The 60948-nt window shown below is 34.1% G+C and overlaps 8 protein-coding genes across 13 annotated transcripts; 4 read left to right on the top strand and 4 right to left on the bottom strand.

Moving 5' to 3' along the window:
- The first annotated feature begins 5768 nt into the window (after positions 1-5768).
- Positions 5769-7369, top strand: ERD15 (dehydration-induced protein (ERD15)). Its single transcript, XM_022053136.2, has 3 exons — positions 5769-6003; positions 6506-6871; positions 6978-7369. Exons 2-3 carry the CDS (start codon positions 6529-6531, stop codon positions 7127-7129), a joined length of 495 nt encoding a protein of 164 aa, XP_021908828.1. The 5' UTR covers positions 5769-6003; positions 6506-6528; the 3' UTR covers positions 7130-7369.
- A 672-nt stretch (positions 7370-8041) lies between these two features.
- On the bottom strand, positions 8042-11424 carry BPG2 (P-loop containing nucleoside triphosphate hydrolases superfamily protein). Its single transcript, XM_022053135.2, has 4 exons — positions 11191-11424; positions 9775-11108; positions 9093-9260; positions 8042-8705 (listed from the first exon to the last, which is right to left on the bottom strand). Exons 1-4 carry the CDS (start codon positions 11294-11296, stop codon positions 8355-8357), a joined length of 1959 nt encoding a protein of 652 aa, XP_021908827.1. The 5' UTR covers positions 11297-11424; the 3' UTR covers positions 8042-8354.
- Positions 11425-14995: 3571 nt separating this feature from the next.
- Positions 14996-17746, top strand: LOC110822828 (uncharacterized). Of its 4 annotated transcripts, XR_015814112.1 has the most exons (3): positions 14997-15801; positions 16860-17180; positions 17354-17746. XR_015814112.1 is itself a non-coding variant. In XM_022053047.2 (2 exons), exons 1-2 carry the CDS (start codon positions 15099-15101, stop codon positions 15964-15966), a joined length of 765 nt encoding a protein of 254 aa, XP_021908739.1. In that variant the 5' UTR covers positions 14996-15098; the 3' UTR covers positions 15967-16271. The 4 variants fall into 4 exon arrangements, 3 of the variants coding, with proteins under 3 accessions (XP_021908739.1, XP_021908740.1, XP_088066052.1); XM_022053047.2 differs by lacking the exons at positions 16860-17180; positions 17354-17746 and adding an exon at positions 15905-16271 and having other exon boundaries at positions 14996-15801; XM_022053048.2 differs by lacking the exons at positions 16860-17180; positions 17354-17746 and adding an exon at positions 15908-16171.
- Positions 17747-18688: 942 nt separating this feature from the next.
- Positions 18689-20733, bottom strand: LOC110822883 (ferritin-3, chloroplastic-like). The gene is made up of 8 exons (XM_022053117.2): positions 20324-20733; positions 20104-20187; positions 19955-20015; positions 19781-19868; positions 19599-19660; positions 19332-19397; positions 19034-19097; positions 18689-18935 (listed from the first exon to the last, which is right to left on the bottom strand). Exons 1-8 carry the CDS (start codon positions 20635-20637, stop codon positions 18886-18888), a joined length of 789 nt encoding a protein of 262 aa, XP_021908809.1. The 5' UTR covers positions 20638-20733; the 3' UTR covers positions 18689-18885.
- Positions 20734-39189: 18456 nt separating this feature from the next.
- LOC110822635 (uncharacterized) lies at positions 39190-40683 on the top strand. The gene is made up of 2 exons (XM_022052786.2): positions 39190-40115; positions 40365-40683. The coding sequence occupies exons 1-2, from the start codon at positions 39216-39218 to the stop codon at positions 40557-40559; spliced, it is 1095 nt and encodes a 364-aa protein (XP_021908478.1). The 5' UTR covers positions 39190-39215; the 3' UTR covers positions 40560-40683.
- A 43-nt stretch (positions 40684-40726) lies between these two features.
- Positions 40727-42538, bottom strand: LOC110822636 (uncharacterized protein At5g01610). The gene is made up of 3 exons (XM_022052788.2): positions 42287-42538; positions 41379-41433; positions 40727-41306 (listed from the first exon to the last, which is right to left on the bottom strand). Exons 1-3 carry the CDS (start codon positions 42371-42373, stop codon positions 40936-40938), a joined length of 513 nt encoding a protein of 170 aa, XP_021908480.1. The 5' UTR covers positions 42374-42538; the 3' UTR covers positions 40727-40935.
- Positions 42539-42683: 145 nt separating this feature from the next.
- Positions 42684-44614, top strand: LOC110822637 (StAR lipid transfer-like protein). 2 transcript variants are annotated; one of them, XM_022052790.2, is made up of 4 exons: positions 42684-42851; positions 43468-43820; positions 43955-44025; positions 44152-44614. In XM_022052790.2, exons 2-4 carry the CDS (start codon positions 43605-43607, stop codon positions 44168-44170), a joined length of 306 nt encoding a protein of 101 aa, XP_021908482.2. In that variant the 5' UTR covers positions 42684-42851; positions 43468-43604; the 3' UTR covers positions 44171-44614. The 2 variants fall into 2 exon arrangements, with proteins under 2 accessions (XP_021908482.2, XP_021908481.2); XM_022052789.2 differs by having other exon boundaries at positions 42684-42860.
- Positions 44615-44886: 272 nt separating this feature from the next.
- SD3 (import inner membrane translocase subunit) lies at positions 44887-55502 on the bottom strand. Of its 2 annotated transcripts, XM_022052936.2 has the most exons (10): positions 55097-55502; positions 54309-54400; positions 51265-51543; positions 48624-48689; positions 48522-48540; positions 47196-47356; positions 46502-46680; positions 46348-46396; positions 45555-45674; positions 44887-45369 (listed from the first exon to the last, which is right to left on the bottom strand). In XM_022052936.2, the coding sequence occupies exons 3-10, from the start codon at positions 51442-51444 to the stop codon at positions 45211-45213; spliced, it is 933 nt and encodes a 310-aa protein (XP_021908628.1). In that variant the 5' UTR covers positions 51445-51543; positions 54309-54400; positions 55097-55502; the 3' UTR covers positions 44887-45210. The 2 variants fall into 2 exon arrangements, with proteins under 2 accessions (XP_021908628.1, XP_021908627.1); XM_022052935.2 differs by lacking the exon at positions 54309-54400.
- Positions 55503-60948: the final 5446 nt, after the last annotated feature.

The following is a 60948-nucleotide window of genomic DNA, read 5'->3' as shown; positions in this document are numbered from 1 at the left end:
ATAAAATAAAATAGTAGAATAAGAACTTCAAACGTTACAATATGATGAATAATAAATAAAACGAATAAATCAAGGTGAAATTAAGTATAGTAGAACATGATAATGAAGCAGAATGGAATAAAACGTAACAATTCAAAATGCGTGATTAATATATTAATTTTAGCTAGATATAACGAAAGAAGAACGAGAATGGATTATACCAACTAAAAGGACATAGACTATGATAAAATAAAATAAAATAAAGTAAATTAAAATATAACAAATAAGAATAATAGATAAAATAAAATGATAATAGAATTAAAAATAACGAATATATAACACAATTAAAATAGTGACAAATATAAACAAATTGATTTACACCGACAACTTGTATTTAATCATCAATGAATAACAAAACTGTTTAGAACCACCGTTTATTATTGTTTTAACTTTAATTTAACCGTAACATAAAAAAGATTGAGGGATTCTTACACTGAGTCGGAGTCTAGAACACTGTCTTTTTTAAATATGGTTCGCAGTGGTTCCCGACTCTTGAATTTCTTGAGTTTTTTGGTAACATTTAGAAACACACAGCAAAACGGCGTAAAAATACGTAAGGAGTGGTAAAAAGGAGCAAAGAAAACTCATCGAGTCGATTTGGGATTCTGGCATAACGGTGCCACCAAGCTTTGCCATTTGGTTCTTCTTCCCTGGCATTTCTCTCCCTTGGTTACGTCGAAACTAGCATGGTTATGGTGGAATTTAGCTTAAAACATGGATAGGAAGTGTTTTACGGAATAAAAAGAAGAAATTTTGACCTTAACGGTGTTGGCTTGACCTCCGGCATGAGGGCCACAACCGTGCTCCATTATTTGCTCTCTCGAGTTATGACTTTTCCTTGGGTTATTCTACATCAAAGATAGTTTTGAATAGTCTAGAACTGAAAAATAGGATAAATAAGAGAAAATCACACTTACTGGCGTCACTATTAGCTTCTGGTATAGTGGTGTCGTCGCTTTTTTTGGCATCTGAGCTCCCTCTGGCCCCCTACTACTTCTTCTTCGGTCAACCTAACGGCTAGGGTTTGGGAGGACGGCCGAAAAGAGGTTTAAATACCTCTTCCCCTTCAATTTGAGTTGTTTGTGCGAGTCTGCGTGGAACAACAAAGGCCATTTGATCTATTTACGGCATCCTAAGTTTCTCTCAGTGTGAGTTTTAGACTGTCCGATCAATCAACTCTGCGAATTTGGATCATTGATTTCGCGATTGTTGGATCCATCACATAGGCGATCAGAGCTGTTTGTGCGAGTGGAAACGAATCTAAACCGTTCGATCCCTTAGGTACGCGGATCGCCAGCGTGGCTTCCTGCGTGGAGATGCCTGCTGACATAGTTATCATGTGGTGCATCTTGATTTGTCGTGCTGCTGGCGACCGTCGTACGTTGCCTGTTTCTTTTAATTTACAAAGTGACCCTAGTTTTTCAAGTTTTCTTTCAAGTGAGCCCCCCTTTATTTTACATATTAGCCCTGATTTCTGAAATTTGTTTCAAAAGTGTCCAAAATACAATTTTTTTTTTCTCATTATTTTTGCACCTTCTTAATAAATAAGAATCAACTATTATTTTTATTGAAGAAAATTTCAATTTACTATCACAAGTCTAATTATTCCGAACTCGGAATGTTACAAAGTCATTCAATCACTTTGTGCATAAAAAATTTTATAAAGTTATTTCATTTTAAAAAAGAAAAGAATACTTAAATGTGCATGAAATGATCTTCATATTTAGGCAAAAGAAATATCAACGGCTATAAATTCATAACCAATTAACACTAGATGTAAGTATGACTAAATTCACATGCTATAAATTTATCAAAATATTTAATTGATGATATATATATATTTTTTTATTTAAATAAAATTAAAAAGATTGATGGGCTGCTTGTCCACGTGAATTAGTGAATTCGGTCCACTTGTTTTATTATAATTCCTCCAAGTCGTCCTTCTCAGTTGGATATTCAGCGAACATAAACTCTCGGCCTGTGAACTGGTGAGTGTTCATCCAATGCGGTTCATGTGTATCCTCCTGAGTTACGTTTACACACATAGATATAAGTAATTTCAGAATTTTTGTAATATATAATTATAGAGTGTGATTAATTGTGATTTTAATTCTCATATATATATATACACACTGTAATGGGTTAAATAGGAATGGTAAACTGTGTAGTTAATTTAGTTTATAGTCATTTATATTGAGATTAATCATAAAATATAGATTTTAATTTTCCTTATTTCAGCCTTCAAACGCATTGTTTCAAATAAGAAATAAATATGCCGAATATTGCATATAAAAATATTAATCATTAAATAAGACTTGAAAATAGTAAAATTCTGAAAGTAACAAAATATTTTCAATTATTTTTTCAAATATTTTAAAATCAATTGGTGATTCTAAATTATCTGGTAATTTTTTTTTTTTTAAATTTAATATCCCTAATTCACACTATAAAATGCACTCTCAATTTACCATTCAATCGTGAATTTGATACTACAAATTTTCCCAATGGCATCCCCAAAACTTCAATTTGCTCTCCTCATTCTTCTCTCTCTTGTTTTGCTCGCTCGTTCTGGTAATATTTCTTTTCTCTCTCTCTCTCTCTCTCTATATATATATATATATTAATTTATTGATGTGAATTTATAACAGATCGTCGTCACGCAAGAATGGCCCAAGAGGACTGCAGGTTTTTTGAGGGACAATGCGCAACAAGAGAAGATTGCAACAAGATATGTCCCATTCCTGGTGGTGTTTGCGTTCCTCGTCCTTCAACCTCACTCTTAGCATGTTGTTGTATAGATGCTTAATCAATTGGGGAAAAAGTTTACGCTCAATATTTCTTAATTTAATACAAATAAAATTAATAATTTTTATCGTTAAATAATTTGTATTCTGTGACGGCCCAATTAATTTAGTTTTTTTATGAAGTTACGGCCCAGTTAGTTACGCCGTTTGCACGAAGGCCCATCTATCAAGATTTGGATTTTTAATATAATAACTAAATTAAATTAAAATAATTCCACACTATTAAGTTATATTTTTAGTGTGTTTATTAATGTTTTAATTATAATACAAATTTATAAGTTATATTGTACGATAAATACACAAAAATATAACCTTTTTTTTTTTTTTTAAATTATTACATAAAAATTTAGTTGGTGAGCTGATTAATATTTTTGCCTCTTTGTAAAAAGTAGTCTTTGAATTTTAGTTTTTAGCATTTCATGTCACAATTTTGTATAAAAAAATGTATATATATATATATATGTGTATTTATATATGTTATTTTCCAAAATACTTCTAAAGTAACAATATATTTTCCTATGGTCAAAATCTATTATTATTTCTCATATCCCATATGGTATTACTAATTAATGATATAAATATTTATTCACTATTATAGTAAATTTTTATTTTCACAATAATATTTCCCTAAATGAACGAAAGGTTACCGTACATGTTTAACTATTATTAAATATTTATTTTATTTAAAAAATAATAAATTTATTAAATTTAATTACCACAATCCACTAACAAATTAAGAAAATTATATATATATATACATAAGTTCAAATAAAATATAACTTATATATAGTAAAACTCTTCTCAAAGTTATTTTTTTCCCATAATTATAAGAAATTGCATATTTCTTAAATAGTTAGGATACATTTTAACTATTTTGATGCATTAAGAATATAAAATTTGTATTGAGAAGTAGATAAACAATAAATAGTGTATATTATGATTAGAAAATTTCCAAATACATATCCTGATTTAATTCTAAAAAGTGAATAGTTGACATGCAAATTAATACTTATTTACTAACATTTAAATACACACACACACACACACATATATATATATGTACGTTTGTATAAAGCATATGAACAATGCATGTTCTTTGTTATTATTACATGATTAATTAATGAATGATGAAGAGAGAGAAGGGGGCATGATAATCATGTTTTATTTCATCGACCAACAACCCATGTGTCATCCGCACATTATCTGCAACTTGTTTTTGCAACCAAATTACTAATCAATTTGTTTGGAAACGAAAATAAATACGTACTATCCTGGTTTCACTCTGCCTTCTCCGCGAATTAGGTTGTACTTGCTCATTCTGCCATGTCCCCACACACCCGGAAAGTCAAAAGTTAAATACCCAATTCCATCGTAATCACTCCCACTCCACCCTCCATTACCATCACAATCTCCATCAACTATGCAGATCAAGGATTAATTAATTTTGTTTTTTTTTTAAATTTTCAATACAGTTTAATATATATTTAATTTTATATTATATAAGAATCAAATTTCCAATATTTATTTTTATAGAGATAGAAAAATATTATTTAATCTAAAATTTTAAATATTTTAATAATATTTTAAGTGCGTAATAGATATTTCATCAACATTCATGAAATAAAATCATCTTTGAAAATAAAAGAAAAGAAAAATTAAAGAATACTCAAATAATTTTGAAAATATAATGCAGATATGATAGCTTAATATGCAATTAAATGTTCCTACTATATCTACATGAATTTAATTAATGCAAACATTAATTTATAAATAAATTGATATGACAGGTGTTATTTTTAAAATTTGTTGAGTAATAATTTAAACTTTTTTAATGTAAAATTTGACATAATAATGACCATTGTTGATAAAGATTAAGGAATAATTAAAATATTAATCACTTAAATTATGACTTTTGAAAATAACAAATCTATGTCATCTTTTGGTACTTGCTTAACTTATCACATAATCTTTTGGTACTTGTTTGTTTTGTACCTAATTGTTAATAAATCAAAATAACATGTCTATATTGCATGCACAAATAATTATGGTGAAATTCTTATACTACAAGATGAATAGAAATATATATATATACATATCAAGTTATCAATATGTGACTACATTTTTGTTGCATAAATACTTATAACAATATAGTCACGTTTATTCGTATAAGATATGAAATTTTTTTTAGAAAAGATAAATAATAAAATTATACACGATCGTGAGTCATGAATGATCGCTATAACTTATGCATTATATTTCAAATCAAATAATTATTTCTCGTTCATTCGTAGAAGGATGAGCTGTAATAAAATTTGATAGAGGATTTTGATATTTATAAAAATGTTTGTTTATACTCAAATATTTATGTATAAAATATTTTAACTGAACAAAGATTTATTCGAGTATTTTATATTCTCATTTAAACTTTCTCACTTATAAATAGACTATTTTGATATGATTAAATTCAATTAAAATGTTTTCAGTCATAATTTTTTAAATTCAATTATTTTTCTGGAATTATGGAGCCAGTTTTATTATATAAACTCTTAAATTAAAAAATATGTATTACTTTAAATAAAAAAAAAATACTAACGTTAAATTAAATTATCATTACTTTATGAGAAGGTAATTATAGCATTTTAATTGTTAAATTTTTTTAAGCATACAAAATTAACAAAATAAGCGATGGAATGATCAGATTCGAATTACTTTGTAGTTTTCTTTAATGACAAAAAAATGGGACCCACACCAGAAGCCAGTCGCATCCAGGCAACTGTTTCTAGACTTTTTCGATGACGTGGTAATCCTATTGATATCGTGCACGACGCGTAGAGAATAGTCAACAAACGCCAACAACAGTAACGCGCTTTTATTTTCTCCGTCAACCGCCTAGTTCCAGGTAAAAAAAAAAAATCACCTCCCAGCGTGTGAGCCTATCTAACCTGACCGTATCCCCCGGCCGTCAAATTGGCTTGCTTCGGATTACCCGAACCTCATTGCCTCGGTTCTCCTGCCTATATATATCGAACTAACTTCACTCCTCATCGTCAATGTTCGTTAAGTCTTCTTCTTAACCTTCACTGGTTGATCTGGTCCTACCAGAAAAGCTTCGACTCACAGAAACGACAAAAGGAAAAAGGATATTTTCTTCTTTCAAGAGGTAAATCTGCGATCTGTGAACTAGATTTTGGAAGCCGAGAAATTCTGCGATCTGTTCGCTTTTGTTATTCTTCAATTCATTGATTACTTGATTTTTTTTTGTCGACTATTGAGCGCTTTGTTGGTTGCTGAGAAAACGGAAGAAAACGAAACGCTGATTTTTTATTTGTTCGGTGAATTTTAATTAGTTTCTTTCATTTGAGAGATCTATGTGATAGTTTGTTGTTCCAGCTCGGAGATCCGTGGATTTAACTAAATAGGATCCTTTTTTTTTTTTTTTGTTTGGTTAAAAGGAAATGGAAGAACAGAGATGAAAATTTAAGATCGAAACGCTGGACTTAAATTTCCTTCTACTATACTTTCTCGGTCACTGTTCTAAGGCCGATGATTTGATTTGAGAACAAGACTGCTGGCTGTTCAAATTGTTTTCAAAATTCTCAATTTGCATCTTGTCTGTAATCTAATTACTCGAGTTTCTCTTATTCTGGATTGTGGAAATACAGATCAAGAAAGCTGACTCAAAAGAATGGCGTTAGTCTCAGGAGGAAGGTCAACACTAAATCCCGATGCACCTCTCTTCATTCCCGCTGCTTTTCGCCAGGTTGAGGATTTCTCCCCGGAATGGTGGCAGCTAGTGACAACCTCAACCTGGTACCGAGACTACTGGCTCAGCCAACATCAGGGCGAGGACGGTTTCTACGACAACGCTGAAGATGATCTTGACAGCGGTGACATTGTTGATTTACTGCCCGACTCGTTTGATCTTGACGCCGGTGAGGACTTCTCCAATGTGGAATATCAGTTCGAAGAGTTTGTTCGATCTTACGAAGCTGAACTTGAGAACAAATCCCATCTGTCGTCTTATGGTGGTAAGGAAATGGATATCCACTAACTGAATTGAGTTTAGGTCCCATGTGAAAGTCAAACCCTTGTAGATTTCCTTTTTAATGTGTTGATTCATTCATGGATTAACAGGCCTGAAACAGGATGTTGAGGCAGAGAATTTTTTGAGAACTTTAGGGGAAAGAAGCCCCAAGTCACCGGCAGAACCAGCTAAATACATGGATAAGCCAGCCAAGTGGGTGAATGCGAAATGCAGTCCCCGAAGCATTAAGCAGCCACGCTGAACCATAATATCAAGCTTCCCTATCATGGCGGATCTCCGTCCCTCCAGTATATTAGTACTGTAGTTGTTGTTTTCTAATGGCTGTATAGGATGAGTTTGCAAGTCAAGCAGCTCATGTATCACTCCTGTTAATCCTCATGTCTTTTAACTTTCAGTTTAGTCAGAGTCCTTAGAAGGCGTGAACAAAAATGTAAAAATCTCAATCGAAAGATAAACAAAAACAGCATTCTGTTTCACCACAGATGAATTTCCCCACACATTTTCTTGCAACCAATCCCTTGAATGATCCGGCCAAAATTTAGAAAATCTAAATTTCTTTCAGATTTTATTGACACGGGGCTCTGAGCTTTCTTCCAATTTATGTTGTTTGAGAGTCAGATTGATGGTTTCCGCGTTATTCAAAGTAGAGACATAAAGGTATAGAAATATAGAAATGCATCCAGCGCTTCAAGCATGCAATGTGGTGGGATTGTTACCAAACAGGAAATCAGGTTCCAATACGGTGCCTTGGTGACAAAATGCCTAATTTTCCAACATGTCATTTCTGAGATTAGCTAGACTTGGCCATTGACATTGACTCTAATAGAATTTTTATCTTTTCCTAAATGTAACTTTATGAATAGATGTTATGAAGATTTCTTATAAACATTACCCAAATGATTGCTATATGAAGTTAATACCCACTTGAGATATCACATATTTTACTGGACAATAAATGTTAGAAGTTTGTCCATTGTCCAACCTTACCTTTCTAAACACGATTAAAAAAATATTGTGTTAGATGAGCAAACGATGCTTAAAAGCTCGAAAGTAATATGCTTGAACACTACAAAAATTGTGACTGGTTTTTTAGTAGTTTGTACCATCAACACCTATAATCTATTTTCCTCCTCTTTTCCTCAGAGTTAAAAACTGACAAGGAAAAAGATCATACAACGTGCATTAGCCATGGAATCATTAGCTTCATACTTACAAGGCGAAGCCCGCACTTTGAAATCATCTGAACCTTTTTCTCTCCACAATTTCATTTGCCTGGTAGTGGGAAGAACTTATCAAACAAAATTCCTCTCTGATCTTGGAAGCAAAGCATCCACAATTGCAATAAATTCAGTTTCGATATATGGATGCTTTGAGCCTACTCCTACTAGAGCTAAGCTATGAATCTCAAGTCTATTTGAGACCAAGGGAATCGCATTATTTGTTTGTCATTCAATGGTCAAGCCTCATCAAGCAGACACCTCTGACAAGAAGTCAACATTTCCCTGTCGTTTTTTCTTTTTCTGAGCTTCATCTTTTGTCTGGTTGCCTATGATATCAGATATAGCTCCTGGAAGCCAAAACCCTGGTCTTTCGAGAAATGCTGCCCTGTCGAGAACCAACGGTTCTCTCAAGGTTATCCCAATGCCATGGAATGTCCACAGTGTCAAGTTTGCTTCACCTTTAAGACCCAGAGAAATCCAACCTAAACCAGCCACAGCAATGTCAATGCTATTCACATCCCAACTAGTTCCAGACACTTGAATTTCCTTCTCTTCCCATTCGCCTAATTCAGAAGGATGGTCTGCAACGACGGGTGGCTGTCAAAATAAGCCAAAAAGATAATGCTCAGTCTGGAGCAGGGATTGCTTCAAAAGCATCTATATAACCTTTGCTTGCATGCAAGGAACAACTATTACTAGCAGTCTTCACTTCAATCATCAAAGTAGTTAAATAATAGGTTATCTGTGAATTATTCAAGAAGAGGTTTCACAGGTGTCAGGAAGCATTGAAAGAAGTGAACTAGAAAGTGAAGTAAGAAAACTGGTTATGCTGGTTTCCCTTGTTTTCTACAAAAACCAACTAAAAGTGATTTGTGAGTTTATCCAGCACCCTAGGAATCATGCAAGCTTCAATTGGCAACCTATTTCCAAGAATGCCATAAGCACATAATGACAATTCTTACAAGACTTACAAGACAAACATACCTGCAGCCTCACCCCAATGTGACTCTTACGTATTTCTTCCGCATTATCTATCTTCCCTAAGTGCAGAGAAACATTTGGTGATGCCCAAATTGTGATATATATTGTTTCAACCGAAGCATGATCGAGATCCAGTCTGACCAAGCCACCAACATGAACAGCTTGTCCCACCTGGAGTTGGAGAACATATTAAATCCATTAAGAGTACCAACATAACCACCGCAAGGAATTGAGTACATTACTTTGTTAAGATAACATATAAAAACAACCTAAGATAAGATCTGCACCACAACAATCGTGGTAAATCTGTATAATTAATAATCTAACCTAGGAAATCCAGTGAAACAACTAGCTGAGCATTTGAAACATTAGCCACGATATCAAAAAGCTAAAGTTGCACAACTAGCTCTTGTCTCAAATGCTTATTTTTCCTTCCTAATATTAAACTCAATCTGGGACTTCTTTATTACTCAACAAAACTTGAAGGCAGCTTCTGTTTTCTTTTTGTCAATTTATCTCAATATCCTTAATGCTTTGTATGACAAATGCATCCCATTAATTCGTGCACATTATTTTTTTGAAATAAAAAGTACAAAAAGTATATTAAATCATTAGCACCAAGGGAGTGCCACCCATTTTGTCTAAATGCAGAAGGTGGTAATAGCATTGGAGTGGGACAACTTGCCTTCACTCTATATGTCCGTGGTTGTAGTTCCTTTCGTATTTCAACCATTTTCTGCTCATCCCTAGTCAGTCTCATGGACATCAGATATGGATGTAGAAGGCCAGGAGTGTCATACATTTTTGCCTTGGCTGACAAAATCCCTCCAATTCTTAATATCCCAAGAGTCGTTCCAGGAATTGGAGCTTCCGTAAGCTTTGTGACTCTTGCCCCCTCCTTCTTTGCAAATGCATTGATTAGAGTCGATTTGCCTGCATTTTGCGCCCCTATGACCCAAACATTCCCTCTAGGACCAGCCAATTCCTTAATGAAGGTCAATAAGTTCCTCACACCCAAATCCTTATGAGCACTAACCAAATATACCCCACTTAGCTTAGGTGCCCCTCCAGCCTTTGCACGGTGTCGAATCCACCTATCTAGTCTAGTTGGTGAAATCTGCGAAGGGAGGAGATCAACCTTTGTAGCTACGAGAACAAGCTTTGGCAACTTTTTGGCAAGCTTAGAGTCATTTTGGGCTCCTTCTAACATCTTGAACAAAGACTTGGCTGCCCGTTTTGGGAACGAACCATCAAAATCAACACAATCAACAACCATAACTACAACGGTAGCATTAGCATTTCCAGTAGGTTTTATCAACCTGGTAGCAACCAACCTTTCAAAATCAAAATCAGGTATCAGATTTTCTGCTGCCTTATTCTTCACTTGCCCATAATTCCTCAAAGAATGGCATCGGGCACACACGGTAACCTCATCCTTTTCCTTCTTTCTTAGCTCCCTAGCTATCCTCTTTCTTTCTGCTTTAGACAATCTCTGCTTTCTCCTCTTCTCTATCGTCTCCTCTGTTATGTTACCATACCCCACACCTGCAGGAGCAAAACTCTCCAACTCTAGATCATCTTCTTCTATTTCAAGCTTAGCTTCCCACTCATCAGACTCCCAATCTAATTCACCTTCCTCTTCATCTCCCTCCTCCAATATACCCTCAGTGTCCCCTTCTGCTTCATCATCATTAAATTCGGACCAGTATGATATACCCTCAATATCATCCTCCTCCACCTCCCGCCATTCCTCCTCCTTTATCTCGGTGAGCTTTCTCTTCTTGAAATAGCCAGGCAAATTCGGGTCTTTGTCTTGCATAAAAACCCCACAACCAGGACAAATAAGCCCGTAGTTCTCATCCTCATCCCTCCCTTCACTCAAAACTGGACTCCTCCCTTTCTTAGGTGTGACTTTCCCTTTAATTCCATCTTTTGTTTGCGGAAGTGACTGGTTTTTTAATGATAAACAGATAAATGAAACTTCCTTCTTCCAATTTTTGATTATCTTCTCATATAATCCTGTTAGAGTGAGATTTATATAAAAAGTAGGTTCAGAATTCAAGCATAGAAAATTGAAGAAGAAAACCGATAGGAAATTTACCTGTAAAAAAAGAAAAATTCCTTTCTGGTACTCCATTGATTCTACTGCCATTGTGCTCGTGAAGTTTCAGATTCAGTCTAGTTCCTGTGGACAACAAGAACGCCATTTCTGATTTCTCCGAGTCGCCAATGACCTATTTCTCCAGGGAATTTTGAACTGCGAGAGCGAGAGATCATCAAACCAGAAGTAATTTTTCTGGGCTACTTCAATAAAACGGCGTCGTGACATGATTTAGTTACAGCTGACCAAACGGTGCGTATTTTGTTCTCCTTGCGTGATGTCAGCACCAAGTTTTGGGGGGACTAGAGTGCCAAAATACAGCACGCAAGTTGCTGCCACGTAGATATCTCCGGCAGTTGACGTGTCAATCTCACGCCACGATGGAGGAGCCGGCGGAACTCGTGGCCGACATCCTTTCTGGTTTCCTCTTTTATTTTATTTTATTTTATTCCTATTTATTATTATTATTATTATTTATTATTTTTTTCACGAGTCCTCGTCGAATTCCACCACTCCGATTCGTAAAAACACACACCCTTCCAGAGAGCCTCATATAAAAATCAAGCAAGAGTCTATCGCCTTCTTTATTCGTATATCAAATTAAAAGGAGAAAAACGGCGCCGTTCTGATCGTCTGGTTGACGTATCCAGAAAGACCCCTAAAAATAAGTCCAAGAAACTCGAACACCATGGACGACAAAGTAAACCCACCACCAGGGGAGGTTGTTGAACTCTTAGCTCCCTACCTTGACGCCAAAACACCAGCAGCTGCTTCTTGCGTTTCAAAATCATGGTACGCGTCCATGTCCGCCGAGCACTTATGGGAATCCCTCTGCACCACCCACTACCCTTCCATCGTAGCCCTCAGAGCCACTGACCCTTCCGTCTCCTACCGCCGTCTCCACGCCATTGCTCACGTCGCCGGAGAAATCCTCTCAGACCCGCCTCTCCGTCAAGGATCTCATCTTCATCATCGACTTGCGCACCAAGAATTCCTCTCGCCTTGTCGCTACGGTATCGAAACCGTTCAGCGAATTGCTCCTCAATTGTGTCCAACCCGGTCTGTTCAGATTCGACATTGACGTGAGCTGCTAGCCGCCTGTGCCATTGTCCGTCATGAAAGGTGCGGTTTATGGGATTGAAGAATTGAAGTTGACGTGGGTGGTGGTGATGAGGGGATGGGCGGGAGTGTTTACGATGATGGAATTGGAGGGGAAGCTGAGGTTCGCGTCGGGGGATAAAGGATGGCTCTCTCAGGACTTGCCTGCGGCTGGGTGTTGCACGTCTAGCAGCATGATTAGAGGGCCTGTGGCCGATTTCAGGTTTGGATTTTTTGGCGGCGACGGAGGCGGAAGCATATCTAACAGAGGGGCCGGTGAAGAAGGCGAATATGCGTGTTGGAATGTTGAATGCTGTGAGCTGGAGGTATATAGGGATTGATGATGGGTTAAGGTATCTGCAGCGTTATCTTTTACCTTTTTAGGTGTTGCCATGTGTAGATTAGAACTTCGTCCCTGCCATTTTTTTTTTTTTTTTGGGTAGAATCCCAGAGAAGTTTTTATTTTCAACAGAGTATTCAGAAGTAAATTTATAATTAAGGTTATCCCTGTGATAATTTCTTATTTTAAAATTAACAATTCTGAGTCAAATTTTATGGAGTCATTAGATTTTTAAATTAAAAAAAAAAGGGGATGTATTAAAAAATAATTTTTTTTAAATAGAAGTCAAAATTAGGCACTTACAAAATATTTTTTTCTCATAAAATATAAATGAACTAATTGAACTATTGAGACACATGAAAGTCCATAATATATATATATATATATATTCTTCTGATCAACCTCACATTCTTTCTGATTTTAATGTAAAAATTGATCCAATTAGGGATGGAAAATCAGCCCGAATTTTTCTTAGAATTAAAGAAATATAAAGCAAAAGCCTTGCAATTTTAGAACATGCACGAGAATTGTTACAGAGAAAACTAAAAATAACCCTGTGCAAGGATCAACGCCGTAACAACATTACGGAGTGAGAAGCAATTAGATGAACCATTAGCAACGATGTATAAATTTCGACAGCCAAGAGAATAAGAAAGTAGAAAATATTCAAGATAAAAACCCATGACTGAACAAAAAATTCTAAAGAAAAAAAGACAATTGTTCTTGACAATATAAAATTTATCATTTATATCTATAAAGTATTACTGAAAACATAGAAATTTTTAAAGAATTATATCGCATATATTTATAAACTTCTATAAAAAAAAAAAATGAACAATTTAAAAAACTCCTCGAAAAGCAAATCTAAAAATTTTTCTCTTGTTGAATCATAAACCTCAACTGCATAGATGTTTGCTCATTTTTCTTCCTCGGAGTAAAGTTCATCATTAGAACATTTATCCTTTCTCAACTTTGGTATTCTTCGGTCTCAACCCTAGTTGCTTCACTTCTTAACCATTTCTCCTCCTTTCCTCTTTGTCACCATGCAAATCAGATGAGGAATCTGAACCTCCCTTTTTGATGTTGTCTTCGGATGCTAACCATAAAAAAGGATTTGATATTTACTTTTGTTAAGATATAATATTTGTACATCACATGCCTTTTTCTTGAAAATATTTTTGATTATTTTGGTATACAAAAATAGAATTGTTAGAGTCAATATTCTTTTTTAGAAATACAAAATCGAAATATAATGTTGAACAAATAGATCTAACTGTTGAGTTATATGACAACAAACTTAAAAAAATAAATTATAATAATTTTATGGCTGTAAAAAATATGTTAGATGCGTTTAATTGAATAAAAGTTTTGAAATAGATCGTGTTATTTTGAAATGTAATAGTATTTTTCGTACCAATATAAAATGTTAGTTTACTTTTGAACATGTTTTATTTGCTCTGTTTTTCTTCAGATACATGTGGCACGTTATTAGAATATTGTACATAGATGTTTTTACTAGTATTAATCTAGATTTGGATGCTAAGGAAGAATATGAAGCATTTCAAAAGACTTGGAGATCCAATTAGAAGAAGATAAGTAGTTTAATGCAACATTACTTTACTATTTTTTACTTGTATTTTTTATTTGCAATTTGATATAAGTATTGAAGAATATTTAAATTGTTATTTTTTCTTTGATTGTTGTTCAGAGATCATTCCAAAATAAATAAATTATATATGAAAGTTATAATTGTAAACTATAATCAAATTTATAAAAGCATTGATTTATATATTTCTCTGAGTATCGATTTTAGAAAAAAAAAATTAATTTCTTTTTTAGAATTATTTAAAATTCTAATTAAAAAAAACAAAATAAATTTTTATTATTTTAATTAAAGTAATCAATCTTCTGTCATTAACATACTATTATGCATAATCTATAATATTTGAAAATTATTTAAAATTTTATTGAATCAGTATCTGAAAATCCTAATGATGCATATAATTGTTAGTGAAAAATTAAGTGATATAGGCAATTCAAACCATATCTAGGTATATCGATGATCAAGCATTAATTTGCTAATTGGTACTAACTACTAATTGTAGTGCACCGAAATTAAAGTTTTTAAATTGGTATTAATCCTAATAGTAATTTAATAATCTTCAAAGTTCGAAGGAAAGATATTTAATTACTTGAGAAAAGTTGCAAGAAAATTCGTTGCACCGACTATGCATGGGGAGAGGAGGAAAACACAGGATTCATAGACACGTGGCGAGACATTAGTGGCTGATTGAGCTTTTCAAGACTTAGGGTTTATGAAATACGTGTAATAAGAATATAGTCTCCCATTTAACTAACCTCTGAACGTGGACGTCTGTCCTCTTGCCCCCCCCCAAGTCTCTTCTCTTTCTTCTAAATTCCCGAGTGATTTATTTCCAAAGATAGTTTAAAGGTTTTAAGAGAAAAAAAAATGGAAGACGGTGTTTCAGAAGCTGAAAGCTTACTGCATCCAGTAAACCTAGCAGCAGCAGAAGATGGTGAAGAGAAAGAAAACGGAAACGGAAGTGGAGGAGATGAAGGAAAAGAAAGTGGGTTCGTTAGCAATCTCATTTCTAACTTGGTTCCTTCACGAAGTGGGGAAGAAAAAGCAGAGGAAGAGCAAGAAGAAAAAAAGGATGAAGAAGATGGAAGTGGAGGAGATGAAAGAAAAGAAAGTGGGTTCATTAGCAATCTTATTTCTAACTTGGTTCTTTCACGAGAAAGTGAAGAAGAAAAAGCAGAGGAAGAGCAAGAAGAAAGGAAGGATGAAGAAAAGGGAGGTGGGCTTTTAAGCAATCTTATCTCCAACTTGGTATCTCCAGTAACTAGTCCAAAACCAATAGAGAATGGGGTTAAAGTTGAAGACTTTGAAGGCAAAGACGGCATAAGAAATGAAGATGGCGGCACCAGATCAGAGGCTGAAGTGGGTACCAGTGACGCTGGAGGAGGACCCGCTCACAGTTTCATAAATAATTTCTTCCATAAAAAATGCGAAGGCAAGTTAGGAAAAAATGAACAAGAGATCCAGAAAATAGAGACTGTTCAAAAGAAAAATGAACCAGTCAAGAGTGATAAAGATGAAGGTGGAGGTGGAGGTGGCGGTCTCATTAGTAACATTATTTCTCACTTGCCAGGTATTCCTTTTCAGTTTTTTTTTCTCTTTTTTGCTTTACTTGTTCCTAATAGTTTTCTCTTGGTCATAAGATTAAGATTTGGGTGTTGTCTTTCTGGAACCAGAAGATGCAGCTCCATCAACCGATGAGGCCTCCATTCTGATTCACTCCATTGTTCACGACTAAAAAATATCATTTCTGTAATTGTCTCCAGTTTTCGATTAATGGATTAGGAAAGTGGATGTGCAGGAGTACTGTAAACCTTTTTGTTCACCTATTTTATCAGGAGTTGATTTGCAGAATTTGTGAATTTGGATCGATTATAAGTGGTCCTTTGGCTTTGTTTTGGGTTAAATATCAGTGAAAACGATGATGTGGAAGCTTAATCACAGTGGTTTTGATTCTTGATTCATGAAAATTTCCTAGTTGATCCAAGCTTATCAAAGGTACAGAGAAAAGCTTCCGTCTGAGAAGATTTTAAGAGTCGGTTATTTGTCAGTCAAGACGCTTCGCATGCTGATATATGATTATATATATTTATGTGTTACCCAATTGATTTACATAGCATCAATCTCCATGGAAAGCAAAAGAGAATCCAATAACTCAAATCTTTATAAAACTATATATTAAAAGCTTTATTTGAGTCTATTTAAATCTTCTAGCAGAACAAGAGGACAATGCCACAAGTGTAGGCACAAAGAGAAAGACACTGAAAGAAAATCCAAGCAACCGTTTGACCAGAGGACCCCATCACCAGTCACTCTCTCCTTAAATTTAATATAAAATTGGAATCTCTTAATGATCATATCATATGAGTTCATAAACATTTTCCAAATGACCAACACACCCTCTTATAAGTGAAAAAATCCCGCATCCTTTATTTCTATTTCTTGATTTTATTTGCCTTGACATAATTTGCTCTCTGGTAAGCTGTAACTAGATTACCTTGGTTTACTTAATGGAATGTTTCGTGATATTTTCAGTATGGTATGTGGGTTTTCCTTCATGCTGGTTTTCTGGTTGTAGAACAATTTGTACTTGGGATTGACGGGGACACAACTGTCATTTCATTTTAACAGAGAAGCAACTAAATTTAGTGTGGACAAAGGGGTGCTCTGGCCTGTTAGCTGTTCTTTTGCGCCATGTCTGATATGTATTGTTGGTTTATATCCAATCACTAATCTATCAGTGACAAGGAGGTTTAAGTAAAGTGTGAACATGAACAAGTAGTGTATAAAATGGATCATAAGAATACGGAGGAGGAGGTCTTTTGTAGTTTGCAGTTTGCAGATTGAAGATGGAGAGGAGAAGATTGCTGTGCTTTCAGCACTCAATTTTCTTTAGAACAAAAAAGAGCTTTCTTCGAAAATTTAGACCCCGCCTTCGACACAAGGCCAAAGGTAATCAATACTAAATCCATTATCCGTTAATCTTGCTCTATGTATCTCTTACACCTGCACACACCCAGAAGATTTAATAGCTTCAGAATTGATCTCTTTTTATCGATCACACTAAGTTTGGGGATGTGATGATTCCGCGCCCTTACATCTCTATTGTATACTGAGCATGGCAGGGAAGGGGAACGGGCTTAGAGGCCTTTACAAGGACATGGAATCTTGTAGAGAATACAAAGATATACAAGTCATGTGGGAGATAATTCAATCTTCTTCTCCTGCAAATGCTCAAAACAACAGGAAGAACAGGATGAATTCACTTTGGAGATTCTGTTTCAGGCCGGCTTGAGGATTATGTTTCTCTTGATATCGTTGAAGTGTTCTCGGAATGGAAGGAGGGAATATGAAATGGCATGTATATATCAGCTGCCAGTTTGGGACTAAAGTTTTGGTTTGGTTTGGTTTTGTTTATCCCAGAAACTTGTGTATCATGATTCTTCAAAGATAAAGCATAAAATCAAATCTGGAACTTGAAAGCCATGGGCATGATCAAGGGTTTCAAATATTATCCAGATTCCTACAGGCTACAGCATCATATTCCTTAATCTTTCACTATATTGTCCCAACCTTTCACCAATCTTGCAATAACAAAAGATAGACTCGACTAATATGTTACATTTCAAGTTAAATATTGGAAACAAGACAACCTCAATTTCCAGGACAAGAGGCATAGTCATCAAGCAGCATCTCCCAAATGGAGAAGCATCCAGACACAATGCCATAGTTTATTTTCTCTTTGATTAGTATGTATACAAATATCCATTTTGATTATGTATTTGATAATGTTTGCTAAGTTATAATTATATCTAATATAAAAATAATATATTAAAAAACATATATAACAAATTATAAAATATAAATATAATGTATATAATATATATTATAAAAATATAACAATATTATATGCAATATTATAAAACGTTTAAGTTTCAGAAATATGTATTGGATTGAAGATATATTTTATATTAGAATATACCTTCAAATAATAAAAAAATATAACAGTTTTCTTTTATTCAATATAACAAAAAATAAATTCTGCAAAATTTAAAAATTAAATGATATGATCAAATATAAACAACATATTAGTATAGAGAAGTAAGAAGATTTTCTTTTATTTATATATAATAATAATAATAGTAATATGAATATTCTATATATTGTATATAACTATATATATACACACACAGGTAGGAGGGCTGAGAATAAACGTAGCCCCTATTTCCAATGTGTGTATGTACAAGTACTGCATATATTATCTGACGGAGGGGGGCGGTATTCAATAAGTAACATGGTGTTTTTAGAAGCAAGCAAGATAACCCGGCAAGTATCATTCATCAAGATCAAAATTGATGTTCTAATTCAATAAGCAACATGGTGAATTTGATTGATTGTAAACTTAAACTTGAAAGCCATGTACCCGATCGATCACAGCTTTTCAGTACTACCCATATTCCTACACCATCATATACCTCCATCTATTACTATACTAGCCCAAGCTTTTCACCAGTCACCAGACCAATATACTACACATCTATATGACAATATCAGCTTATTACTAGCCTCCAATCACTCAAATCTTGAAAACAGAAATACCCCAAATTCCAGCACAAGGAACAGTTTCACCACGTCATAACAAGAATCGATTAATTCATCAAGCAGCAGCTCCCCCGTGAATAAGCATCTGATCGAAGTGCCACACTCCTGCAAGGCCACCAAAAAGGAATGATTACAAATATCACAAGCAGATAAAAGTATTACTGTAAGAATGTGAACTTGGAGGGTGTTGGCACAATATTTACCATGGCCTTTACCGACCAACCTCAGTTGACTAACATAGTCTGATATCTTCTTAATGGCTTCAACCTGTGTTGCAAAATGCATTAATCACTCTCCAAACAATTCGTGATTATCATATTTAATATAGAATTTGTTTGTAAACTATTGCTGTTGCTGCCCCATGGAGAGATTAGATTGTGGATGTTGTTCTAATGCGCAAGTAGCAGGAGACACTTAAAAACTTCTAATTAAATCCACCCCAACAATTATTCAAGCAACTAATGAATCCAATAAGAAGAAAATCAAAGCTTCTGTACTCACCTGCTCAGTTAAGAACTCGCTCTCAATGAAATCAGCCATCTGGGGGTCATTGTTCCCATCTGCAACCTGTTATCCATCAAGAAAAGGGATGTACCTCATTAGGAGACAATTGTAAAGAATAAAAAACACACAAAAAAGAAAAAGAAAAATACTTCAGTAGGCCCAAACAGAGGGAATAATGGTAATGGAAGATTCAAGAATCAACATTTTCACAAATCCATTTTATTAATTGAAGTTAAAGGAAAAGAGAGGGTGAAAATATGTTACCCTGTGCAGGTTTAACAGTTTTTCATTTGTTAGCTTCTCCAGAGACAGTGCCAATTCCATAGCTGAATCAACAAAAGGGGAAAACATGGCAAGTTAATATCATGTACAATTGGTTGAACACGTATTAGCACATGAATACCTATTTACTGTAAATAACTGAATAAAGAGAGTAAGAAACTTACCGTAAAGTGCATCTCCTTTCTCTTCATGCTCAAACTCTGAAGGTGGCATCAGTATGGAGTGTAGTTTTACTTTCCCTCCTCGCTTGTTCTGATTATAATTAATGATTAGTACAAAAATCCACAGGAAACCAATAAGAAAGACCTACTTTTAAAAGAGAATATCTTCTAAAGTACCTGATATTCCATCAATTTTTCTGCGTGTTCTCTTTCTTCTTCACTGGACTCCTTGAAAAATCTGATTGCAACAAGAGCACAAATCACCAAATTGTTTTCACACAATTACATATAATAGATAACGAGAAATTGAGTATTGTTTAAATTACTTGGCAAGCCCTTTCAGAGCAACGTTGTCCCTATCGAAATATGCATACAGGGAGTGGTACACATACGAGACATTGTATTCCACACTGCCACAAAGAACAAGGAAACACCATAAACAACTGCATTTATATATCCCGCTTCTAAAGTTCCTTGACTAATGAAACTTGAGCCGGAACCTAAACTCAAAAGCAAATAAAAGCGGAAAAAGAGGGAGGTCATTACTTGATCTGTTCGTTGAGTGCTGCTTCACACTCGTCTGAAAATTTCTGGCGAGCAAGCGAAATCTGAGGGGAGATCGGAACAGGAAGAGCGTCCTTATTCACTTCTGCAAATGGCTGGAAAACTACGCCTGTTAGTGACGAGTTATTGAGCTCTGTAGAGGCAGATACCATGAATCCATTTCCATACTTTCTGTGCACAAAGGGCAGAGCAGCAGAAGAAGAGGAAAAAAGAGCAGAGAGCCTAGAAGACGATGAGTTAGAGGAGCCAGTCTGCTGCGCTGGGAGAGAAAAAGCTGAAGCTTGTCTCAGAAACATGCTTAGAGTTTTGAATAAGTAGAGGAATTATCAGAAATGGAGATTCAAATATGAGATTGTAAATCAGAGAGCGGTGGTGGCGGATGGAGTGTGGAGGAAGATGAGGTTGTTTATATACACCAATACGAGGGCTTCTCACAGGAGTTCCAGGCTGGCAAGGCTCTATTTGAATCGTTGGATAGAAGACACGTGTAAGGTGGATATTCAAAAAGGATAGGAGGCGTGTGGCGAGCTCGTGGCTTATCCCAAATCCTAGTGTGAACACGCGAATATCCGTTTCATGTCCACATCTTCAGAATTAAAGTTGTTGACAAACGCCCAGTCGCTCGAGTCTGGTCAATGCTTCTGTACCCGCGGCTTTTACTGGCTGCTGCGCCTGTGTGGTTTATTTTTATTGTTATTTAACTTAATTTTAAACTAATGCTAAAACTTATTCAGTTTATTAATGAAAATTTATTTTCCTAAGAAATATTATAAATTTAATAAGCATGAGAATTTAAATTTTGGTCAAATTTGATAAAATTTGGAAATAGCAGTTTGTATTTAAATCAAATAAAATACTTTTAATTAAATTTACAAAATTATTGATTGATTATTGTAATGAATTTATTATATAAATGTGGGTGTAACAGTTTAGGGTGGAAATTGGGAAGGAAGGAGGGTGGAGTTTTTTCCAGGCAAAGAAAATTTTATGTCAACAAAATGCTGCGCGGACGTAGAAAAGAGGTAATCTTCCTCTTAATCTCATAAATTATTTTTCTGAAAATGATAAAAGACTATTTTAGTTAAAAATTATATATGTAATTAGGCATATAAAATTATATTAATCATATACTTATAATGCAATTTGGTTGAAGGAACTTCATTGTCACAAGAAAAAACTACAGAAATATGCATAACAATAAATTTACGCAAGTAATTGTAAAGAATTTAATTTTACGTGAAGCCAATTTTTTTTTATCACAATATAATTCATTATTTTTGAGTAAAGTTGTGAGTTTACAAATGAATTTCATATTATCTTTGAGTATGCTCCAAATATAGTAATATTAACGTTTTAAATAACATTTAAGTGTAACGGTTCAGAACTTAAAAGAAAATAAAATCATAAATTGAACGCGAAAACAGAATAATAAAATTAGGGTTTACATTCCTTACACAATAGTTTAAAATACTCAATAGGGATACAGGAATGTCCATCCTAAAAAAACAAATGAAAAGCAAAGAAATAAACGAAAAGTAAACAACTGAGCATTTTAGGACGATCTTCACTAACTTTTGAAAGAGTCCAAGTGATAAACTATTCACAATCCCATTGTTGATCAGGATCTGAATCTTGTTCCTCTTGATCTGAAATAGTTAATGAAGGAGTAAGCTACACTAATCTAGTAAGAATATCATACTACTTACCGATACAGAAACTAAAGGTTGGTAAAAATCATAAAAATAATTAATAGAACTCTTCCATCTCTAGAGTGCAAATTTCTTTCTTAGGTTTATCCAGTTAGAGAAAATAACCGAGTTAAAGCGCTATATAATAAGAAAATTGCTATGAGGAAATAATATTCAAAACTTTTATTAGCTTGTAAATGACTTCTCATTAAGAGGCTTAAATACAATTTTTCTCGTGGAAACAATACACAGTGGCGTGATACATCACTAACTAGTTCATTCTTGAAAATATATTAGGGTCTCCCGTGTCAATCTCTATCAGGTCCATTATGAGTGAAACCAAGTCTCATGGAAGAGGGACCAGATGTTGCTGGGGAGGGACCAGGTGGCCCTGTAACGGTGTCAGATGATACGGTAGGGACTTTGAATTGTATTGTGAAGGTGTCGGATGATACGACGGAGGAGTAAGGTTGCATCGAGGTGGCGTTAGATCCTCTCGTTGTAGGGGTGACTCATATTGTGGAAGTGGTGGAGGGTCAGACAATTCCCTCATATTTTTCTTAGCCTACTGGACAGAGATGAGTCTCTTTAAAATCTCGAAGAGCCAATCGACATCCTCTCGAAGCGAACCGTCTCGGGCTGTCCTGTTCAGTAAGGGACCTCATCTCCTCGTATCTTTGTACTTATTTTTTCATAAGGAAGAGTTAAGTGATAGTTCGTATTTGGTATTTTTAAGTCTTTATGTAAGGAATAGTTTCGAGAAACGCGGCTATGATACCAACTATAACAGCCCGAAACTTAAACTAAAATAAAATCATAAATTGAATGTAGAAGCAGAATAATAGAGTTAAGGTTTACATTCTTTATATAATAGCTTAAAATATCCAATAGGGCTACAAGAACGTCCCTTCTAAAAGAACAAACAAAAATCAAAGAAATAAACGAAAAGTAAACAACTGAGCATCTTAGGACGACCTTCACTAGCTTTTGAAGGAGTTCGGGTGGTGAACTATTCACAACCCCCTTGTTGATCGGGATCTAAATCCCTAAATAATTAATGAAAGGGTGAGGTACACTAATCTAGTAAAAATATCACACTACTCACCAATGCAGAAACTGAAAGTTGGTAAAAATCATCAAAACAACCAATATAGCTCTTAATTTAAGTAAATTCATTTATCATAAGTAAAATTATTTATTGCATACTTACCGTTGCGAGATTTCCAAAACTGACCTATAGAGACAATAGCTCAACAACATCATAATCTCATATTCAAGTAAGTAAGAATAATAACCTTTCCTTTTTATTTGCCTACTAGTATCTATAGGGACCCATAAAGTTGTTCAACTACGCGTGAACTATTATTCAACATTGTCAACTAACTGGTCGTTCCCACACCCCATTTGGTATGAGCGCAAATGATATCATCCCTCAATACTCTGTCCGGTATGAGGGTGAAACGGGTCGTCCTCATACCCCGTCCGGTATGAGCGCCAAAAATACCAATCCTCAATACCCCGTCCGGTATGAGGCGACGTTCACGGTAGGGTTCCCTATGTACCCGGTCCGTCCACCATCTCTCAGAATATCTAGTAAGCTACCATTCATTCATTTATTTAACCAATCAATTTTTCGTTTATATTTAATTTTTAGGTTCATAATTTAACCGTAAATCAATGCAAGACAAACAATACATGCATCAAGGAAACACAACTGAATCATTTTACCAATTTCAGTATATTATCATGCATTTAAAGTTGTAAAATCAAACAATCGGTTAAATAGTACAACTATAATAAATAACTGGTTTTGGCTCCATTAGTAACTTATAATTAATTCTCAAAATTATCTAAATTACGCAAAATACCGTATTATTGATAATTAAACTTCAATTCCATAATAGGGAATAAGGTGATGGATTATTACCCGAATCAGTGTACAAAACACCGAACTTTCTACTGCACCTACTGGTAGTCATTGGGTGTTATAAATTTTTCTGCAGAGATTAAATCATGCTTTACGTACCTAAAAATATCCCAAAAAATCTAAAATCGGTGTTAAAAACCTTTTTCGACCAATTTCAGAATTCCAGCACGGCGGCACTATCGTGCTCCGGCGACGGCATCACCGCTCGTGACAGAGATTTCCCTCAGCCTGGCCATTTTTAGCCAGTTTTGGCTGGTTTTGATCGGTTTATACTAATCTCTGCGAGAAAACACGTTAGGAGGTCTCAGTTGAGCAAAAAAAATAAATAAAAAAAAACCTATCAGCGGCGGGATTTACCGACGTGGTGGGTCCGCCGGTTCACATTTGCAGCTGAGTGTTTTTCTTCGGTCAACCTGTATAAAACAGAATAGTAAACACAATGGTGGAAATATTGCACTAAACAGGAAACAAAAAGGGGCTCATCGAAGGTAGTTTCGAATTTTGCTCGCGGCGGCGCCGCTGGACTTTGCCCACGAGATATTTATACTCGTCTCCTTTAAATCTGGACCGTTCATCGCATTTGATCTCAACCGTCCGATCGTATTTAAAGATGAAATGAATCTGAACTGTTCATCGCGATTTGATCTCGACCATTCGATCGCATTTAAAGAGAAAACGAATATGGGCCATTCATCGCGTTAAATCGCGACCGTCCACGCGTGCAGAAACACATCCAGACCGTCCGATCGCAGGCACATGGATTACCAGTGTGACCTCCTGTGGCGCACCGAGTCAGCGTGCCTTACCACGCGGTGTGCTCCGGTTCGTCGAGGCTGCTGACTGAGCGATCCTACGTGGCATAGTTTTTTTTAGTTACATTTTGACCACGAGTTTCCGATTTTTTTTTCAAAAAACAACATCCGAATCTAAATTTTTACCATTTTTTTTAAATTATTTTTAATTTCATTATCAACCTATATTTTTTCCTAATTTCATATTAAATAAAATTTATTAATTTTAAAATTATATTTTTATATATTTTTAAAATTTTAAAATTAATTCCGAGGCAAATTTCAGATCCGGGTATTATAGTAAATGTATTTTTTTTTTTGAAGAATAAGATGTTGAATTGTTTAGACAATAGAAATTTATTAATTTTTATATATTTTTCTTGTTGATTTATTTATATATTTAGTAAATGTAAAACTTGTAAGCTGGTAATCTTGGTCAATTAAACCTTTAAAAAAAAAGATAAAATACAACAAATTGGAATACAATTTTTATAATTTCCAAGTGTTACTCCATTTTATAGAGGTTGCTCAAAATTACCTTCAACAAGCATCTAAATTTTTTATTACAAAAGCTTATAAATTGTGTAGTTTATAGATTATTTTCTTAATTAAATGCATAATGAATTTCAGAAAGTTTATTATAAAATTAGAAAATTTCAGCCCTAAGGCCCATTTAAAGTAAAGGCTTGTAATCCAAAAATTAGGCTCACACCATATCGAGTTGACGAGCTCAACGGGCTTGGGCTCTGGGTTTGTATGTCAGCAATACAAGTTAACTAGGAATCTAAGTGCAACCATGCGAGACAATTTCTTAATTTTCACTAATTATTTATTCTTCTCTACAAGATTACGTATTCAAATCAAAATATTATGATTAGAAGCTTGTGTTATCATTAATTAGATTATTATTTAACATATGTCGTTCAATTAATAAAATATATAAATTTTTATTTGAATAATTTAATGTTTATACCATTTTAGGGGTGACTCGATGGTAAGAAATCCTTAAATTGACAAAGGGCAATGAGCTCCACCAAAACCCATGAATTATACGTATGTCCCTATGTATATATATATATATATATATATGTAGATAATTTTTGATATAAGGGTTGGTGATGGTGGTGGGTAAAGAAGGTAAAATAGAAAGTAATGTTATGGAGAGCATAGGGATGTGCACGCAAGGAATCTACACCATAACGTCAAGAACTTGACTTGGGGTTTTGTCATATATTTGGATGAGATTAAGGCATGAGGGTAGGGGACCAATGCACGTCTTATTTGATTTTGGCGATAAGTAAAAGAAGGCTTGTGGACACCACGCCCCGCCCCGCCCCACCCCCCAAAAATCCCACGCCACCCACCACATACCCACTTTCTCATATTATGGATATCCTCTTTAATTTTCTATATGGAATATATTTCACCCCTACAATTTTTGGGACTTGTTTTATATGCAAATTATTTATTATGTATACATACATATATATATATATATATATATATTTTAAAAATTTGATAGTTGATTAACTTCCTTAAAAAATAAATATGAAATTTAAATAGACTTAAAACAGATTTAGAACCATATTTAAAAAGTAATTTTGAATTAATTTTAATAATTAAATTTATTTTTATTTTTATATTACGTTATCTCCAACCATATAATAAATGTTTATACCATTAAAATTCATTATAATTAAAAAAATCATTGTCGCATCTTCCAATTAAATGGTAGAAAGAAGAGTAAGAATCTTATTGCACTATTATTTAATAATGACCGACGTTGCATCATTCTAGTTGAAATATTTGTTGGTTTCTTCTGGTCTGTCAAATTCTCTAGGAAAGTAAAAAAGTCAGCTTCGTTTATTTATAGAGTTAAATATCTTAATAGATTAGATAAGATTTGAGAACCTCTTTAAAATATAATATACACCTCGGAGATTATGTATGCAAAAATGGGCAACTAAATATGCATCTTGCAAGTTATCTATTTAGAACATATTTAGAAATTTTAGAAAATTTATTTATAATAATAATAATAATAATAATAAATTTTAAATTTCTATAAAATTTTATGTCAAAGTAGTATAATAAAATTAAATTTTTAACAAAATTCGATGGAATTTAAAATGGATTATTTCAATTATATACTAAATTCTATATAAATTAAATTCTTATCGTTATTTTCATTATCTTTTAATTAAAGTAAATACAAGTTTACAAATAAATTTTATAAAAATTTTAAATTTATTCTAAACACAATCGATAATCTCAATACGATATTTTTGGACATGAATTTTATAGACAACAAATTTCTATTGAGAAAATATATTATAATGGAGAAGTTAATGTATAGTGTTGATGCAAATATTACTTTATTCTAGATCACAACACATTGTATGACATAAAAAGACATATAATGTGAAATAAACATGAATTCGAGTGTGTTTTAAATCAATTTCATGTCATACTTCTCATATATTTTCTTCATAACAAACAGAATTATCTTTAAAAAAAAAGATATTTATTCTAGAGAAAATTTTAAGATTCTCACCGAAATATTTATTTTTCCAGTGTAAATATTTAATGAGAAATTCTAAATCAAAGATATAATAAAATGACGAAAACCAAATACTCTAAGATTAGGAGAACGATTAGTCATCTCTTCTAAAACAACAAGCAAGTTCAGCATTCCATTTGGATCTTCTTTAATAAAAATGCAAACTTGGAGTATGATTAATATGATAATCTAAAGTTGTAATACCCGGGTCAGGAATTTGGTCCGTAATTAATTTTAAAATTTAAAAAACATCTAAAAATATAGTTTTGAAATTAACAATTTTTTATTTAATATGAAATTAGAAAAAAATAGGTTGAGAATGAAATTAAAAATAATTTTGAATAAAAATGATGAAAATTTAGGTTCGGAGAGTATTTTTGAAAGAAAAATTAGAAACTGAGGATCAAAATATAATTAAAGAAAATTGTGCGACATAGGACCGCTCAGTTAGCAGCTCCGACGAACCGGAGTGCGCCGCGTGGTAAGGTACGCTAACTCAATGCCACGTAGGAGGCCACAATGGCAATCTGTGTGCCAGTGATCGGACGACCTCGATGCGTTCCCGCGAGCGTGGACTGTCTGAATCCGTTCCCTTATCAGGCACGATCGGACAGTCGCGATTAAATACGATAAACGGTCCAGATTCGTTTCTTCTTTAAATGTGATCGTACATTCGAGATCAAATCGTAATGAATGGTCCAAATTTATTTCTTCTTTAAACGCGATCGAACAGTCGAGATCAAGGGCAATGAACGGCCCATATTTAAGGGAGACGAGTATAAATATCTTGCATCACACCAAATCCAAACCCTAGTTGCCAGCTTCCCGCTGGAGAAGAAGAACCAGTCGCTAGAGAAGGAAGCCGACCGTCGCTCGCGGCCGCACGGGAACCACCTCCGACCACCAAAAAGGTAAAAATTATCATATCCACTCAAAATTTGATTCCAAACACCCCTATAGCCAAATCGGAGCAAAAAAAAAAATGGTGGATGAGTAAAAAATAGCGGGTAAAGCCCGGCACCACTGCCATGGGCAAAATACGAAACTGTCTCCGATGAGTCCCTCCCCGTTTTCTATTTCGTACGATTTTTTTACCATTGTGTTTACCGTTCTATTTTCTACAGTTTGACCAAAGAAAAACGTCCAGCCGTGAAGGTGAGCCAATGGAGCCGTCGCACCGAAAAATTCCACTGCCAGTAAGATTTTATTTTTTAATTTTTTTCGGCCAATCAAGGCCCCCTAACGTATTTTCTTGCAGTGATGGGTATAAAATCGGTCGAAACCAGCCAAAATTGGTAAAAAACGGCCAGGCTGAGGCAAATCGCCGTCGTGCTAGAATTTTAAAATTGGCCGAAAAAGGTTTTCAATACCGATTTTTTATTTTTGGAGTATTTGTAGGTACGTGAAGCGTGTTTTAATCTTCGTAGAAAATTTCAGAAAATTCGAGAACCGCCAATATGTCCAACTAAAAGTTTAGTATTTCGGACACCGATTCAAATAAAAATCTTTCATCTTATTCTCTATTATGAAATTGAAGCTTAATAATTGGTAATAGAGTATTTTATGTAATTTAAAAAATTTTGAGAATAATTACAGGTTACCAATGGAGCCGAAAATCGGTTAGTTATTTATTTGTTGTTCTATTTAACTGATAGTTGAATTTATAACTTTAAATACATGATGATATACTGTAATAGTTAATTGATTCAATTGTATTTCTTATATATATATATATATTATTTGTCTTACGTGATTTACGGTTGATTTGTGAAATTGGTAATTAATATACAAATAAAAAATTGATTGATCATGTGAATTAATGAATGGTAGCCTTACTAGATATCCTGAGAGATGGTGGATAGACCGGGTACATAGAAAATCCTAACATGAACGTTGCCTCATATCGAATGGGGTATCAAGGATTGGTATTTTTGGCGCTCATACTAGACGGGGTACAGGGACAACTGGTTAGTTGACAAAGTTGAATATTAGTTCACACGTAGTGGGACATCCCTATGGTCTCCCAGGGATACTGATAGGCAAATAAAAAGGGAAAGTTATTGTTATTACTCACTTGAATATGATATTGGAATATTATTTGAGTTATTGTCTCTATAGGTCAATTTTGAAAATATCGCAATGGTAAATATATGCAATAAATAGTTTTTCTTATGATAAATGAATTTACTTAAATCAAGAGCTCCATTGGTTATTTTTATGATTTTTACCAACCTTCAATTTCTGTATCGGTGAGTAGTGTGATATTCTTACTAGGCTAATGTAGCTCACTCTTTCATTAAATATTTCAGATCAAGAGGACCAAGACCTAGATCCTGATCAATAAGAGAGTTATGAATAGTACACCACCCACACTCCCTTCAAAAATTAGTGAAGGTCGCTTTAGAATACTTAGTTATTGGTTTTTTTTGTTTATTTCCTTGATTTTTGAAATTTCTTTTAGAATGGACATTCTTCTCGTAACTCTATTGGAAATTTTAATTTATTGTGCAAGAAATGTAAATCATAAACTCTATTGTTTCACTTTCACATTTAATTCATGACTTTATTTTCTTTTAAATTTTGGGCCACTACAGTTGGTATCAAAGCCGCATTTTTCGGAACTATTCCTTACACAAAGACTTAAAAATACCAAATAAGAACTATCACTCAACCCTTCTTTGTGAAAAATAAGTAAAAAGACACAAGAAGATGAGGTCCATTACTAAACAGTGCAACTTGAAACGAGTCGCTTCGAAATGATGTCAATCAGCTCTTCGAGATTTTAGAGAGACTCATCTTTACCACCCCTACAACGAGAGGATCTAACACCGCCTCAATGTAACCTTGCTCCTCTATTGTGTCATCTGACACCGTCACAATACAATTCGGAACCCCCACTGTATCATCCGACACCGTTATAGGGCCACCCAATCCCTCCCCAGCAACATCTGGCCCCTCTTCCACGGGACTCAGTTTCACCCATGATGGACCTAATAGAGATTAACACGGGGGACCCTAATGTATTTTTAAGAATGAACTTATTAGTGACGTATCATACCACTGTGGATTGTTTTCACAAGAAAAATTGTATTTAAGCCTCCTAACGAAGAGTCATTTATAAGTTAATAAAAGTTTCGAATATTATTCACTTATAGTAATTTTTTTACTACATAGTGCTTTAACTTGGTTGTTTTCTATAATTAGGCAAACCTAAGAAAGAAATTTATATTCAAGAGATTCTGGTAGTTCGAGACTTCCAGGATATTTTTTCAGATGAATTACCTAGACTGCAAGTAGATAAAGAAGTTTAATTCACCATAGATCTTCAGCCAGACACCCAGCCTATCTCAATTGTCCCTTATCATATGAGTCGTGTTGAGATGGAAGAGCTGAGAAAACATATCAATGAACTGCATGCTAGTGGATTCATCCGACATAGTATGTCTCATTGGGGTGCCGGAGTCACATTTACAAGGAAGGGGAATGGGATGTTAAAGTTATGTATTGGCTACAGAGGGCTGAACAGGGTCACGATAAAAAACAAGTATCCATTTCTCAGGATCTATGACCTTTTTTATCAGTTGCAGAGTGCCCAGATCTTCTCTAAAATAGACCTGCGTTCAGGTTACTATCAAGTAAAGATCAAGACAGAAGACATTCCTAAAGTGGCTTTCCAAACCAGGTACGGACACTATGAGTTCCTGGTCATGCCATTTGGATTAACCAACACACCAGCCATCTTAATGAATTTGATGAATAGGGTTTTCAACCAATTCTTGAATTAGTTCGTCATTATATTTATCGATGATATCCTGATCTATTCAAAAAGCAGTGAGGAACACGCTCACAATCTGACTCAGGTTTTACAGGTTCTTAAAGAAAAAAAATTGTATGCAAAGCTAAGTAAATGTGGATTCTGGGTAGAGTAGATTACCTTCCTATGACACATCATATCAAGAGATGGAGTGTCAGTGAACTCCGAAAAAGTTGTGGCAGTGCTCGGTTGGAAGAAATTGACCTTGGTCAAGGAGCTTCGTAGCTTTCTGGGGATCACAGGTTATTACCGCAAGTTTGTGGAATGATTTTCTAGCCTAGTTACTCCTTTGACTCAACTCACAAAGAAAAACGTCAAGTTTGAGTGGAACGAGTACTGTGAAAAGAGCTTTTCATAACTAAAAAAGTGGTTGACTACTGCACCTATGTTGGTCTTGAAGAGCGGGACATATGGATATACAGTTTATAGTGATATCTCCTACTTGGGGTTAGATTATGTTCTAATGCAGCATATGAAGGTTATGACCTATTGGTCTAGGCAGTTAAAGAGTCATGAGAAAAACTACCCCACCTATGACTTAGAACTTGTTGCGTTATTCACGCTTTGAAGACTTGGCGTCATTACTTGTATGATGAGACTTTTCATATCTATACTGACCATAAGAGCCTGAAACACATATTCATTTAAAATGATCTCAACATGGGTCAGAGACAATGGATAGAACTCCTCAAGAACTATGATTGCAACATCTTGTATCACTTGGGTGAAGGCAACGTGGTAGTTGAACTTAGTAGAAAAAATGTAAGTATATTAGCTCACCTAATGATTTCATAATGTAAGTAATGGAAGCTGCACAACTGTACGACTTTAGGACCTGAAAAAAGTTACATGTTCAGCACACTCGACTGTTCAACCTGAGTTGATTCAGAGAATAATAAAAGCTCAATCCGCCGATTCCACCCTAGCAGCCCTCATAAAAGATACAGAACATGGAGTAAATTCAGAATTTTAAGTCTCTACCGATAGGTTGCTCAAATTTCAAGACAGAGTGTGTGTTCCATATAATAGTGAGCTGAAAATAAAAACCATAACAGAGGCTCATTGTTTATCATGCATCCCGAAAGTACTAAGATGTATCAAAGTATACGACTCCAATTTTGATAGAACATGATGAAAAGAGAGGTGATCGACTTTGTTTTCAAGTGCCTGGTGTGTCAGCAAGTCAAGACATAACATCAATGCCTGAGTGGGCTACTTCAGCCATACTGATTCCAGAGCGAAAGTGGGAACACATCATAATGGATTTTGTGACAAGATTTCCTAGGGCATGCTTAGGATATGATGCCATTTAGGTAATTTTTGAGGGATTCACCAACTCTTCCCACTTCTTAGCCATCAAGATGACTGATCCCTTGAACAACATAGCAAGAATATATATCCGGAAGATAGTCAGGTCACATGGAGTTGCCAGTAATAGTAGTATCCAATAGGGACCCCAGGTTCACTTCTCAGTTCTGGTTTAGTTTTCAGCAAGACATGAGAATGAAACTGTTTTTTAGTACCGCATTCCACCCTCAGACTGATAGACAATCAGAAAGGACAATCTACACATTAGAGGATATCCTTTGAGCTTGTGTTCTTAACTTTGGGGGCCATTGAGATTATCATTTATCCTTAATAGAGTTTGCTTACAATAACAGCTACTAAGAAAGTATTGACATGGTTCCGTACGAGACGTTATATGGCCACCCATGCAAATCACTGATTTGTTAGAAAGATGTGAGTGATAAAAAATTGTTCAGCCCAGATCTTGTGGAGGAGACTACAACCAAAATAGTTAAGATCAGAAAGAACATCCAGATGGCTTAGAGTAGGTAAAAGAGTTATGCGGACACCCAGAAAAGGGATTTGGAATTTGAGAAATGTGATCGAGTATTCCTTAAAGTCACTTCTTTCAAGTGAATTAGTAGGTTTGGCAAGAGAGGGAAACTAAATCCTCAGTTTATTGAGCCATTTGAATCTTATACAGAATTGGTACCGCCGCCTACAGACTGACACTACCTCCAGAACTATCTAAAGTCCATAATATATTTTATATGTCCATACTACGCAAATACAACTTGGACCATTCTCACATTTTGGCCCACGAACCCCTTTCACTTCAGGACGATCTGTTCTATGGGGAGGTACCGGTCGATATTGTGGACTGAAAGAGTAGAGTACTCAACAACTGAAAAATTTCTTTCATTAAGGTTTTATGGCAAAATCACACATAGAGAGAGGTCACATGGGAGCTAGAATCAGACTTAAGAGCTCAGTATTCCCAACTGTTTGATTGAGTGATAGAGAAATAAATTTGAGGGACCAAATTTCTTTTAAGGGGGAAAGAATTGTAATATTCGAGTCAGAAGTTTGGCCCGTGATTAATTTTAAAATTTAACAAATATATAAAATATATTTTTAAAATTAATAAATTTTTATTTAATTTGAAATTAGGAAAAAAATAAGTTAAGGATAAAATTAAAAATAATTTTAGAAAAAAAAGATAAAAATTTGGGTTCGGATGGTATTTTTAAAAGAAAAATTGAAAACTACGCCACGTAGAACTGCCCAGTCAGCAGCCCCGACGAATCGGAGCGTGCCCGTGATCGGACGGTCCCGATGCATTCTCGCACTAGTGAACAGTTCAGATCCATTCCCTTTTCAGGTGCGATCAGACAGTTGCGATTAAACGTGATAAATAGTCCAGATTTGTTCATTCTTTAAACTCGATCGTACAGTTGAAATTAAATCGTGATGAACAGTTCATATTTATTTATTTTTTTAAACACGATTGGACAGTCGAGATCAAACGCGATGAACGGCTCATATTTAAGGAAGACGAGTATAAATATCTCGTATCACACCAAACTCAAATCCTAGTCGCCAGCCTTCCGTCGGAGAAGAAGAACTAGTCGTCGGAGAAGGGAGCCGACCGCCGCCCGTCAAAAAAGATAAAAATTCTCCTACCAGCTCGAAATTTTATTCTGAACACCCCCATGACCAAATCAGAGTAAAAAGAACAATGGATGAGCCGAAAATTGCGGGCAAAATCCGGTGGTATATCCGATGAGCCCCTTCCTGTTTCTCATTTCGTACGATTTTTCTACCATTGTGTTCACTGTTCTGTTTTCTACAAGTTGACTGAAAAAAAAGTCCAACCGCAAAGGTGAACCGGCAGAGCCACCGCATCGAAAAATTTCACCGCCGGTAAGTTTTTATTTTTTGACTTTTTTGGCTAATCGAGTCCCTTTAACGTGTTTTCTAGCAGAGATAGGTATAAAACCGGTAGAAACTGGCTAAAACTAGCAAAAAATGGCCAGGTTAAGGCAAACTACCGCTGTGGACGGTGGTGCCGTCGTCGGAGCACGGCGGTGCTGCCGTGCCAAAATTCTGAAATTGGCCGAAAAAGATTTTTAACGCCGATTTTGAGTTTTTTTAAGGTATTTTTAGGTATGTGAAGTGTGTTTTAATCTCTGCATGAAAATTCAGGAAACCCGGGGACCGTCAGTAGGCGCAACTAAAAGATCGGTGTTTCGAATACCAATTCGAGTAAGAATCTCTCACCTTATTCTCTATTATGGAATTGAAGCGTAATATTCGGTAATATGGTATTTTGTGTAATTTAAAAAATTTTGAGAATAATTACAAGTTACCAATGGAGTCGGAAACCGGTTAGTTATTTATTTGTTGTCCTGTTTAACTGATGATTGAATTTACAATTTTAAATACATGATGATATACTGTAATAGTTAATTGATTCAATTGTGCTTCCTTGATATATATATTGCTTGTCTTACGTGATTTACGGTTGATTTATAAAATTAGTAATTAATATGCAAACGAAAAATTAATTGATCATGTGAATTAATGAATGGTAACCTTACTGGATATCCTGGGAGATGATAGATGGACCGGATACATAAGGAACCCTACTGTGAACATTGCCTCATATCGGACGGGGTATCAAGTATTGATATTTTTAGTGCTCATACCGGATGGGGTATTGAAGGATGATTTTTTTTAGCACTCATGTTGGACAGGGTACAGGAACGGCCGGTTAGTTGACAATATTGAATATTAGTTCACGCGTAGTGAGACATCTCTATGGGCCCCCAGGGATACTAGTAGACAAATAAAAAGGGAAAGTTATTGTTTTTACTCGCTTGAATATGAGAATGCAATGTTATTTTGGTTATTATCTCTACAGGTCGATTTTGAAAATCTCTCAATGGTAAATATATGCAATAAATTATTTTCCTTATGATAAATGAATTTACTTAAATCAATAGCTCCATTGGTTATTTTTATTATTTTTATCAACTTTCAGTTTTTGTATCAGTGAGTAGTATTATATTCTTATTGAGCTAGTGTTATATTCAGATAAAAAGGACTAAGACCTAGATCCCGATCAATAAGAGGGTTGTGAATAGTTTTCTACCTAGACTCCCTTTAAAAGCTAGTGAATGTTATCATATAATACTCAGTTATTGACTTTTTTGTATATTTCCTTTATTTTTGAAATTTTTTTTAGAATAAATATTCTCGTAACCCTATTGGACGTTTTAAATTATTGTATAAGGAGTGTAAACCCTAAATTCTATTGTTTTGCTTGCGTATTTAATTCATAACTTTATTTTCTTTTAAATTCCGGATCATTACAAAAGTAATTTTTTTCAATGACAATAATATGTTGTTTTGAAGGTTAGCAATATCAAGCGGGAAAAATTAATTCTAAATTATTAACATTTTTCTCACCAACTTCTAAATATGTTTGTTGGATCACAAATTTCTTTTTATAAAAGATTTCAAATTACAAAACATTTGAAAAGAATTTTGGACAATTAAAATTGTAAAAATTTACACTCTTAATAAGCAAATACATAAATTGTGATTTGTACTCACGTTTTTATTCATTGCTAGCATTGAGCTAAGAGAATTAACATCCCATTTTCATTAATTCAATACCAAATACAAAAAATTACAATTTAAGAATTGAAAATTAAGTTTAATTTTAAGTAAGGGCAATATTAATTTTGCAACTTAATACAAAATTAATACATAATTTTTGTTCGAATGAGAAGTCAATTGGTATAATTTTCCCATTTTTATTATAAGTTTATATCATAAGTTTGAATTGAACTAAAATTTACATTAGTGAAAATTTAATGAGAAAATTCTCTTAAACAAAAATCAAACGTGTAATTATGATAAAAGTTTTATGTCAAAGACCATGACTTACATGAATATTTTGTCAATCATACATTATAAATAAGAAGCCAAGTTCTTTGTAGTAAAATATCACAAACTTGAAAATATTTTTTTAATTAAAACAATACTTAGGCAAAGCCATATTGAGCAATAGTCTTTTAAGTTATCATGTATTTTTGACATGTTCCTGATGATCGTGAAATAGGAATGAGAAAAAAAATGGTTAGATCGAAAAGGAAAAAAATAGAGTAAAGAATGACTTTGAGAAGACTTAGAATTAAAAGAAAAGTGTTTGATATTTAGACTTAACATGTTTAGATTAATGAATACAAAGCACTTAAACCCTAAAGAAATTAGGATCGTCATGAATAATCTCTAAAATCCCTCCGAAAATAGAGCAACAGGAATAAGAACACTAGCTGCACAACACCCCAAATGACTTGTAGCTTTAATTCGCCTCATTTAATCCTGATTCCCCTTTAAATACCTCTCTTGGATATGCGCCATGTGACCCCAACGTTCACCGATTAATGACATGCATCCCACTCACTTTCTGCCTCAGTCGATTGTCGATACATGCCATCTTCTACTCCAAATTACATCACGTGTTATCAGCTAGTCTCTGCTTATAAACCACCATTAGTCTTGGTTCCCTACTCTCCATTTTATTCTTTCATGAGCTCATTCAGGTTTCCTACTTTTAGTCTCATTTTACTCTCCATAAAATCGTTTCCTCATAATTTTCTCCCTATGGAAGGAATATTCAAGTTAAGGTTTAAATCATGAAATTGGTATATCAAATGTTGTACATCTTCCTAGGTTCTATCGATAATTCTCCTATATTTAGTCAACTATTGCTCGTACTTTCTGTTGCTATTGGTTATCTGTGTTTGCGATATTTCCTCGGGCTCCACCATTTCTTCTCCCTCTTAATTGACCAAGTTAAGGTAAATCTTCAGTATACCTTTATTGTTTATACTTATATTTTTTTTAGCGAAGATATGTGAAGGACTAGACGTATCTTAGTTTAAGCTAGTAGCTGGAGTTTGTAAGTTACTGCACTGATCATTTTCTTAATTTTATAGGATTCATATAATCTTAGTGTTAACTTCTAATTTTTTTTCTTTCTAGTGACACTTGTTTGTAGGACTATAATTTGAAAAATATTAAATTGTCATCCTCAAATTGTCTTTTCAATTAGTGTGTATCCACAAATTATTTCATTCTATTTTGGATATCTAGCTATTGTTGTTTACCCTATTCATTTTATGTTTCTCTGCTAAAATGGTTTCTAATTCTATTGAAGGTGTTTCTATTTCAATGGTATCCATGAAATGAGGTGGATGGTAAACATATAACGCCTGAGAAAAGTGTTATTTTAATACCAGAATGGTAAGTGTGTTGTACCACCATTATGCTAAACTGATCCATTGAACCATGACTTCACGTTTTTGTGAGCCATAACTAGAGATATCCTTCTATGGTTCACTACTTATATTTGTCCATCCGTTTGAAGATGGTAAAAAGATCAATAATATAATCTCATCCCAATTAAACTCACGAGTTTCTTCCAAAATAGACTGGTGAAATTTTTTTCACAATCATAGACTATCACCTTAGGAGTACCATAAAGTTTATAGAGGTTGTCAATGAATAGTTAAACTACCTTGATAATTGTGAATGGATGCTTAAGTGTTATAAAGTGATCATATTTAGTAAGTGGGTCAACTGCCACCATGATTGTATCTTTATTCCCATATTTTGGAAGTTATTTAATAAAGTCAATGGAGATATAAGATCATGTCTGTTTGGAAGAGGAAGTAGTTATAAGAGACCGAGTTGTGGAACTTTTTCTCTCTTACACATTTAGCAAAGCAACCATTCCATGACATTTTCCTCCATGCTTGGCTAGAAAAAATGTTGCTTGAGACATTTATAAGAACTTATATTTCAAAGCGATCACCTATCGACAATGTCATGGCATCCTTAAATTAGTTTATTCTATAATTCTCATGAGGACTCAATGACCAATCTCATTTTGTATCTATTTATAATAATAATAAAATTAAAGATATACATAGCGGGTTGGATTTGAACAAGTTTTGGAATGTTAAATCCAAATTCGTCCTTTTTTCATCAATTGAACTGACCCGATCTGAGTATGTATTTTAACTCCAAAAAAAAATAGTAAATCAGGTTCAAAAGAGATTGATTTAGCGAGTTCATAGACAAAATATCATTCTTAACTTTGTTGTACAATCCACTGGTGTTATACAAGTAATTTTATTTACCATGTTTGTGGTTAATTTTTTAAACTTTTATCCAATTCCTAATTTATAGATTTTAGTTGATCTTATATTAATTTCAGTTATTATATTTAAGTTATTATTATATCTTTTAAAATTTTGTATTTTAAATCTATGTACATTAAATTTGTAAGATAATCAAAAAATTCAAGGAAAAAGTAATTATAACTCGTACGAAACAAATGATACTATAATTATGCATATATACATTGATACTAAAACAAAAATTTTAAAATCAATTAAAAAATCAAACACACACAAAAAAAATCAATTTACTTATATTGTCTTACCAAAAATATCTAATTCAAATGCTTTGCTCCCTCTTACAAGAAAAGAACTTTTGCTCCCGTCGAGATAAACCTCGTGAAGTTCTTGGGCACAAAAATGGAAACATCGGAATATTTGAAAGTCTTCTGCACATTTTCTCTTTCTCCGTTTTGGTGAAAACAGGAAGAAAAGAAAGCTCGTAATTTAGTCTCTTTCCATTTCCCTCGCCACGCATGGGCTCCTAAAAATCATCCCAAAACAATTCTTTTTTCGCAAAAAAAAAAAAAAAAATGAAAATGAAATTTTGGGCATGGCGACAACACAATCGTCTTCAACCCCGAAAGCGATACTTAATCCTCAATCATACTCTCCACCTTTTAAAACTCAACACCAGCACCACCTTTCCGCTCCCATCACCCCCGTTATGGCCACTGACTCCTCCCCAAAATATCGGCCAGTGTCGTCATCCCACGAGTTTCAAACCGAATTTCCGGTATCGCCCCAAACACAAACAAGGACTACAACCCATGACGGGCTCCATTTGTGGCAGTTCATGGTTGCGGGGTCAATCGCTGGGTCCGTGGAGCACATCGCCATGTTTCCAGTCGACACACTCAAGACCCGCATGCAGGCTCTGGGCGGGTCATACCAGGTTCAGCCCGTTGGACTCCGACAAGCTTTCGGGTCGATTCTGAAGGTCGAAGGACCCGCAGGTCTCTATCGCGGCATTGCAGCCATGGGTCTGGGAGCGGGACCGGCGCACGCTGTTTACTTCTCAGTTTACGAGTTTTGCAAGCGGTTACTTTCAGAGGGAGACCCTAACAACCCGGTGGCTCATGCAGTTTCGGGAGTGTGCGCGACGGTGATGAGTGACGCGGTGATCACGCCGATGGACGTTGTGAAGCAAAGGCTGCAGCTGAAGAGCAGCCCGTACAAGGGGGTAGGAGACTGCGTTAGGAGGGTATTGGTGGAGGAAGGTTTCGGGGCGTTCTACGCGTCGTATAGGACTACGGTGGTGATGAATGCGCCGTTTACGGCCGTGCACTTCGCGACTTACGAGGCGGCAAAGAGGGCGCTGATGGAGGTTTCTCCGGAGAGCGCGGATGACGAGAGGTTAGTGGTTCATGCCACCGCAGGTGCGGCTGCCGGGGCTCTTGCTGCTGCTGTGACTACACCGCTTGATGTAGTGAAAACCCAGCTGCAGTGTCAGGTGAGATGATCCAATACGGTTTTTTGATAGTCTATTTTTATGAGATTCGGTTGTGGGTGATAAAGGAAGTTGCTTCTAATCGATTTCATGATGTGGTGTGGTGTACTTATTATATATAAAAGCAGGTGAATTAGGGGGGGTAGAGAGTAGATTTAGTTGATTCTTGTCTTCTTGCAATTCACTGGTTGATGATATTTGGGTTTTTGGTATTATCTAATTCAACATGGGTGAGTGTTTGGATGAATGCAGGGTGTGTGTGGATGTGATAGATATTCGAGCAGTTCAATTGGGACCGTAATTGGGAGTATAGTGAAGAAAGATGGATATGGTGCGCTGATGCGAGGATGGATTCCAAGGATGCTGTTCCATGCCCCTGCCGCTGCAATCTGCTGGTCTACTTATGAAGCAGCCAAAATTTTCTTTCAACACCACTCTCCATTCTAATCATCATCTCTCTCCATTCAACCCTCAATAATATACCATATCTATATTGGCTTTACTTGTATTCACTAGCCCACTTATTATTGTTACTAAAAAAACATTAATAAAGCACAAAACTTGATTTTTAGTGGGAAAGTATTAAGTATATATATTCTCAATGACACAGATAGTTGGAGAAAACCACACTAACTAGGATAAAATATTATGGGATGATTCAACTTACCAGCACAATCAAAAAAAAAAAAAGTAAAGTAAACTCAAGCGGTAAGCATTATACAATTATGAACATTGGATGCAGGTGAGAAAGTCCATATGGCAGGACAGAATTTTTACCACAAAACAAACATATAAGACATATTAGAAGACCATACTAGCAAGACTAGAACTTATCCACACTTACACCATCCCGAAGAACCTCATAAGCATCTCTGCTCCTGCTTCTCTTCATCCCAGCTGAAAAATGGACCTTTGATGCATCAGCAGATATAGAGCTCACTTTCACCCAAATCACAACCTTCGTCTTCATACCTTCAATATCAGCTAGCTTCCCTTTCTCCAGATACCCAGTTACAGCAGTAGAAAAGCGCAAGACAGATGAGTCCTTGTAGCCAACTTCGCATATGGAAGGAATGAAGACAGTAAGCTTTCCTGTCTCTTCATTGAACTCATAATTGGTGGCATCACGGGGGAAAATTCCTACTGGCAAGCCATACTCCGATAGAAGCTCCGGTAATGCCTTCTGCATTTTTCCTGTGATGTGAAAGCTATGTTATTGAAAACAAAAACGTTATGGAACAATATGAAGCAAGGAAAATGCCATGCCTTTTATTTTGTTAACCAACCATTTGGCTCCTCCTTCAATGCTGGTTGACAATGACTAGCAACAGAGAAGAAAATGGAAGAAGAAAAAGGTAAGAAACGCCAGAAAAGAAAATCATTGACTGTATTTCACCACTGGTATGAATAAGTAAAAGATAAGAACTGACTGAATTTGGGCATCCACCATAAAAGCTCAAAAGTATGAAACACCATAAAAATCCTTCTAAACACTTTGCAGTGATCTAAAACGACATAATGGTCACTTCAAACAAATTGTAAGAGCAAGATTTACAACAGTAGCATCGTTTATTATCAGATACTTAATTACCATCTCAAGGAAAGATTCCAACTAAACCATGTAAAGGATCTGGCAGTCATCAACATGATGGACAAGAATAGAGTTATAAGGAAGCTCAAACTTTTGGATTCTGAGAGTAATCTCTACGCCTTTTGACAGATCCTTTTATCACCATCAGCCACAATGCTTTACCATAGATCCTTTTATTACCATCAACCACAATAACATAATAAATTTCACCCTTTTATTTCCTTGTCTTTTTGAGAAACAAGACAACACCACATTTCAGGCATGGCAAACATACGAATTATCCAAGTAATTTCTAACATCAACTCCAACTAACAAACTTTAAACACAACCACGTTTTCATTAAGCAAAAATGGACATAGAATCATTGAACCGAACAAATCCATTCAAACATTGAATAGCAACAAAGAATTAGGGTCATGGACTCCACGACAAATGTTTAATGCCAAATTCAGATAATATTTTTGTTGTCCCAACAAAAAACCTAAATCAATTACCAACTGAACTCCATGACTAAGTGGAAGGCGAAATATTTAACCAGACCAGGAGTAGGGGCAATTAAAGATTAGAGACGGAGAGTACGTACGTTGATATCATCTCCGACGGAGCCAATCTCCTTATTAGCCTTTTGGCCAATCCAATAAGACCCCACCTTGTTGAGTATTTGATCCATTTTGTATCACCCTTTCTGATTCTCCCCTTCTTGAATTTCACTTTCTTTCTTTCTCTTCCCCCTCCCGATATCTGAGAGAATTCCCTTATCTCAAACAGAGAGGAGGAGAATGAAATCAGGAGAGAGATGTAAGTCGTCTCTGCGAAGTTTTGGAAAATTCTATCTTCCACAGTGATTTTCGCTGTATTTTCGAGAAATTATTCTGTGTGACAGCTACCACTCCCTTTGTGTACGACCCACTCTTTTGTCCATTAAAGCTTTGCCACGTCAACATTCTTTGTGATGAAAGTCACTGGAAAAGGAAATTAAGCCTAATCAGCAACGGGCCTCAATCTCAATTTGAAGTGAAGCCCACTCCATCACTGCCGCAATTCTCCTCCATCCTGTAATCTGACCGAATACCTCTCTAATACTTCGCCGTCTTCGTTTTGCATCCCGTTGGTATTCAGTGATTGTTTCCGTTTCTTGCCTTCGATAGGTACTGGAAGTAAGTTTCTTCTTCTTCATCAAAGGAAGTGTGCTTTTTATATGACATTATGGTTAATGGTAGATAAAATATTGTTTGATTTTCCTTCGGGATTAGGGTTTCAAGCAAATAAGGGCTTCATGGCCCTCCTCAGATTGTACCATTGTACTCCATGGACCTTTTGTACAAAAAATTTGAGGTTACATGGTTTTGATAACTGATAGTGGCCGAGAACCCTAGGGTCGAAGGTCAATTTCGTGCAATGAGTTGCTCTTTGGGAGGTTAAGATGGTCTTTTTCTATTTTCAAAGGATAAAATGAAATGATCAAGAACACTCTGTTTATGCATTATATAATGGCTATTTTCCTTATATATATTCGTTGTCCTTACATGTCTGCGTAGGCCTGTTAACTGAGATTAGAACATAATAAGCAGCGCAAGCGTGTCAATTGAGACCAAAATATCAGCAGATCATATGTTTATCTTTGCTTCTGTGTAATCTCAGTTCAGTCGGTAGTCAGGAACACTAGGATGTTTTATTGAAAATACAATAACACTTAAATGTTATTACAAGTTTATTAGACTTGAGTAATGGAATCTGATTAGGACTTTTCTTTGCCCTGAATAGCCTAGGAAACCTGAAACTTCCCCTTCTTAAAAGCGCTTAAAGAGGATCAGAGGACAACTGAAATAGCAGAGCTTCTGTTTGGGGTGGGGAGTGGGGTAAAATAATCGAGCAGGTTAGTGTTGCTTGGTAGAGTGGAAATGGAGGTAGGGAGTGCAGGTGGGGAAGCTGGAACGCATTGGTGGTGGGCAGTAGCAAGTGCTGTGCAGTTGGGATGGGCGATTACTTCCTACCGAAAAGGTTATGCTGGGGATTCTCATCTAATGCCCTTCAAGGCATTTGCTGTTGCATCTCTCTTTGTTGGCGCCTCCACATCTGCAGGCATATCCTGTCTTCAGGGTTTTGGTATCCACAAGGTCATATGCTTTCACTTATTCTCTTTCACTCTGTCTGCGTACATTTTATAGGTACACATGTAGTGATATGTACACACATGGCATAATCGTTCAAATTGTTGAGATTTGTATGTGTTTATCGGGTTGAATAACAGGTGGAAGACGTAATGGAAGTGGGTGCAAATTTAAGGACTAGACTTGGAATCCTGCAAAAGACACCAAATGAGTAAGTAACTACTTCAAGACTAATGTATTTTTCATCTTGTGGTTTTTACTTGATGAGATAGATTATCCTATTTATGTTCCCAAATTTAACTTTGTTTTCTGTTTATAATTTATATCATTCTTGCAGAAAAACAGATGATCTATGACAAGAGGCGGAAGTTCCAGGTTTCAATTTTTTGGAATCACTGCACCTATTTGGCATCAAGAATGATGAAGTTGCAATGCCTTTTACTTATTTTTGTCCCCGGTTGATATGAGTTTTCCCTGTGCAGTTGAATTTTATAGTAGGGAAGGGAGAGGCAGCAAGGGCAAAATATTTTATTTGGGAAACAGGGAAATAAGAACAAGAACCAAATATTCATTCAGTGTTTGAATAGGTATGATGGAAAAGAGAGGAACGGAAATGTTTAACGTTAAAAAGAAAATATCCTCTCTCTCCCTTTTTTCTCAATCAAAAGGAATTGTTTGATTGACCAGAAAGTCTTATTTATAAGCATTTAAGTAGTAGTTTAAAAAAATTAAACGTGTGATTAAAATTATGCTACATTCAGTTATTTCTCCCCAGAATTTAGAAAAAGGGGAGATGAAAATTTTCGAAGATGTACTTTTTTTCTGGATGGATTCTACATTTCCACTTGGGATAATTATATTTATGTCAACTCATGTAAAATGTGTACTTCGTCCTATCTAAGTAGTTACAAAATTTTGAATATAATCCAAATAATTTGCATGTTCCAAGTAAAAATATTCAATTTGAAAATTTACATTCCAAAAGGAGATGTATTGATGAATGCCTTCAGAAAACATTTTGCAGTGCAGTTAATATAGCAAATAATAATAATAATAATGATGACGCCTATGATAATAGTAATAACCATACAACTGAATAAATAAAGTTTTGCTATTCACCAGAGTTGCTGGCATAAGAAGCTGTCCCTTTTAACAAAAATGAAAATAATCCTGTATGTAACCTAGAATCACTTCACTTGCAAAAACGAAATGATGAACTGTCCATAACCAAAACCACTGAAAATCCGCCAGCTTCCCGCTATCAAAATTGGGACTCAAGAAAAGCATTATTGTAAAATTAGAACTTTTGACAGGAGTATATACTCCGAGTTGGGTTTTATACGATCAGGAAGTTCATCTCAAATGTAATCCAGAGCACTAACTTATAAATGATGGTTTATGCTGGCAAATAAGACTCCAGAATCAATTGTTTTGGTGATGGCGCCATGATTTCCACGATTAGATATGTATACTTCCACTGCTTGTCCTCTTTGTCCTTGAACATCTCCGCAAAAACTTTCCCAGCTCCATTAGGCCCACGAATATAGAAATTAACCTATAATCAGCGAGTCAATAAATGTTAACATATATTATTCATAATGAACAAAGCCCCTAATGCTTAATCCCTTTCTGAATGTGAAAATTATTCACAGAATATGAATTTGTCCAACAGTTACAGTTAAACATCACAACTATATAAAAAAGACCACAGACTTTAGCAATTCGGTTGCAAGGAGTTACCTCAACATGCTCCACACCATTTTCATCTGTATATATCCTATTAGGAATACGCTGGCGAGCAGCTCGATTTCTACTTTCTTGACCATAGCCTGTAATGGGGGATCCAATCCTCACCCTTACCTGTTTGTCGCAAATCACATCCAATGAAACTAATAAATTTGCTATCGTAATATAAACAAAAACAGTGGATATATGAGTTGTAGTTACAATTCAGAATGTAAATGTATTGCAATCATTGATCTACACAGAATAGCAGGCAAAATATACCACCTGTAATGTGAAAACGCTAATGATAATATTTTTATGATAATACTCTAGATGGATTATGGTAACAAAAAGGGGGCAATGGTTTATTCTATGTCCTTTAAGCAATTTATTAGTTACCATGTCGTCCATTTCACAAAATCCTTTACCAACTACAGTTTCCTGAAAGCATATGAAAGGCCTTTGAAGAGTATACAGATCTCAAATTTCCTTAAGTGGATTACCTTTGCTTGATTCAAGAGCGTAAAGCCAATCATGCTTCCTTCTACAATAGGTAAAACATCACCATGTTCTATTGATATGAAATGAGATGTTATTCTATCCTTTTAGTTTCTTATCATTTTTAGTTTCTACCATGATAAAACGGAGGCTTAAACTCCAGATAGAAGCCTCCGTGCTTCATGACTCTGAGGCTTCTGATATCATAGCTTAGATTCAACCAACATGACAATTGGTAGAAAAAATTAAACAAGCAGTTAGCAGCTACTGATATCCTGGTTCACCAAGGACATTTACTAATTTCACAAACCTGACTATCATCTTGAATTCTTTTTAAGGCCTTGTTGAAGATCCTATACCTACAAGAGAACACATTTTAAATAGGGAAGGAATTGAGAAATGTTGTTAGACTCAAATCAAAATACTAAACAGATTAGATAAGAACCAAAGACTTTAGCTCTTACTCTTTTGGTTCAAATATGAGTTCCTTGAACACAGCATATCCTGCAGCAGCAGCAAGGCCAAGCCCTGCTAGGATTATAACACTATAGGATGCTCCTTCAGTAAATGTAACTGGCTTCTCAGGGATATGATATGTAGGAGAATCAAAGGGATCTTCAATGTTAGCTACTTGCTTTTTAGTCTGTAAAGCAGTATACAACATAAATCACTGCAGCTGAATTTTTATAACTTGAGCACTCATGAAAATGGACAAAACATAGGGATGAGGTTTCACTATATCAAAGCACAAAATAATATTTCAGCAAACAAATAATAAATGAATTTTTACTCCTGCAAAATAATACCCAGAAAAATACTCATTTTTATTTAAAAAAGTACAGAATATATCCAACCATCCTTCAGCAGTATTTCACTTCCCAAATTAAATGAAACGAGATGAGTTGGTCTATAATAATATACTGCTTTTAGATAAAAATTCAGTTTGAATTCATTTCAAAATAGAACTTCTTTTAAGGTCCTCAAAATTAGTACTACTCATCCAGTGGAAACATGCTTAACCTTCATTCTTTTTTTTCATTACACATTAAAAAATTAAAATCCGGTCCATGGGTCACGCCTCAGAATTTTGAAACTTAAAAAGTTATGTTTAGCATAGCTTTTGCATAGATACCGTTATAACAGAAAAAGAATAAGAACCTCAGATTGTGTCTGTCTTGACTGTCTTGAAGTTCTTGATGCAAAGGATCTAGAAAAGTAAGGAGATACTGTCTTTGTTCCATTATCTTTCATGAGCTGGTATGGCAACCTTAAGCGAATGGCATATTCCCCAGTTTGCAGCCCTCTGAATTCAGCGATTCCTGCCAAACATTACTTGCTAAGTATACCCAAGAAAAAGGTCGATGAAGATATGCAAATTCAACATGACAGAAAGCCACTAAGAAGCAACATGAGCACCTTTAGCAGATTCGCTTATGCTGTGTTTGGTAAGATGCACAGTACGTTAAGGAGTCTTACCTTACCCGACACACTGTCTAGGAACTTAAAAATTAACTGGAATTGTTTAAACTGTCCAAGTTATCCTTATCTTTTTCCTTTCAAATCTAACCCTCACCCTAACGTTAATTACACAACTAACACCAACATGCCTTCATTAGGAAAGACCCCTTTCTTGTTACTGGAAATTGCATAAAATCACCAGAAAGGACCAGAGGAGTAGGACTGGAAACAGCCAAAAGTGGACTGAAAACGCCCATGCAGCAAAGAATCTGGCTCCAATCCTCAGCCAGAAAGCTGCAAACTGCAGCCACCTGGCCCAATAATATGACCAGCCTTTTTTTCATCCTCTTGAATTTTTTTTGACATTATTCTACTTATATATCATTTTGATTTCAATAATATTTTTTGAAGTAATTATATTTCACTTTTCATAATAGTTAATAATATTTTAAGATATATTGTGAAAACTATAATATAGACATTTAAACTACCCAATCAATCCTCTTAGACAATTATTTTAAACACAAATTAAACTCTTATACTAGTCATCGCTATCCTTCTCTTTTTTTTTTTTTTTTAAATAAATTGCCCTCCTCTTACCCTACCCAGATTGGTGAACATGACCTTAAAGGAGATAATATAGGCAACATCGCTAGGATTCTCCACTTGAATAGTCAATAACTTTATGAAAAGGTAACATGCTGATCAAGAGCAACACTTTTTAACTAACCACCAAAGATCAAAGACAGTTTTTCCATTACAGATGAATTCTAAGCAGACACTCAACAGTAACCAAATAACCAGTCATCAAAACATTAACTAAAAGATACACAACGAGACACAGATATCAGGTGACTATCAGTCCACTAAATTGAGCATATACTAAAGCCTAGAAGATTAAGTAGGAATGAAATAACATCGACTCTAATGAATAGCAAATTGAACCCTTTTTGCTCCAATTTATGCTGGCTGAATGTTCATGGATTAATATGAATATAATATACTAACCAGGGAACAGTCACTAACCATTAGCTCCAAGCAAATTCTGCAGAAGGAAAAGAGGACAGAAGTCAACATATATCCATCAAAAGAGGAAATATGGAACTAATTGAGAACTAATTTCCTCACCTTAGTCATCTGATTGGCATCAGCAGTTGCTAGTCTTATGGAACCTGATTCCAGCGCTGCTGGGAGCTGTCATCATTATCAGAAAGTAATTCACCAACAATAGTAGCTGTTACATACATACTAGTACTTTCAAATTGAAAAGAGAGTTGAACAACAACTATGAGATTATATCATTCAAGCAAAACAAAATTTTAATATCCGCCACACCTTAGAATAAGAATAAGACTACTGTCTACTAATTTCTATATATTGTGCTTAAAAGGTTATCTCCACAAAAATTACGGTTACACCCATAAACTCAACAATCCATTTAGTAAACATCTCATCATTCTCAAACCTCTCTTTCACGAACATAAATCTGAAATTCAAGGAATAACTAGCAGCAGTATAATCATCATGATTCAACCATCCAAATATCCACAAAGCACAAACAACAAACATAATTTTTTGAAAAAATACCCAAGCACCATAAACATAAATATAATAGTATAAATAATAATAACAGTAATAATAAATTTTAAATCATTATCTACTTCGTCATCTTATCAGCATCAATGATAACAGGGCAAATTCCTATATTAATCCCTGAAATTTGGCACTTGTTACAGTTTAGTCCCTAATACTTTTTTGTCATTTCAAATACCCAACCTCCTTCCATTTTCTAAGTGAAAAAGCAACAATGGTTAAGTCATATTTGGATGCTCTAGAAAACAACTCAAAAAATAAATTTAACTAATTAACAAAATTAATAACTTAACAAAAACATTATTAAATATTATTAGACAATATTGACTAATTTATTAATTTAATTAATTAGTGATAATCGTTTTCTTGAGCTATTTCTTGAAGTGTCCAAATATGACATTAACCATGTTACACTTTTTCCATTAGGAAATGAAAGGGAACTGCACATTTGAAACAAATGAAAAACATCAGGAACTAAATTCTAATTAAAAATATTAGGGATCAAATTATAACAAATATCAAACTTCGCAAACTAATTTGATAATTTACACATTATAGTAATAATAGAATATTACTAACAAATGAGTTTAGACAAATTACTATCTACTCTTTGTTTTGTTAACCTACTTAAATTGGTTGACCAAGTTTTAACCTGTTAGATTTATGACCCAAATACATCTACAAAGTGTCTATATTGTAAATGAAAATCACTTAAACCAGTGCTTGAACAAGTCACTTAATCATACTGTATCAAATTTTATCAATCTTAATTTGGAGTCATCCAACTCATTTGCATTGTCTCATAGGATTGAGCCATTTGACCAACGGTTTTTTTTTTTTTTTAAGAAAAAGTTAGAATAAAATCAGAATAGCATCAAAGAGGGTACCGCCCGTATACAAAGGAATTTACAAAGACGTAAGGATATCAATGACATCCCTAAAATCTTCATCCCTAGTGATGTCATGCCCCAATATACAAGACCCAAAAAACTTAAACCACATATCTCTAAGTTTGTGTCTATCAACTTCTACACCCTCAAAAGCTCTATAATTTCTTTCTTTTCAAATGAACCAAAAAACAGTCAAAGGAATAATCTTTACAATATTCTTTGTGGAGTGAATCCCACCCCATGCCCAAACTTCTGTCATCTCCGAATCCAAAGAGACCCAAACAATACCTAGTAAGTTATAAATCATACACCACCGGGCAGCTGAGGAGGTGACCAATGTTAAAAATGATGAGCATGTTTAACTTGTTTAGAATTTATATAATTCATACTCTAACCCATTTATGTCAAATCAAAACTCACTAAACCCATGTCTAATCAAGTCGTGTAATCACATCTGCTTAGAGTTAACTTAACCCAATAACTATTTTGACACGTTTATGTCAAACCGAACTCAACTACACCCAAGGCTAATCGTGTGATCATATCATGGTAAATCTTATTAACCATAACTTGGGGCTGAAAGAAATATAGAAGTATAGTCTTCATATGGTCTTCATAGTTATCAACTATTCTTCTGTCGTAACAAAAGGATAACCTGTTATTCCATAAAGTCTACGCAAAACATACTAACAAATTGGCACAAATATTGTAAGTCTTTGAGCTAACTACTTTCCAGTTCCATTTAATTAGTGTGTATGCCTAACTTGAAAAACATTTGAAAGTCAGAATCTTTGTTTGTAGGATAATATATTAATTAGTGGCAGAATAGTTAAAGCTGAGATAGAAGCAAAAGATTAAAAATAGGAAAGATTAAAAATGGAAAACTATGGGGAGGAACTAGAGTAAATCTGCTGGCCCAGACCCTAGATAGAGCAATTGCTACTTTTTCATTCAAGTATCTAACCATAAGCAACCATGAAGCAGAAGCTAAATCCACAAGAAACGCTCTCATTATCACACTTTATTTTCCCTAGAACCAATTCAAGAGTAAAACGAAAACATGGATCCAGAACTAGATGCATCAATATTCGACAGTGGATATTTCACCTTTTGGAAAATGAAAATGTGCAGAAAGGCAATAACAGAGATAACTAAAAGTAATAACAGCCCTACCTCCAAGCAATACGTATGATCTAGTACCAACAAGTTAAAACATCTCCCAACAAAAAGTACTAGAAGGAAAATATTGGCCAAAGAAAAATTTAGAAAATAATAAGTAACTATACCCTCTTTGTTGAATTCTGGACACCGATTCTCCGGACAGCTAATGATGAAAAGGCAGCCAAACGCTCATCAAGATAGGATTTCGGGACATTGCTATTCTCTACAAGTGTTAAGGCCTTTTTGGATTCCAAAACAAGACATCTGGCCCTGGAGGATATTGCTGCTCTCCAAATGTGAAACATCCTTACGACCAAATATCAAGATACGATGGCTGTACGCCTCAAAGATAAATTTAAATTACGATAGAAGATGTAGAGTGCCTCATTAGTTCCAAGCACGTCCTGAATAATAAAATGAGAAAAGCGGTCAGCTAATGCTTAATGCTCTTAGCAACTCTCATTATCATCAGAAAGCAACTCCACAACAATAATAACAAAGTTTCCATACATATTACCCCAAATTAAGGAGGAGTTTCAACAACTATTTTGAGACAACAATAGATCGTTAATATCTAATTAAATCTTGCAATCCTTGGTGTGCGCTTTCTACTTCGTATAATTTGTGTTTAAATGAGTTACATCAACAGAAAATATTAAAGTCTAGACCCCGATACCAAAAAAATTAGTCTAACAATCACGCCATGATTCTTGAACATTTTCATTTAAGAAACATGTCATACAACTCAAGCTCAGTCTATTAATAAATGAGTTGACCCAGTAAAACATGTTTAGCCCATTTATCTGCAAGAGAATACAAAATTAACAAGCTCAAGCTTAAATTAACAATTAAGCACATTTTTGAAGAGGGTGAATGGCTTAGCTTAAAATGTAAGATCTTATAAGTTGTAAAGCTAATAACCACTTCTACTGCTTATTCAATGTATAACTTTATTTATAAATAAGTGTTGAACTGTTTAAGTAACATAAACTTATACTGTAGCTACAACTTCGGCCAAAAATACCTTTTACGTATTAGTTCTATTGACATGAGCAAAAAAATGAAAATTATATATTATAAAGATAATAGCAAATGATAACAAAAATCTAGGAAAAATTGTGAAAATACAAATACTTATACTATTAGGCAACAGAAGAAGGTTATCTTAGACTTTTACTAGGCCAACACAATTTATTTTTAAGAGATTAAGCTCTCTAAATAAAACCAAGCTCTTATTAGCTTTTTAAAGCGCCGGTATCAAAGGCTTCCAGCTCATAAGCCCTTCATCAACTATCAAACACTTCATAAAAAATTTTATCCTTCCTAAGAAGTTATAAATTTCATTTGACCAAATATAGTCCAAGCATAACATCTAAGCAAGTTATCTTGGGTAAATCAACTAAAACATAATTGATACATATTAACACATTCATTTATTTGATCACACGAAGCTAAATACTGGTATAACTATCAGGATTAAACCATCAAATATTTTTTAAAAAAATCATATATAGTTCAAAGTACAAATAACTCATATATAACATAAACATAAACGAAAATAATAAAATATTAATATCATCATATATATCATAGACATTGTATAATAATAGAAGATTGTGAATGAGTTTACACGAATTGCTAAGCGTTATCTGCTCCATTTAACTACCAAACTTGTTTATGTCATCTAGTGATTTTAACCTGTCCTAATAGGTAGAGCAAGGTTAAACCTGTCTGGACACAATTTTTATTATGTTCAAACAAGTTTCGACTTATATTTCTCCAACATACGCAAAAATTATATAGAATTCATCAAAAAATTCACATTTGTTTTAATAAGGAGAAATGTAATTCTACTAGGATAAAATCCAAACTCATGTAGAATTTCATGTGAAAATTTTGAACAACACATTCCCAATTCAATCTTATTTGATGAAAATTATAATTAATCGTTCCAATTCCATATTGAGTTCAATATGAGCACAATTTTTATAATTTTATGAAGGACCTTCATCATCTTTTAGTTAAAAAGAATATGGATTTGCTAATGAGTTCTAAACAAATTCTGGATTTATTTCAACATAGCCTTAGTTATCATCTGAACCAAATTATCTAAACTCATATCTGCAAAAGCACATATCTAAGTCATGTAATTTTTCATGCTAAATTTTTTCAACCCTACTTAGTGTTAAAAGATAAAGAAAATTATCATTTTCATGGTTCTCCTTGAAATAACATGAGACCATATCAATCCGGAAAAATATGGAATTGCCATTAAAGCCAAATATAGGTGAAATTAGACATTTGTTTGACACCAACCTTAATACAAATAAACACATTCGATATAAGACTAGACTGTTTAGGTAACTATCCTACTTCATAGACTTATTTAATAAAGGGATAACTTGCTAATGCGTGGATATGGAATACATCCAATTTGGACCTTATTCCTTTAATATTAAACCCAGTGGGCAGCAAGCTCGTAAAAAATCAAATGAAACAAAATTTTCTAAAAAATTAAATATTACAACCCCCAGCAAGAGGGAAATACTTAAATAGACTAAAATAAAAAACCCAGGTCTTGGAATCCTAAAGATAATAAACAGTTTCTCCAATTGTTGAAGCCTCCATTTATGCCAGTCATTACGACATGGCATTTTAATGACTGAATTTCCAGCATTCAAAAAAGAGGCAAAGCATATATTAGTCAAACCAATTCAATAAAACTACACCTTATATGACAAAATGAAAACCCCAAACAAACCAAAAGATTCAACGTACATTTAGCAATCTGCACAACCTTCATTTATGCAACAATCAGATTAGAGAGTAAATATATTCTGCATTAAATACGAACCCTAATATCAAAGTAAATACTTCAGATATTAAAAACAATGTGTTAATTTACTCATATGCACAAGTATCAACAAATAGATTCATACATCTTGGAGTAAACATATGTTATTAAGATGCATAACAGTTAAATAAGAGATTAACCGGCAACCACCAAGCATACAGAATCATACAAGTTTTAATGAGAGGAAGCTAGAAAGGAAAATTAATAAAGTTTAATATGTCTTAATTTGCAGGATCATATAAATATAAACCCAGTCAAGAGACTAGTTGCATTGCAAATGCTCTTGATCTTTGTAACAAGCTGAGGAGAAAGTACCTGTCATATACATCCATATACGACAATGACCAACCCCTCTTCCTAACCCCAAGTCCCTGGCAGGCATATTCTCCCCATCCCTATCTATTTCCCTGTACGGAGATGAGAATTGTAAGATAATACAGAGGAATTTTCTCTTTTGTTCTCCACGTTTGTTAAATTTGATCAAAATTTAACACCTAATTTTTCAACTCAAACCTAACAACAACATCCAAAAGACCAATTTAATACAAATCCGACAAAACATCCATCCAATTATTTTATATGTCCATCTAACATGCTTAATTTAAACACAGAAAAGGTCCATAGTTCAATAAATCCAAAGTGTTAAAACTTCTACAGACTTTAAGCATTAGTAAGGTTAACACAATCAAGTCCTCCCTGAAATTATATGAAGAAGACCATTAGTAAACAAAAACAAACTCACATTAATGCATAGTTTAACAAACAGTCGTTGAGATGCTAAAAACAACTAAACAAACCTCAAATGAAGATGTAACCCGATAAACCTACCAAAAACAAAACGACTATCCACATTACAAACAAATCCAATATTTTTTAAAATAATTCTCAAACTACCTATCAAAGGAAGTATGCAACTTAAGATATCCGCAAGCAACAGAGAAAAATTAATACACCAACATTTATCATTTCTTTCCTACATAGACATCAAATGAAGTAAAAAAGGGGCAGAAATTATCCAAAATTTCGGCAAACAATAGATGGTTCCCTCAAAAGATATAGTTAGGTGCACAAAAGTACCAAATTTAGAGTTTCGGAGAAATTACCCAAATTGAGAGAGATCAAAAGGAAGTTAACGAAGTTGAGATGGATCACGTCGGTCGTCACAAACAAGCGAGGCAGAGTTGAATAAAGATGGATTGGCGACACACAGCAGAACAGCTACTCCACAACCTCGGGGATAAGCAAGCAATGGAAGAAGAAGCGATGGCCGCACTTTTAAGCGGTTGAGGGTATCCAGTGTAAGGGTTTTTCCTTTTTCTTTTTTTTTTTTCTTTGGGAATGGGATAAGAGGAGATAGGGATGCGGAGATTTCCAGGAGAATGAGATAGGCCGAGAGTTGAGAGTTGAGAGTGTCAAGCGAAAGTTTTTATTTTTATTTTTTGGAAGAAGATTCTGACTGTTATTAGGGTTAACAGAGAATAGAAGATAATGGCAAGGCGTTGAGTTATGCAGCGGTTGGGTTTTGTTTAATAATTTTAAAAATAAATTATATATAAAATAAATATAAAATATCACAATTTATATATATTTATCCATACATAATATTAGTGTCGGATTTTCCACCACACCATTTTTGGCGGGATCGAATTGCTTGCATATTATCACCCAAAAAAAAAAACAGTTATATAGGACTATTTATGGTCTACAATAAGATGTACAAGATTTATTGGTTCATTATTATACCAATTAGCCTAAGTTATGATTTGAAGTATATTATATAGGCTAATTAGCTGGCACGGAAGCATTTTATTTTTTAAATAAAGTTGAAATATATATATATATATATTTTATTAGTTAAGTGATATCAATATACATATTAACTATAATATACAATTTGGTTTGAAATTATAATGAATATATTATTTAGGGTAAGATTGTTAAGCATTTTTTATTTCAGTTTTCACAATAATCATTTCACATGATGGCAGTTGCACGAAGAAGTATTGGGCCCAAGCTTGTTGTTCTTGATATATTTCAGGCTCTAACCACGAGGAGTATGATGTGCAAAGTTTTTGAAGGAGATGGAATTCATTCTTGACTTGCATCACAGAGTGTATATATATATACCAACAGTGCATTTAGTTGGTTGAATGGAATATTTGAAATGTCTAATACTTATTTACTATTAAAAAAAAAAGTAATATTTTAATAAAATTATATTATAATGTTCTATTGGCAAATTAGTGATAACTCATCATCATAATTTTATAGTACCACATTTGATTCAATAATCATAATAACAACTAAAACAGTAATTTAGTAATTAAAAATTATCGCATTCTTTTTGAAAGTTATAAATTAAAATTCATTAAAAAATACACAAGTTATCGTTTAATAGGTATTTACGTATTTGTGACAATAAATTCATAATATTTAATTCATTAGAAATTATAACTTATTTTTATTAACGTATTAATTGGGTTACGATAATCAACTTAAATTTTGTCTCAATGATGATTAAATTTTTTTAATTGAAATAATAATAATAAATTTTAAAAAGTATAACATAGCATTTTTTTCTCAAAAAAAAAAAAGAGCAATTGCAATATTGAATTTGTTTAGTAATATATGTATCGTAACATATATATATATATATTAGCTAAGCATTATTTCATAATAAATTGGGCTTTCTTACTATGCATTTGCTTTTGAATCTTTGTTTGGACCTCCTTGGGCTTCCCCATAATGACTCAAATCTTCACCCTGCCATTTCAAATAGCCTCACCATCATTTGTTCCAAACAGTCCCAAGTGATTCTCGGTGGCAGAAATTCATTAATACGCAGCAAACTCCAAAATCATCATCATATCCAGACAAAGCCATATGTGAGAAAAAGAATGCCATTAACCAGAATATCCCATTTATTCAGCCAAAAAACGCAATGATTGACGAGGAATACAAAGACGAAGGTCAAGAAGAAGAAGAAGAAGACATGTTTAACGCTGACCTTGACTACCCTAATTGCTTCCAGCAAATCAAAAGCCGACCTCTTCTCCTGCTTCTTCTCCAGCTAAAATAAACGTAGTTAAAGCCAGCGCAACCTTGTCCTCCTCGGCTAAAGATCTAAAAGCTCTCCTGGCACGATTTGCGATTTCGACCCTCTCTCTCAGCATCTCCATATCCTGACCTCCGTCGCATTCTCCCCCTTCAGCCCCTCTCCCAACAGGAGACTGAGATCCGGTCCTCAAGGAGCGGGCCAAGACGAACAGGACGCGATATTGGGATACGGAAGGGACGTCTTTACATAAAAAAAAAAATGTCCTCAACGGTCCAACTCGACCTAGTCTGTTGATTGACTGAGTCGGAGGACTGATGGGCAGCTGGGGCGGCAGTGATTGCGGTTGCCGTTATTGTTGAGAATGAGGAGGGGAAAGAATGTTTCATTAGGGGTCTGCTCTTTGGGTTTTATAGGATCGGAGATTATTTACATGGGGAAGTGGTTTCCTGGGCGATTCATGTTGATCTGCATTTGAATTAGAGCAAAATAAAGACACATCTGTGACAGGACGACGATGAAGAAGAAAATAATTTGGTAAGACCAGAGCGATGACCAAAAGACATGAGCAACTTCGTTGTTGCCATTTTCTCCGGCACTGAAGCGAGACCCAGAGAAGGAAAAACACAAAGGTAAATTGTATTTTTTTTAAAAAAAATGCTTAAACAAAATATAATATTTAACAAATTTTATCGGTAATATAAAAGGTAATATTGTACTTAGTTAAACGTTATAAAGAAGAATGAAACTTATATAATAATAAAAATAATTATTTAAATAGTACTTAAACAGTAGTTCTTTATGATTGTTATAAAAATTAAAATTAATTATTTTAATTTAATTACTTTACTTATTTTATTTTATGTAAGTACATATTTTAGATTTTTATTTAATTTTTAAAATAATTTTAAATAATTTATAATAACTATAAAATTATTGAAAACGAATTAATTTTTAGAAAATATTAAATAACACGTTACTAACATAAAAAGTTATTATTATTATTATTATTAATTTTTTTAATTTTAATTTTAATTTTGTCAACAACTAAGATACATTGTACTTTTACATTAGCATTTTTGTTTTTTGAAAGTTTGAGATCTTCATATCTATTTTACTAGACTTTATTCATACTTGATTAAAATTTGTCAAAATAAAATGATAAATAATAGTTTATTAGAGCCATCTTAGTTATTAAAAGACATATATTTGTACCCCTTTGAGTATTTCATAAGGAGATTTTTAAAGGTCACTCCTTTTAACGGCCCTTTCTTTTGTAATTTCCTTTTAAATGTCATTGATCATAGTCCATTTAAAATCGAAAACTATATATTACTGAGTGACATTTTTTATTTATTAAGAGTGTCATAACACTTAATAGGAGCAAAACTAAATTAATAAAAAGTACTCAATATCTAATTACTTGTCATCTATGATCAAATCTTTTAAATATTATCATCTTCCAACAAAAATAATGCGTGTTCTTCCTAAATTTCTCCAAGTTTGTTTTCTCATGTTTCCTTCTCAATTTTTATTACCTTAAATATTGAAAAGTTAACGATAAATAAACTCTATTCTTCTACTGATTATTTGTTTATCTAACATTTCAATAATATATAAAGTATGGTAAACAAAAAAGATCAAACCACGCATAGTGTTTTATTTTTTTATTAAATTTATCTAAAATTTTTACATATGTTATGCAATTGAAATAAGTTTTAAATATAAAAAAAAAGTAGAATAGGTAAAAGAGAAATTAAAAAGAAAAAAAATGAGGTATATAAATTAATGTTTTAGTTATTAAACAATTTATTTTTTAAATTAATTTCGATCTTAATTTTCGATCAAATTAATCTCTATACTTTTGAAAAAAATAATATTTAAAAACATTACTGTTAGTAACTTAAAATATAATGTGTTAAATTTATTAACATACGATACTTTTTTATTTGTTCAAATATTAGTTGAATGTCACATGATATGTAATAATTATTTTAATTTGTATTGTCAAAGTAAAAAATAATAATAATAATTATCCTAAATCCTCACACATTAGTCCATTATTTTCACTCTTCCACCCCTCATGCCTCCCCCCATATGACACACGCATCCTTCAAATATAGAGATGCGTGATTCACAATGTATTTCTATATATAACGAATTGTATGGTGAATTATCTCATCACTATCACAATCATACATCTAATTTGAGCTCATATGGATTAAACTCGGGCCAAACTCTCTAGCCATTGAGGTGGTGATGAGGGGGATATGATGGTTATTTAATGATCGTAAGGCTTATAAAACCTGCCATCCTTGCCTAAAGAGCACAAATGGTTTGATTCATTGGGACCAGGAGCATTCATGTAGGCAAAGGTGTTTGGGTGTAATAGTTGATATTTGGATTTTTAAAAATAAATAAATAAATTATATTCGTAACGACCCCGAAAATTCAAAATAAAATATATAATAACTTAAGTGCGTAAGCGAAATAATGATTAAAGTTTACATTCCTTAAACAATAACTTAAAGTACTGAACATCATTACAAAATTTATTATTTGAAAGAAACGTGAGAAATAAGAAAACAAATGGAAAATAAAAAATATCTAGCATCTACTTACAATCTTCTTGCAGATCGGCCTCTAGAACCTGGTCCTCTTAATCTGAAATGGTTAAATAAATGATGAGTTGTACTAACTCAGTAAGGATATCACACTATATCACCAGCAAAGAAACAAAGGTTAGTATCCGAAAACAACTAATGGAGTACTAAATTTAGCAATTTAATTTATCAATCATAAAATCATTTACCGTTTAATTAACATAGTAGAATTTATGAAAACAACATATAGAGACAATAATACCATACAGATCATAACTTCATAATCAATTAGTAATATAAAATATATCATAAATCCATAACCATTAATAATTGACTAAATCATAACTGTTCCTCTTTTCACCAGCCTATTAATATCCATTGGGGTTTATAAGAATGTCCCCGCTACACGTGAACCATTTCCTTTAATAATCTCAATTACAGGACTGTCTCCATACCCCATCTGGTATGAGCGCAACATTAAACCTCAATACCCCGTCCGGTATGAGGGTAAAGCGACTCATCCCCATACTCCATCCAGTATGAGCGTTAAATTACCAAGTCTCCATATCGCATCCGATATGAGACAACGTTCACGGTAGGGTTTTCTATGTATTCGGTCTTTCCACCATCTCCTAAGATATCTAATAAGGCAGTCGTTCCATCTGTTTATTTAATCACACCACTTTCCTATTTTCCTTTAGTCTCCATTACCAAATCAAACATAATCACATAAACAAATAAACAAGCATTAGGAAATACAATCATGTCTCAAATTCCAAATCAAACAGTAGTTAGATAAGGTAGCAACACATGCATTTAAACCATAAAATAGATAAATCAGATACTATCATGCTTTAAGACCACAAAATAAATCAACAGAGAACAATTTTTAGTTCAAGCTTCATTACCAATCCGTAATTAATTATGCACATCTATTTAATTTGTACCAAATACCGTATTATTATTTATTTAAACATCAATTCTATGATCGGGAATAGGGTGAGGGATCCTTACTCGATTTAACACTGAAAAGGTAAACAGTTTACTACAACTATGGGCAGTTCCTAGGTTCCCTGAATTTTTTTTAGGAACTGAAACGCGCTTATAGCACCTAAAAATGTTCCAAATAAACCCAAAATTAGTCCCAATGCCCATTCGGCATATTTTGAAAATCCAACACGGCGTCGGCGCTGCTACCTACGTCGGTAATCCGCCTCAGGTCGGCTGTTTTCGGTTATTTTCAGGCGAATTTGGCCAATTTTGCATTGATTCATGCGAGCAAATACGTTAGAGAGTC

The sequence above is a fragment of the Carica papaya genome, chromosome 8, assembly GCF_054855325.1.
Source record: "Carica papaya isolate Zhongbai chromosome 8, ASM5485532v1, whole genome shotgun sequence".
Lineage (NCBI taxonomy): Eukaryota > Viridiplantae > Streptophyta > Magnoliopsida > Brassicales > Caricaceae > Carica > Carica papaya.
The sequence above is the reverse complement of the archived record's forward strand: the minus strand, read 5'-3'. Positions and strand labels throughout refer to the sequence as shown.

What these genes read in the sequence shown, in the direction of transcription:
- LOC110822636 (XM_022052788.2), bottom strand. Translation starts at nt 42,373, where the DNA reads ATGGATCAAATACTCAACAAGGTGGGGTCTTATTGGATTGGCCAAAAG. An exon ending in CCGTCGGAGATGATATCAAC is followed by an intron (nt 41,434 to 42,286) that starts GTACGTACTCTC and finishes CTCTGTTGCTAG; the next exon opens with TCATTGTCAACCAGCATTGA. An exon ending in GTTGGTTAACAAAATAAAAG is followed by an intron (nt 41,307 to 41,378) that starts GCATGGCATTTT and finishes TTCACATCACAG; the next exon opens with GAAAAATGCAGAAGGCATTA.
- LOC110822635 (XM_022052786.2), top strand. Translation starts at nt 39,216, where the DNA reads ATGGCGACAACACAATCGTCTTCAACCCCGAAAGCGATACTTAATCCT. An exon ending in AAACCCAGCTGCAGTGTCAG is followed by an intron (nt 40,116 to 40,364) that starts GTGAGATGATCC and finishes GGATGAATGCAG; the next exon opens with GGTGTGTGTGGATGTGATAG.
- LOC110822828 (XM_022053047.2), top strand. Translation starts at nt 15,099, where the DNA reads ATGGAAGACGGTGTTTCAGAAGCTGAAAGCTTACTGCATCCAGTAAAC. An exon ending in CATTATTTCTCACTTGCCAG is followed by an intron (nt 15,802 to 15,904) that starts GTATTCCTTTTC and finishes TTCTGGAACCAG; the next exon opens with AAGATGCAGCTCCATCAACC.
- SD3 (XM_022052936.2), bottom strand. Translation starts at nt 51,444, where the DNA reads ATGTTTCACATTTGGAGAGCAGCAATATCCTCCAGGGCCAGATGTCTT. An exon ending in TCCAGAATTCAACAAAGAGG is followed by an intron (nt 48,690 to 51,264) that starts GTATAGTTACTT and finishes TAATGATGACAG; the next exon opens with CTCCCAGCAGCGCTGGAATC. An exon ending in GAATTCAAGATGATAGTCAG is followed by an intron (nt 45,675 to 46,347) that starts GTTTGTGAAATT and finishes TGCGACAAACAG; the next exon opens with GTAAGGGTGAGGATTGGATC.
- LOC110822883 (XM_022053117.2), bottom strand. Translation starts at nt 20,637, where the DNA reads ATGTTTCTGAGACAAGCTTCAGCTTTTTCTCTCCCAGCGCAGCAGACT. An exon ending in AAAAATTGATGGAATATCAG is followed by an intron (nt 19,869 to 19,954) that starts GTACTTTAGAAG and finishes AATTATAATCAG; the next exon opens with AACAAGCGAGGAGGGAAAGT. An exon ending in AACTGTTAAACCTGCACAGG is followed by an intron (nt 19,398 to 19,598) that starts GTAACATATTTT and finishes GATGGATAACAG; the next exon opens with GTTGCAGATGGGAACAATGA.
- BPG2 (XM_022053135.2), bottom strand. Translation starts at nt 11,296, where the DNA reads ATGGCGTTCTTGTTGTCCACAGGAACTAGACTGAATCTGAAACTTCAC. An exon ending in GAATTTTTCTTTTTTTACAG is followed by an intron (nt 11,109 to 11,190) that starts GTAAATTTCCTA and finishes TCACTCTAACAG; the next exon opens with GATTATATGAGAAGATAATC. An exon ending in CACGGACATATAGAGTGAAG is followed by an intron (nt 9,261 to 9,774) that starts GCAAGTTGTCCC and finishes CTCCAACTCCAG; the next exon opens with GTGGGACAAGCTGTTCATGT.
- ERD15 (XM_022053136.2), top strand. Translation starts at nt 6,529, where the DNA reads ATGGCGTTAGTCTCAGGAGGAAGGTCAACACTAAATCCCGATGCACCT. An exon ending in CCATCTGTCGTCTTATGGTG is followed by an intron (nt 6,872 to 6,977) that starts GTAAGGAAATGG and finishes ATGGATTAACAG; the next exon opens with GCCTGAAACAGGATGTTGAG.
- LOC110822637 (XM_022052790.2), top strand. Translation starts at nt 43,605, where the DNA reads ATGGAGGTAGGGAGTGCAGGTGGGGAAGCTGGAACGCATTGGTGGTGG. An exon ending in AGGGTTTTGGTATCCACAAG is followed by an intron (nt 43,821 to 43,954) that starts GTCATATGCTTT and finishes GTTGAATAACAG; the next exon opens with GTGGAAGACGTAATGGAAGT.